Raw genomic sequence first — 53930 nt, 5'->3', positions numbered from 1 at the left:
CGCCCCCCCCCCCCCCCCCCCCCCGCCTTGACTGCCCCCTCCAGAACCTCCCTGCCCCTTCTCCTGCCCCCTGGCTCCCTTGTCGTTGGCCTTCGGTTCGCCTAAGGTCTCTCTGGGCGCTTGCTCAGGAACTGTCTGAGCCGTTCTCCGGTATGCTGGGCAGCAGCGGGGGAGGAGCTCCAGCCTGCCGGAGAGGAATGCAGGGAGGGAGCTCTGCTGCAGGGGGAGGAGGGACTGTCTCGCTGTCGGAGCCCCATGTAAATGGCACCATCCGGCTGCCCTGTTAGCCGCGCGTGCTCTGCGTGGGGGGGGGGAGTCCGGACATTTACAAATTCCCCCCGACGCTATTTTTAGTTCAAAAATCCGGACATGTCGGGGGGAATCGGGACCAATGGTAACCCTAGGCTATTCCAGGTGCAAGCCGGCGGGGGCTGCCTCCATGGTGTTTGTACAGCGCCTGGCACAGGGGTCCCCTCTCCCGGCCGCCCTGCTGCTTTAGGCGGCTGCTGCGGGCCGTTGCCCAGGCGGCAGGTTGCAGACGAGCCGAAGCCTCGCGCTCCCCGCACAGCACGCGGCCCCGCGCACCGAGCCCAGCCCTATTGGCTGCGGCGGGCCTCTAGCCTCGACTCCCGCTTCGGCCCACGCTGTCCGCCTGCCAATCATCTTCTTTTGCCCCGCCTCTCTATTTTCTCGGGTATTATTAAATTAAACAGGCCCGTGGGTCTGTCACTCTCTTAGCCCCACCCCCATTCAATTTTACGAGCATCTCATTGGCCGCTCGGTCACTGAAAGCCCCACCGGTAGCTGTCGTTTCACCCATTCGCCACCTGCTGAGCATTTTACAATATTTGATAGGCTAATAAGTCTGTCAATCTTTACTGCCCACGCCTTCTCGTTTATTTCCTGCTATTTGAGAGGCTAATGTAGCCGCCATTTTTGTTTTGCCCGCCTCCCTACAGCTTTCTCCCCCTGTAATAGGCTATGGCGCCTGGGGGTTTCCCGACTTCTCATTCAGAGCGGCGTGTGGGCGGACGCTGATTGGCTCTGAACACCTATCAATTCTTCCCTATCTTCCTTCTCATTGGTCCTCGAGGAAACTCAAACACAATCCCTCCTTGCTGTCCCCGAGTCGCTTTTCCCCTCGCATGGGCGCGGTTAATTCTCCCTGCCCATCAAACCTGTCCGCACTAGTGATTGGACGCTGAGGCCTCGCCCCCGATTGCGGTAGGGCTATCGCATTTATCCGTCACGCTTCCCCCACCTCCCGCGGTGATTGGACGGCACTGTCCAGCCCCTTCCAGGTGGGCGGGCCGCGGGCCTGCCCATCAGGCCGAGTGAGCGCGCTGATAGGTGGCGGCGCTCCGCTTGGCGGTGACGTCATTCCCGCGGGAGAAAGCAGCATGGCGGCCTGCAGGCGGCTGAGCGGGGCGAGCGCGCGGGAGGTGCTGGGCCCGGCGCAGGGGCTGCTGTTCGATTGCGACGGGGTGCTGTGGACCGGCGAGCGGGCGGTGCCCGGCGCGCCCGAGCTGCTGGAGCGGCTGAGCCGCAGCGGGAAGGCCACGTTCTTCGTCAGCAACAACAGCCGGCGCTCGGTCTCCGAGCTGGAGCAGCGCTTCAGCCGCCTGGGCTTCCGCGGCGTGCGGGCCGAGCAGGTCTTCAGCTCCGCGCTCTGCTCCGCGCTCTACCTGCGCCAGCGGCTGCTGGGGGCCGGCGACGACGCCTGCCCCGGGCCCGGCCGGGTCTTCGTGCTGGGCGGGGAGGGGCTGCGCGGGGAGCTGCGGGAGGCCGGGCTGCGCCTGGCCGGGGAGGGCGACCCGGCTGGCGGGAAGGACGAGCCGCCGGTGCGCGCCGTGCTGGTCGGCTACGATGATCAGTTCACCTTCGCTAAGCTGTCCGAAGCCTGCGGCTACCTGCGCAACCCACAGTGTTTACTGGTGGCCACCGACCCCGACCCCTGGCACCTGCTCAGCGACGGGCAGTGCACCCCGGGTGAGAGGCCCGGGAGCTGCGATCTCCAGTTGGGGGGTCTGTGGGTCCCACCGCTGCGGCCTCCAGGCACCTAGAGACTCCAGCCTGCCCCTTGCTGGGTGCTGCTGTTTCTCTTGTCACACTGAAGCTGCTGGGCTGAGCCCCAGGGTGTTCCCTGGGCACATGCAGCTCTGGCAGTTGCCCTGATTGCTGTGGGCCAGAAGGGAGTCAGATGGCTCAGTCCCTTCCTGAGAGTTACAGCCAAGGAGGCTTGGCATCTATGGTGATGGGGCCATGTTACAAAAAAACACCTATCCCACTAGAAACTGCACCAAGAGCTTTAATTCATTTCCCATAGCTGGACTGGGCCAGGGACCTATATGTGAGAGGTGCCATGCCCCATCCCTAGTAGCCCCTTCAGATGGTGATGACTGACCGTGGTTCTCTCTCTTTATCTAGAAAAGATGCATCTAATCCTTAAACTTCACTGAACCACCAGTGGTTGTTAGGTGTTATGGGGGCAGTGCCTAGAAGTGCCATTCATGAACCAAGACCCCATGGTGTGCGGTGGTGCACAAACCCACAATAAAAAGATGGTGCCTGACCCTGACAATAAGGGCCTATCTCAAATAAGAGGGACAGTGCTACCCCTCAAACTCTGGGTATAACGTGCACTGAACCTCAAAGAGGCAGGCAGGAGACCTTTGAATTCCACTGACTGGCAGGGATGCTAACTCCCTGTCTGTCCTGGGATAACAAGCATTTGTTCTGAGTTTCTCCCTCCTGGCTGAGCCCCATAGTAGCTAAAATCTCATATTGATTTGTGAATGCCTGTTTCTCTCCTTCCCAGGGACAGGGAGTCTCATGGCTGCAGTGGAAACAGCCTCAGGGCGCAAGGCGGTGGTGGTGGGGAAGCCGAACACGTATATGTTCGACTGCATTGTAGAGCGCTTTGGTGTGGACCCTTCCAGCACCCTCATGGTGGGCGATCGGCTGGAGACAGATATCCTGTTCGGCAAGAACTGTGGGCTTGCCACGGTCCTGACCCTGACTGGTGTGTCCCGCCTGGAGGAGGCACAGGCCTACATGGCCAGCGAGAGCCCTGCTGCAAAGGACCTGGTGCCCAACTACTATGTGGACAGCATTGCAGACTTGATAGCAGGCCTGGATGAGTAGGGGGTGGGGTGGAGTGTGGGGGGGGTTCCCAATCCCAGTCCAGATTTCCACCCATTCCCATTCTTCTCTCCCTTCTTTCTCAATTCCTGGCTCTACCCAGTCCATTATTTATGCATTTATTTTGCAGGGGGGCAGGGTGTGAGTAGTTGTCTTTCCTCCTTTATCCTGCCAAGAACAAAACTTGCCTGATAGAATCCTTCCCCTTCAGTTAAACCTGCTACCACTGACTCTAAAGGAGAACTGGAAGCCTTGTGTTAAAAGCAGGGCGGGGGCATGTGCAAGCCAAACCAGTGTCTGTTTGCTCCCCAGTGGGGTGAGGGCAGGCTGTCTTATTTTTCTTTTGTATATAACCAGTGGCGGCCTTTACTGCTATGCCCTCCACTCTCTGTGGAAGAAAGTGTAGGGAAAAGGCTCTTCTGGCCAGACCAGTGAAGTGTATCAGTAACGAACTGTGTAGCTTTTGCCTGTGTCTGATGGGTTGTGATCCCACTACTACAGTGGGAAAGGGATCTGTGTCCATACCTCACTGCTATTGTGTGGCTGTGCACGAGATAGCGTTGGTATTGTCAGTGCTGTGAACATGCCACAGCCCCGGAAATCATTCCTTGCTGCTTTGTCTTTTTACAATTTTATTTATGAATTAACTTATTTATGGAAGTGTTTGTATAAATTATTGCTGATTGGCTGTGCCGGGGGTGGGGACGGTGCCTTTGGGCCCCACTCACTGCTTCTGTCCCATATTGTTGTGGTTCTTTGACACTCGCCATTTTTCAGTATATAATAAAGTGCGAGCGTGAGCTGGAATTGGCCTCCTTCATTCCCCCATCTCTGGTGGGCGGAGGGGTGGGAGGGAAAGAAACACGACAAATGTAGGACTGAAATTAGGAGGTCTTAGTCAAGTTTCTAGGGGGCAGGAGTTGTTGGTTCTTCCCCTTTTAAGGACTGAGTGGATTATGCAGCAGGAACCCCTTTCTCACTCTAAGACATGGGCGGGGGGGGCATTTTGGAAGCTTACGCTACTGCTGCCTGGCATGATGAAGGCCTCTGGTTGGTGGGGCTATGTGGCACCTTTAATAGCACTGCACCCACGCATCCTAGGTGTCTGAATTAGGCTTGGTTGGCTTACATCTGAGGGTGGCTACAAGAATACAACCCAAGCTCAGTGGATTGGCCATGTGATTCTACTGCCTCTTTCCTTCCCATTCTGGAGAAAGAGCGATGTCTTGGCCGCAGATCTTCAGGGCTCTGGCTGAGGAAGCATGACTGTGCCTCACATGCATGGATGCTGTGCCAGCTGCTAGTCAAAGGGTTTTGTACCTTTCAGGCATCTGTAGCAACTCATCACGGTCTCCCAAATTGCTCCCGGCTCTTGTGCGCTGAGCGCTAAGATGAATGGAGCATGACTCTGAAGCAGTGCTTCTCAACCTATTTACCATTGTGGGCCGCATGTGCAGCTCTCTCTGTTACGTGGGCTGCATCCACACTATATATACTACCTGGATGGCCCTGAGAATGTCACATGGGCTGCAGTTGTGTGCTGATTGGGCTGCCTGCGGCTTGAGAACCACTGCTCTGAAGCACTGATCTCTCTCAAGGAAAGACTTAAAGCACCTTTTGAATAAAGCTTTTAACATTTTATGCTTCTCACCCACTCTAAATCTCAAACACTGGAGAGGACATGAAGTGTGAACCTCCAGCTCTCCCCTTGAGGGGAGGTGGCCTCTTCAGCATTGTCATAGGATGCCCTGTGTGCTGCACCTCTTCAGTGGATAAACAGGTGTCCGGCATTTAGCCTGCACTCTGCTCTTGTAAATGAGAGGGTCAAGGTTGCTGTTAGCAGCAAAGGGAAGGAGGAAACGCAAGGAGTGTAAAGGGAGTGGCTGAAACCCCCTGGAGCTACTGCTGTCTCCCTCCCCTGCAGTGACGGGGGTGCCTTGCTCCCAGGTGTGACTATGGCCATTGCCTGGGGTTGCTAGGCCACCAGCCTATCCCAGGGCTTTACAGCTACTTTTGATTCACTAAGCAGCCTCTTGCTGTGCAGCTTTTACTCTAAGGATTCTGGGTCAGCGCTTGGGCTGCTGAGGTGATGGGCTAGAGCCGGGCAGGCTGGTGATGCCTTGCACCACTCTCCCAGGGCTCATCACATCTGCTGCACAGTCAGCTACAGTAGGAGGACTTTCCAGTTACCCATCCCCAGGCATTGGCAGCAGCATTGTTGATGCCTTTAGGGACCTGCGTTCAGCTTCAGGGCAGGGACATGTATGGTGGGGAAGGAGGAGATGAGGAATGAAGTAAAGGTTCTCCCAGCTGCATTCAACCCTCAGTTTTGGTGCTTGTTTCTCTGACACCATCTTTCTGTACACAATAAGGGTGACTGTGTCAGACCTTGGTCTCCTATTCTGCCATCGCAAGGGTTTCCACAGGGACAGTTATGTGGGCAGATGGAGGATTTACATTTCAGAAGTGACATGAGCTGACAGCTTTGGTGTAGTTCAGAGGTAGGCAAACTACGGCCCGCAGGCCACATCCTGCCCGCGGGATCGTCCTGCCAAGCCCCTGGCCCTGGAGGCTAGCCCCAGCCCCTCCCCACAGCCTCAGCTTGCTCGCTCTGCCGCTGGCACAATGCTCTGGGCGGCGGGGCTGTGAACTCCTGGGGCAGTGCTTGACCCAGTCTCTGTGCTGCATGGTGGCATCGGCGTGGCTGGCTCCATCCGTGCGGGACGGCTGTAGTGCTGCCAGCCACCGGTGCTCCAGGCAGCGCGGTAAGGGGGCACGGAGCGGGGGGGTTAGACAGAGGGCAGGGGAGTTTGGGGTGGTGGTCAGGGGGCGGGGGTGTGGATAGGGGTTGTGGGGGGAACAGGGTTGAATGGGGGCAGGAGTCCTGGGGGGCAGTCAGGAAAGAGGGGGGGGTTGGATGGGGCGGCAGGGGTTTCGGGGGCAGTCGGGACAGGGAGAAGGCGTGGTTGGATGGGGGAGTGGGGGTCTGGGGGCGGTCAGGGGACAGGGACCAGGGGTGTGTGGATGGGGTAGGGGTCCTGGGGGGCTGTCAGGGAACAGGGTGGGTTGGATGGGGCAGGAGTCCCGGGGGCAGAGGTGGGGGCTGGGCCACGACCCCCTCCCCTAACCGGCCCTCCATACAATTTACGAAACCCGATGTGGCCCTCAAGCCAAAAGGTTTGCCCACCCTTGTGCTACAAGAATAAAAGTGAGGGAAAGAAATTTCCTCTCCCTCAGTTTCCTGTCTGCTGAGCCTGACCTCCAGGGGAACACTAGTGTGAGCGGGGTTTGTGTGTCTCCTTATGAACTGGCCTAAGATCCCCATCTCATTACCCTAGTCCAGTAACTGGTACCACACTGCTACCCATAGCAGCTGCACGTCTTGCAGCAATGCGCTTGATGATGATACTGCCAGCTGTCATGCAGGCTGATTTCCCTCCCCCTCTCTTCCTTTCCCCAGGGGGAAGTTGCGGGTGGATTTAAAATAACCCATTCTATTAGTCTGAGCTGTGCGTGAGGGTGATGAAAGGCAGAGTTAAAGCAGCAATGCACTTTCTGCTTGGAGGGGAAAGTGCAGAGGCTTGTGCTGAATGCATTAGCCTTGCTAACACCACTCCCCCCTCTTCTCTCCACAACTATCCCCGTGTGAACACAGGAGGTAGCAGGAGGATACTGCCTGACGTATCCTCTGCATGGAGAGCCAAAGTACAGGGTACATGTGACCAAAGGACCCAATCTCTTATCCATCTTCCCATGCCCCAGCCCTTGGAGACTTGATGCAACTCCCTCAGGGCCTCATCCACCCTGCTCCTTCAGGTGGCCAAAGGAGGGTGTGTCAGTGGAAAGCCACAGGAGGCTCCCCACTCTGCACGCACAGCTCCCACTGAGCCAGGGGAGCAAACTGGGTTCTTTCACACCGAGCCCCTGTGGGGCCACAGCAAGAGGATGCTTTGCAGATTGCAAACATCAGACACCTCATCTCAACAACAGTGGTCGCAACCACCAGATTTGTGTTTCAAGAATCCCCTCCCTCCTTCAACAGTGGAAAGGCTGCAATGGCCCTGGCCACACCATCCCAGGGGAAAAAGGGAGGAGGTGTTGCCTTATATATTAAAAATGTACACACTTGGACTGAGGTAGAGATGGACATAGGAGACGGAAGTGTTGAGAGTCTCTGGGTTAGGCTTAAAGGGGCAAAAAACAAGGGAGATGTCATGCTAGGCGTCTACTACAGGCCACCTAACCAGGTGGAAGAGGTGGATGAGGCTTTTTTCAAGCAACTAACAAAATCATCCAAAGCCCAAGATTTGGTGGTGATGGGGGACTTCAACTATCCAAATATATGTTGGGAAAATAACACAGCGGGGCACAGACTATCCAACAAATTCTTGGACTGCATTGGAGACAACTTTTTATTTCAGAAGGTTGAAAAAGCTACTAGGGGGGAAGCTGTTCTAGACTTGATTTTAACAAATAGGGAGGAACTCGTTGAGAATGTGAAAGTAGAAGGCAGCCTGGGTGAAAGTGATCATGAAATCATAGAGTTTGCAATTCTAAGGAAGGGTAGAAGGGAGAACAGCAAAATAGAGACAATGGATTTCAGGAAGGCAGATTTTGGGAAGCTCAGAGAGCTGATAGGTAAGGTCCCACGGGAATCAAGACTGAGGGGAAAAACAACTGAGGAGAGTTGGCAGTTTTTCAAAGGGACACTATTAAGGGCCCAAAAGCAAGCTATTCCGCTGGTTAGGAAGGATAGAAAATGTGGCAAAAGACCACCTTGGCTTAACCACGAGATCTTGCACGATCTAAAAAATAAAAAGGAGTCATATAAAAAATGGAAACTAGGACAGATTACAAAGGATGAATATAGGCAAACAACACAGGAATGCAGGGGCAAGATTAGAAAGGCAAAGGCACAAAATGAGCTCAAACTAGCTACGGGAATAAAAGGAAACAAGAAGACTTTTTATCAATACATTAGAAGCAAGAGGAAGACCAAAGACAGGGTAGGCCCACTGCTTAGTGAAGAGGGAGAAACAGTAACAGGAAACTTGGAAATGGCAGAGATGCTTAATGACTTCTTTGTTTCGGTCTTCACCGAGAAGTCTGAAGGAATGCCTAACATAGTGAATACTAATGGGAAGGGGGTAGGTTTAGCGGATAAAATAAAAAAAGAACAAGTTAAAAATCACTTAGAAAAGTTAGATGCCTGCAAGTCACCCGGGCCTGATGAAATGCATCCTAGAATACTCAAGGAGCTAATAGAGGAGGTATCTGAGCCTCTAGCTATTATCTTTGGAAAGTCATGGGAGACGGGAGAGATTCCAGAAGACTGGAAAAGGGCAAATATAGTGCCCATCTATAAAAAGGGAAATAAAAACAACCCAGGTAACTACAGACCAGTTAGTTTAACTTCTGTGCCAGGGAAGATAATGGAGCAAGTAATTAAGGAAATCATCTGCAAACACTTGGAAGGTGGTAAGGTGATAGGGAACAGCCAGCATGGATTTGTGAAGAACAAATCATGTCAAACCAATCTGATAGCTTTCTTTGATAGGATAACGAGCCTTGTGGATAAGGGTGAAGCGGTGGATGTGGTATACCTAGACTTTAGTAAGGCATTTGATACAGTCTCGCATGATATTCTTATCGATAAACTAGGCAAATACAAATTAGATGGGGCTACTATAAGGTGGGTGCATAACTGGCTGGATAACCGTACTCAGAGAGTTGTTATTAATGGTTCCCAATCCTGCTGGAAAGGCGTAACGAGTGGGGTACCGCAGGGGTCTGTTTTGGGACCGGCTCTGTTCAATATCTTCATCAACGACTTAGATATTGGCATAGAAAGTACGCTTATTAAGTTTGCGGATGATACCAAACTGGGAGGGATTGCAACTGCTTTGGAGGACAGGGTCATAATTCAAAATGATCTGGACAAATTGGAGAAATGGTCTGAGTTAAACAGGATGAAGTTTAACAAAGACAAATGCAAAGTGCTCCACTTAGGAAGGAAAAATCAATTTCACACATACAGAATGGGAAAAGACTGTCTAGGAAGGAGTACGGCAGAAAGGGATCTAGGGGTTATAGTGGACCACAAGCTAAATATGAGTCAACAGTGTGATGCTGTTGCAAAAAAAGCAAACATGATTCTGGGATGCATTAACAGGTGTGTTGTGAGCAAGACACGAGAAGTCATTCTTCCGCTCTACTCTGCTCTGGTTAGGCCTCAGCTGGAGTATTGTGTCCAGTTCTGGGCGCCGCATTTTAAAAAAGATGTGGAGAAATTGGAAAGGGTCCAAAGAAGAGCAACAAGAATGATTAAAGGTCTTGAGAACATGACCTATGAAGGAAGGCTGAAAGAACTGGGTTTGTTTAGTTTGGAAAAGAGAAGACTGAGAGGGGACATGATAGCAGTTTTCAGGTATCTAAAAGGGTGTCATAAGGAGGAGGGAGAGAACTTGTTCACTTTAGCCTCTAAGGATAGAACCAGAAACAATGGGTTTAAACTGCAGCAAGGGAGGTCTAGGTTGGACATTAGGAAAAAGTTCCTAACTGTCAGGGTGGTTAAACACTGGAACAAATTGCCTAGGGAGGTTGTGGAATCTCCGTCTCTGGAGATATTTAAGAGTAGGTTAGATAAATGTCTATCAGGGATGGTCTAGACAGTATTTGGTCCTGCCATGCGGGCAGGGGATTGGACTCGATGACCTCTCGAGGTCCCTTCCGGTCCTATAATCTATGAATCTATGAATCCCCATTACTGCAGACCAGCAGAGGGCAGCATGAGGCATCGTGTTCCCAGCCTGCTAGTCTTCCCCTGCACTGGAACAAGGCAAGCATCCTACACACACCACCCCCTCGGGTCTGGAACCACCCTTCAGGAAGAGCAAAGAGACCCTTCTCTCTAGGGCACTGGTGGTAGCTTCGGTACTAAGACTACCAAGAAGAGGACTGCTTAGCACCAAGGAGTACCAGTTCTACTAGCAACTACATCAGGGGCGGGCAAACTTTTTGGCCTGAGGGCCGCATTGGGTTTTGTAAATTGTATGGAGGGCCAGTTAGGGGAGGGGGTCGTGGCCCGGCCCCCACCTCCTATCTGCCCACCCCCCAGGACTCCTGCCCCATCCAACCCCCCCGTTCCCTGATGGACTCCCTGGGACCCCTGCACCATCCACACACCCCTGTCCCCTGACCTCCCCTGGACCCCTGCCCCCCCATCCAGCCACCTCTTCTCCCTGTCCTCTGACTGCCCCCGAAACCCCTGCCCCTGACTTCCCCCTGCCGCCCCATCCAACCCCCCTGCTTCCTGACTGCCCCCCCAGAACCCCTGCCCCCATTCAACCCCCTGTTCCCCCCCAACTGCCCTGACCCCTATCCACACCCCCGCCCCCTGACCACCACCCTGAACTCCCCTGCCCTCTATCCAACTTCCCTGCCCCCTTACCGCGCTGCCTGGAGCACCGGTGTCTGGCGGCGCTACAGCTGCACCGCCTGGCTGGAGCCGGGCCACGCCGCTGCCACCGCCACCGCACAGCACAGAGCACCAGGTCAGGCCGGGCTCTGCACCTGCGCTGCCTCAGGAGCTCACAGCCCTGCTGCCCAGAGCATTGTGCCGGTGGCAGAGCGAGCGAGCTGAGGCTGTGGGGGAGGGGGGACAGCAGGGGTGGGGCCGGGAGCTAGCCTCCCAGGCCAGGAACTCGGGGGCCGGGCAGGACGGTGCTGCAGGCTGGATGTGGCCGATGGTCCCACGGGCTGTCGTTTGCCCACCTCTGGGCTATGAGGTAGGGGTCTCAATTGTCTCTACGGTGCTGGTGGGGTCTATACGTGCAGAGGGTCATGCAGCATCGTTTGCAGTAATGCGTGCAGACGGCGCACACACATACCTGCACTCAACTGAAGCATCTGGGGAGCAAAATCCAGCCTGTGTTGCTTTAAGCCATGGGCATGTACAGGAGAATGAGCTGGGGGATTCTAATCCAATACTCGCCCCTAGAAGCCCATGAGGTGACACTCCTCTGTCTATACAGAGTAAAATGGGATCTTAGGCAGAAATTAGCATTCTTTACTGGGCCATCTGGTTAGTTCCCATGGGGCGGAGGGTATACATGAAGGATCTCAGTCACTGAGACTGTAATGAGCTGTGGCCATTTTAGTGAGACTTGTGCCCTTTAGTAGGTACTAAGGTCCAGATCCTCAAAGGTAGGAAATTCCATGTGAAATCAGTGTGTTAGGCACCTAAATACCTTTAAGGGTCTGGGCCTAACAGGCCCCCTCATTGGCAGCATCCGCCACAAAGCCAACAGCAGCATGGGCCATGAAGGGTGAACTCCCTGCTAGTCCAGATGGATGGTTCCTCCAGAACAGGAGTGAGGCACCTTGGCTGGCGGAGCACGGTGTGTGTGGGAAGCGTGCACTGCCACTACCTGTTCTGTGTGTTAACAGAGCCGTCCAGGCAGTCGTGCTGACAGTCTGGCAAGTTTCGTAAGCGCTGAGATCAATGTAGGAGGCTGAGAATCCAGGGTTGATGTGCATTTGCCAAGCTATGCGCAAGGGTGGCTAGGAGAGTGCAATCCAGCAAGAGGGTGGGGCCACCTCCTCCCTCTGGGGATTGTGCTGTCTCCTCTCATTCTGGAGTACCCGGGACACCCTGGCCCCAAGCATGGAGGACTTTCCACTGCTAAAGGCAAGCCAAATGTAGTGGTTATGACAACTGCTGCTGCCTAAAAGATGCTTCAGCTGTTTTCAAATTGCAAAGCATCCTCAAGACAGGCTCTGCTGGACCAGACCCATCTCTCTGTTCTTGCTCAGTGGGCAGGAGCTGAGGTGAGGGGTATGGCAGGGAGAAACCTTGCCTCACTTCCCAGCGACAAGCCCTCCTGAGGGAGCTGTGTCAAGCTTGTCTGTGTGGTTGCAGGAGCATGTGGCAATGGGGTAAAGAAGGGGTCCTGTGGCTGCCCTCACCCCTTGGGGCGGTGTCCTATATGGAGAATGAATTAGGAAGTGCAGCTTTCCCTCTCTTGCTGCCTCACATTTGCCTCTTTTGTTGTTTGCACTGGACTAGTTGTGGGACCTGATGCACAACCTCTGTTGTCAAGGCTGTCAGTGGTCTCAGTCCACCTCCAAAGGGTGGCTATGCCACGTAAACCCCATTCACCGGCTAAGGCCAAGATCTGCCAAAGTTGTTTGTGATTCTGGGTACCTAATTAGGGACCTGTGGCACCTTAGCAGGGCCTGATTTGCAGAGGCTGAGTGCTCAGCACTTTCTGAAAATCACGTCCCCTAAAGTTGTCTCATGTTGGGTTCCTCTTAACCAAGGCAAGCAAAATCGCTAGTCACTTCTGGAAATCTTGGCCCACTTGCCTCCCTTGGCGACAGTCTGAGCAGAAACGCTAAAGGTGGCCGGAGCTCAAGTGAATTCCCCATTCTAGCCTGTACATGTCCCCTACAGTGGGGTTGCCAAGGAGTGATATATGTGGGAAGCCAGCAGTTCTGCTGTTTGTCCTGTGCATAGAGAGGACTCTCAAGTCCCCCGGACCACTGAACTGGCGCTTCTTGCCAAGACCGAGCTCACTATGGAGCCCAGTGTAGGGGTGGGGCAGACCTGCCAAAAGCAAGTTGGGGATCTGAGAATACAGCTGGTGGGGACAGGGCAGTCACTGCATCCAGCTGGGCCTCTTGCCATCTCCTCCCGCTGCCTGGCAACAGGGTCACCCTGCCCACAGGTGCTGGGGACTTTCCATTGCTGAAGGAGGCTTCTTCACCCTGCAAATGTAGTTGCTTTGCCACCCAGTGGTCACGTGACTTATCAGCTATTGTTGATCTTAAAAGCATCCTGCAGCTGCTAGAGACTGCACGGAAATTAGATGACATGAGATAAGGCCCCAGTTTGCTGTTCTATGTTGGTGCATTTACCCATCTCTTTCCAATGATGCACTCGCACGCTCACCCTTGACTTAACTGAGGCAGATGCAGGGCTGCATTCAGCTTTTATCGGCTTAGAACAGCTCTGTCTATGGGGGATCGTACGGTTGTGTTCATCCCTTTACTCCCGTGAGGTGCCGCTGCCATTCTCCAGCGGTCTGTACATATTAAAGTGCAACCCTGAGCTGGCATTGGCCTTCTTTGGCTCCACTGGTTCAGCTGCTAGGAATGGAGAACTTCAGGACGGCAATGAGCTGCAATGTTCACGTCCAAGGGAGATTTGTGTCCAGTGGTCGGCCTCCTTGTCTACATTCCTACCTCCAAAGCCCAGGGCAGACTGGAGCACAGAGGGAAACTCCCGGCTCATCCCAAAGGCCATTCCTTCGCAACAGGGCTGAGGCACATGGGCAGGGTGGTGTGCAGGGGAAGCTTGCACTGGCCCTATTTGTTGTGTGTGTATACAGCAGCCTAGGCACTAGGGCAGCACCTTTTACAAGTGCTGAGCTCAATTTAGACCCCTGAGAATGCAGGGCTGGGGTGGGTTTGCCAAGCGATTAGAGAATACGGCCTCCCGAGGAGTAGGCGGCCTCACCCACTGGTCTCTCCCAGGTGTCGAGTGGTCTCCCACACTTTGGTAACCAGGGCAGCCTGGCCATTGGCACTGAGGACAAGCCCTCACTGAAGAAGAGGCGGGACACTTCACACCACAACAGTGGTGGTTGTGACAACATCTGGGCAGATGGTTTTTCAGCATCTTTCAATCTGCAAACTACATCCAAAGGGAGTGACGGGCCCCATGCTGTTCTTCTGGATTGGGGGTGCTGTGCAGGCAGATTGGGAGTGGCAAGACTTAGCAACATGTCCCAGGAACACCCTCCCTCTGGCTGATGAAAGGAAGGGTGACATGCAGCCCTCCTTGCCAGACAGAGAGTCCTCCATGGGGGTGGGTGAGAGGGGTAAATCCAAGGAACCCTTTCAAGAACAAGCAAATGGGCATGGCTGAAACATTGGGGAACTAGATGGGGTTTGACTAGATGATTGTAGGGAGGGGCAGGAGGCACATGCAATGTATCTAATGTCCAGGAACCTGAATGCAGCTATTTCTTGTACAGCCACAGCCTCCCCTCCATCAGCCTTGCCGAGCCCCTTCCAGGAAAGAACCGTGCAAATCAGCCCTGCCAGGCGCCTTCCAGGAAAGAGCAGGGCAAAATCCAGCTGTTGAGCAGCTGGGCCCTGACATTTACATCTGTAAACACAGGTTTTAGAGCTGTGGAGAAAATGAGACACAAATCAGTCCCCTGCCCACGGGAAGTGCCGTCTCCCAGAAGAGGTGCATTTTCAAGAGCATGTTGTCATCCGCTCTGCCTTGGGGGTGGGAAGGGAGCTCTGCCCAGTGCTGGCTGGGAAGGGCAATGGCACACCCTCTGCTCTCCCAAACACACTGGTCCCAGGCCAGTCCTGGGGGGACACCCTGGAGTCAAGGCGATCACTGAGGAGGCCTGTCTTTTTCTTACACTATGGCAACGCGTGTGTAGCTTGGCATGCTCGTACAGTCTCACTGAATTGGGCCCATTCTTTCCCCAGCCACAGTGGGGAACTCATGCCTCTCTCTTTCATTCTCTGGTAACTCTGTTTCTATTATTGAGTCTGGCTGATTGTGTCCATGGCATAGAGTCAACCAGGCTCTCCTGCAGCTGCTAATTCAATTTCTATGGGCAGTCATATTCGGATGAGTCACCCCAGGGAGATGCAGCCAGGGACTGATTTTGATCACAGGCATCTGCTGAAAGCTCTGCCATTTGACTCGGTGAGTTTGGGGGGGGGGGGGGGGCAGCAAAGAGGAGCCTGCGACTGAATATAAAAGGCAACAGCATTCCCACCCTTTTGGCCTAGGAGTAGCTGATTCTTTTGCGGCTGGGAGTGTCTATTGCCCTGCAGCATGTCCGAGGTCCCCCTGCCCTCCCAAGCACCTACACGTGTGCAGATCTCTGCCAATGCACCACAGCCCTGACCTGCAGCACGCCCCCACCTTTGCCAAGGTGCCTCTCTCCTGCACTACAATACCTCCTGCTGTACCAATCCTGCCCTGCACCACACCACAGCTCTGCCCATGCGCCCGATTCCTGACCTGCAGCCCCTCCTGCTATCCCAGTCCTGAGTTCTCCCTCCCAACTCTGCTGATGATCCTCTGTCCTGAATCGTACTATCAAGGAATTAAATGGACTCTAGAGTTAGTTTTACCCTTGTGGGGGGATGGGAGCCCCGCACAGTAAATGGGGGCATGAAGGGCCTCTCGGAGAACGAGCGCATGTGCATTTGGGAGCCTCTCAGCCTGCCTTGTGATTTAGAAACAAAAAAAAAGACAAGCAAAGCTGTAAGCCACAAGAGGCAGAGGCTTGGCCCACTGCCTGGATTCACTCTGTTCTTTAGATTTAATTATAGTTGAGCCGTTTTGCAATGAAGTAACTTTTTCCAGAGCAGCCCTTTCACTCCACAATGAATCACCCTCACATGGACTGAACCCGATGTGGTAAATAACATGCAGAACCTATGGGAAGGGTCCATTGTGACTGGGCACAATGCTGCCCCCACTGTCTACTCAGGGGTGGATTTGAAATTCAGGACAGATGTGTACAAGCACTGGGTGCCCCAGAAACCTTCACCCACCTCGCCCCAGAATGGTTGTGGGCATGCACCATGCAGGACAGCTGAGTTGGAGTCACTTGCCTCCCAGCTGTTACGCCTCTCTGCCCTGAGTGACTTGACAGGGGGCTCTATGGATCTGGGATGTATCAGGTGGTGGGCTGGCCAGCAGTTGGGTGTGCACTGGCAGCCACAATGTCAGGAGCTGAGAATGGAGCTCAGATCCCAAGAATCCTGTCCTAATCCTCTCTGGATAGGCAGAGAAGCTCCCATTTCATTTTGCATGGACCACTTCCAGTTCCCCATGCACCACTTTGGCTCTGGTGCTTCTAGCCACCTTAGGCTGTCTGGAATGAAGGGTCTAGCCCTGCCCCACCCCACCCTGCCAATTCTCATTCAGTTTAACGGTTTGGGATTTTGTTCTTTGAAAATCTTGGGTTTTTGTTTAAAACACTCTCATCCTAAAACTATTTTCCATTGGCTCTGTGGCCACTGGAGCAGGATCTGACTCCAATGACTGGCTGGCTGCTTGGGGAAGGTGGGGTTTAGCATCCACGGGCTGGGGAGAAAGCTCTGCCTTGATAGCTTTTGGGAGGGTGTGACCTATCTTCAAAATCTTTTTTCCCATTGCTATTTCTGATTGGCTGAAGGGAGGGGTGACTCATCAGCTGCCCAACTATTTAAGGGCATGGGCTCAGCACAGCCCTTGCCCACATCTGTCTGTCAGATCTCAGCAGCTGGAGGGAGAGCTAAAAAAAGCAGCACCATCATGCCCACCGTGAGTGAATGGGGAGGCTTGTGCTTGGGGAGTTGGCTGCAGGAATAGAGGGGTGAAATCAGTGTTGTGTTGGAAAGGGTGACTGCTGCTCCCAAGCTGGAGGGAGTTGGGGTGGGCTTTGCTGAGGGTTGTCTGTGCTGCCTAGAAGGGATGAAAGGGTGGTGTGAGCTGAAGTGGGCTGTGCTGTCCTAATGTCCTGTAATCCATGAGAAGAGTGGGGCAGTGAGGTTTTACAAGAACAGATCTCTGATGAGAGCAGTGGGGTCTGTCTCTGCTCCCTAGGAAGGCTCTTCTCTGCTCCTTTCATGGGGGAAGTTGGGTTTTTGGGGTGGGGTTTTTTGGGTGGGGAATAGTTTGCAGTTGCTTCAATGCCTAGATGACTCTTCCTCTAGTGACTTCCCCCTTTCCTACCCACAGATGGGATACTGTTGTAACAGCAGCTGGCTCTTTCTGAACATCCTACGCCCAGAATACCTTGCTTGTGGCATGAAGCTGTTAGAAAGTTCTTGAGTTTTTTTTTTTTTTTTTTAACTGCTTTCAAAGGCAGCTGTTGGGGAGTGAAGGGACCAGCAGGGTGGAGTTCCAACAGGGAGTGGCAGCAAGGGAATTGCTTGAAGGTGCTAATACCAGAGGGGTTGTTGTACCTCCTGGTCTTCCCCCTCCTACCTTAGGGGGAATGACTAGGAAATACCCACTCTCTCTCCTTTCTCTTCCCTAGAGTGGCGGGAGGAGGAATGACTTTAGCCAGTGCAGCCCAGATGCATAGATTGTGCCCAGGGACTCTGTTCTAGCTATTGTTTGCTCATTGGCTGCTGGGGGCAGAGAGGGGTGTGGGGCTGGGACCCTGGGTATGTTGGAAGCTGCAAAATGAATCCACAGCTAGGAGCCTGGGCCATGGTGAAAGTGCCTTGCAGTCCTAATCTGAACCCTGTGGCACCATGTGGTTCTAGAATGGGTGTGGGCATGACTCTCTCCTGCTGAGGCTCTGGTCATTGGCAGGTAGCCCTCTTTCTCCTGCTTCCCTATTGGTGCAGACGAGGAAGAGCAGTTTCTAAAAACTCTAGTCTGGTAAAAAGTTGCTGATCTGCGAGTGCTGGGAAACTGGGTGGGGCAGAGGGGCTCTGGCCACAGAGCAGAGCCAGCACAGTCAGTGGTTACCTCGTGTTCAGACCTGGCCTGGGGGAGCAGTTCTGCAGGAGTGAGTTCAGTTGCACATGCCCACCTCAATCCTAGCACTGAGGCTGTGACAAGGAGCTCAGTTAATACCATTTGGGTCACCCGGGGGATGCAGACAACACCATTCAGACCACCCCACCATACAGATACACGCTTCACAGTAGCTATCCTGGGACAAAAGCTTCGGCTGCTACCAACCCACAACAGGGCTGCAACCAGTGGTAGGAGTCTGTGCTCATACCTAACCAAAGGAGCTTCTGCTTCAATGCAGCTGGGCTGGTGTGCGAAGACTTGGGAGCTGCTAAGTGAGGGGGGGGTGGGAGTGTGTGGCCGGAGCTGTCTTGCGTATGGGGTGTGTAGTTGGCTTAGATTTCAGGAGCCATTTAGGACTCATGTTTGTGGAGGGAAGCCAGGTGGAGTAAGATTTCCCCCTTGTAGAATGTTAGTTTCCATAGGGGAGCAGCTACTATGTTGGGGAAGCAGTGAATGCCCCAACCGTTATAGGTCACTCCTCTAGTGGGTGTAGTCTTTGGCACTCCTCCTTGGGTGTGTGGGTGGCAGAGCCTGTCTCTCACTGCCTGAAGTGATGTGCCAACACCTTCTCCTGTCCCCAGCACTTGTCCCCAAAAAGCTCAGAGTCTCTCACTTCCATACCTATGCCCCATTTCCTACTGCAGGCTGGGTGGGATGCAGGAGGGGAGCAGCTAACAGAGCCAGAACCCACGGGACTAACATGTCCCTCTCTGGATTCCTCAGGGAATAGTTTGTTCCAACATGGGTCTCAAGGCTGGAAAGCGCATTGGTGTGAAGGGCGAAATCTCTGCAGGTGCCAAGAGGTAAGTCATGCTGGGGGAGAGGGGGACTGTACAGAGGGGTCTAGGGAACATGGCAGGACCTTTTTGACTATGGGGTGGAGGGAAGGATTCCCCCTTGCTGTGGGAGAGGAGTGGCTTTAAAAGGGTTAATGCCTAAAGCAGCACTTTCCAGTGAGTCACTACCTAACATACATGGAGGCAATCTCTCCCCCAACACCCCTTCTGCCAAGAGGATAAGTAGAACCAGATGTAAGTCCACCAGTCCCCTCCCCTAGTAGCAACCACATCCCCTGTAGTGCAGAGAGGGGAAATGGAGTAGCTCCGTGTGAAGAAAGGAGATGACCTCCCTCGGGGTGTGGTGAGCAGACAGGTGGGGCTTTTGGTTGGAGGAGGGCAACTGGATCTGAAGGAGCTCCTCCAGCTGCAGACCTGTGGTGCAGCTCTGCCAGGCAGAGGCAGCCTTGATAGAGTTGGTGCCTAGACATACCTGTGCGGGGTCTACTCAGCAAAATAAAAAACCCCACAAATGGCAATCTTTCAGCACCATAGCATGACCCCAAGTCTCTAGCAAGTGTGAAATATCAGAACGGGATGGGGGGGGGTAATAGAAACCTATATAAGAGACCCAAAAATCAGGCCTGTCCCTATAAAATTGGGACATCTGGTCACCCCACTCTAGACCCGGGCCTTGAGATTCACTGCTCTGATTTGTTCTGGTTTTTTTTGTTTTTTTTTTTTTTTTTTTTTTTTGCTGTGTAGACTTGCTCTCTGAGGGTCTCTACTCTCTCCAGCATGTCTGGCCACCAAAGCCCAGCGAGTCTGCGTCCCCTTTGTGTGTGGTTGGCAGGGCTTTCCTGCCTTGTGGGAGTGGAGTTTGGCTCCCACCCTGGGAACAGACCGGCATTCCAAGGAGCAACATGCCCCAACTCTTCCCACTCCCTTTGAAGTGTGATAGCATCTTGCACAGCCCTCTGTGCTGCCTCTCCCTAAACAGTACACTCTTGTCTGTATGACTGAGAGCCCCAAGGGAGGGAGGAGCCCCATAGGGAAGAATGGCTGTTCCCCTGCAAGATCCTGTGGGATGAGATGTGCTTATTAAGTCAGTAATTGCTTCAACTGCCTCTGTGGTGGAAGGTGGCAGCTGATTAACAGGGAAGAGCAACAATTACTCGTTTAGGACAGGAAGGGAAGAATGTAGCACCCAACTGAAACCCAGCAGGACTTCAGGGTGCAGAATGCAATTCTCCAAGCTGGTCAGGGCTAACACCCCACCCTTCTTCTTCTGAAAATTGCTGTGGACCCAAGTATCCAGGGCCTCTGTCTCTAGCCAAAAGACTGCACCCTGCTGGGGCAGTGCCTCAGGAAAGAGCACCCCCTACTCACTCCTCAATTCCTCCTGCAGAACCCTAGGGCTTTCTTGAAGGGCTCCTATACAAATTCTGACCTGGTGCTGGTCAGATTGAGGTGACTCCCAAGGCCACAGAGGTAAGAGCCTATGGTGCTGCTGCAGTCCAGGGTGCCATGCATGAGGCTGCCATTTTCTCACTAGTTTCTTCTGTCTTGCAGCTTTGTGCTGAATCTAGGGAAAGACCAAGCCAACATAGTGCTGCACTTCAATCCACGTTTTGATATTCATGGGGATGTCAGGACCATCGTGTGCAACTCCATGGACAAAGGGGAGTGGGGTGCTGAGCAGAGAGAATCAGCCTTCCCCTTCCAGGAGGGCACCAATGTGGAGGTGAGGCCTGGAATGACCTGGATCTGGGTGGTGTCCCTGTGCATGAGACACACTCAGCTGTGTCCCTGAAAGGGAGGGCTGAAGTATTACACAGAGGGGGCTCAGTCTAAAGTTGGGCAGGACCCTGTCTGGGCAGGAGGCCACACCCACCTCTCACATATCCATGCTGGTGAGGCAGAGTCCTGACAACCAGTAAGCAGCTGCTCCAGCCCCATGCTCTAGCTTAAAGATCCTGCTACTTGGGCAGGAGGAGAAGATGGGCATCTAGCAGACCCTGGCAGACGTGTTCTCTGTGTTCCTCCCTTACAGATCTTCATCACTCATGACCCAAGTAATCTAACAATTACTTTGCCAAACAACCATCAGTTCAAGTTCCCTAACCGGTTGGGTCTCCAGGTCATCGACTTCCTGAATGCAGAAGGTGACTTCATAATCAAATCCATCCAGTTGGAATAACTCCCCACTCCTCACACACCAAAGAGATATTTAAAAGGAAACACAATAAACACCACTGAATTTGGTCTACTAAACCAACTAGCTCTTTCTTGTGTCTTCTGCATTTCCCACAGCACTCCACATCCATTCCTGGGTCTGTCACTTCCTTCTGTCAGATCTGATGGCACCTTGTGTAGCTGAGTGGGATTGGGCCAGCTTTGGCTTGTTGTCCCCAGAGAGGCTATGGGACACTGGAGGGTGGACTTCCTGAAGGACCAGGATAATGTGACCAAAATATCAATAACAGAAAGTACTTCTATAGCAGGGTGGCTGTGCCTGGCACTAATGAATGCAAGAGCAGGTCTTTGCTCTACTTAGCTTATTGCACTAAAAAAAAATTTAATATCAGGATCTAGCTTCACACTCATTTGGACTGAAAGGAGTCTGGTGAATGTGTCTAGTCCTGACTCTACACATCACTAAACACTGCAGAACTGCTCAAGAGGTCTAAGACCTTGACTAGAATAACAGTGGTTGCTCCCATGTCAACACTGAATGTGTACAGAGTTGTGTGGAGGCACAGGAGTGGGGTGTACTAGGTTGTCTCACTTCTACCTATATTTGTTTGTGAAGGCCCATCTCACTCCCACAACACTGACTGTACTGTCTTCCAGGGTTGCTAGCCATCCTGAAGTAGCACTAGTGTAACACCAACAGACCCTGTTTGGCGGTGGGCAGGATTGAACTGGGGACTTCTAGAGCTTAGTGCATGAGCCTCTACTGCATGAGCTAAAAGCCAACTGGCTATTAGCTAAGGCTGTAGAGCAGACTCATTGTATCTCTCTCTAAGTGGTCTCACTGCCACTAGATGGGACAGAACACCACACCCAGAGGTGCGTGGGTTACACTAGGAGCAATACAGTACTTCTTTGCCCGTCATAGTCTCAAAGATAATTGACCTCTTATCACTGCTTCATGTGCACCGTGCCCATGTTACAGACTACACTAGGGTCTCCCTCTACTAGTTTACTTTGAATTCCAAGCATGAAATCTATGTGGCACTTAAGGCTTGTACACACTACCACTTATGCCAATATAGCTATGTTGTTCAGGGGTGTGAATAAGCCACCTGAGCGACATTAGTTACTGACCTCAGTGTCAATGTGGACAGCACTATATCATCAGGAGAGCTGCTCCCACTGACAGCTGCTGCCACTCATGGAGGTGGTTTTATTATGCTGATGGGAGAGCTCTTGCCTGGTGGCTGGAGAGTCTTCATGAGGTGCACTGCAGTAGTGCTGCTGTAGCGCTTCGAGTGTAGACTAGTGCTTGCAGAATAATCACTCTGGAGGTGGAAGCAGAGGCTAGCATGCTTGCTCCTGCACAGACCCATCAGAGATTGTAGGGGGAAAATAGGGGCCACAACAGTGGGCTCTGGCTCTTATGGGTGCCACAAAACAATCAATCTCTGTGCTGCTTTCCTGTGTGCAGATAAGGTAATGCAGTGTGCTGGCTGGGCTACAGCATGATACTTCTACCCCTGCCCACATCTTCTCATTCCCACAGCAAAATTATACTGCACTGTCAGCACTGAGTGTGAGCTGCACTCCTACTCCCAGCAGCTTAAAGCCAGGAGCTGCTGCCTATGGCAAGGCATGTAAGCTGTACTTTTGTTATCCCTGTTAACGAGCCAGTCACTGTGCGCCTCTTTCAGGCTAGTCCTGGGTAGTGTGACTCTCACCACTCCCCGCTCCTTCCATCTTGGACATGTGATGATGAGGCATGTTACAAACACATGATACATTCCTCCCCCTGCTGTGGGTAAGTCGGTCTGCTGGACTGAGCCTGGCCCTGCCCTCCACCGGGTGCTACCCCCCTCCTGCTGGAGCTGTGCTGCCTCAGAAGCAAGGGCTGGCCATGGGTGGGGAACATGGATAAGTTTCTCTATTAAAATATCTGAGGGGAAAGCCAGGGACTCTGTTCCCATATTCATGCTAATTTCTAAACAGGGCCAAACTAAGGCAATTCCCAGCCTGCCCCTGTGCCATAGCCATGCCCCTCTTGGGGGTTTTAGCAGCAGGGACTACCCACAAGAAAACTGTCTACTGGGCTGGCCAGGGGCCTGCTCTTTCGGCCAGGGAGGCTTCACCCTGCTCCCTAGACCATCCCTCTCTGTCTTCAGGCAGACAGGTATCTCCAGGAGGAGGTAGGACAGTCTCTCCACCTGTCTGAGCAGGACTCTCTCTGACCCTGCCTGTGAAGGGGTGTTGTTAGCAGGGCTGGCTCCAGGCACGAGCGCAGCAAGCTGGTGCTTGGGGCGGCCCATGGAAGGGGGCAGCACGTCCGGGTCTTCGGTGGCAATTCGGTGGTGGATCCCTCAGTCCCTCTCGGAGGGAAGGACCGGATGCCGAATTGCCGCCGAAGGATGAAGCTGCTGAAGTGCAACTGATTGCAGCTTTTCTTTTCTTTTTTCTTTCTCTTTGCCGCTTGGGGCGGCAAAAAAGGCTGGAGCTGGCCCTGGTTGTTAGTGAGGCTCTACCTTCAGATGTCTCTGCTGAGGATTGTTCACAGCTCTCTTCCCTCACCCCAAGCCATGGGGCAGGGGTCAGCAACCTTTGGCCTGTGGCCCGCCGGGGTAAAGCCCCCTGGCGGGCCAGGCTGGTTTGTTTACCCGCCATGTCCGGCCGATTGCAGCTCCCCCAGGCCGCGGTTCACCGTTCGAGGCCAATGGGGGCTGTGGGAAATGGTGCGGGCCAAGGGATGTGCTGGCCGCCGCTTCCTGTGGCCCCAGATGGTGAACTGTGGCCTGTGGGAGCTGTGATTGGCTGAACCTGTGGATGTGGCAGGTAAACAAACTGGCCCAGCCCACCAGGGGGCTTACCCTGGTGGACTGTATGCCAAAGGTTAATAATGATTAATGGAGATATCCCATCTCCTAGAACTGGAAGGTCATCAAGTCCAGTCCCCTGCCTTCACTAGCAGGACCAAGTACTAATTTTGCCCCAGATCCCTAAGTGACCCCCACAAGGATTGAACTCACAACCCTGGGTTTAGCAGGCCAATGCTCAAACCACTGAGCTATCCATCCACTTCACCTCCCCCCCCCTTTTTAATATCAGGATCTAGCTTCACACTCATTCAGACTAATTTATTTAAAGGTTGCCAATCCCTGCAGTGGGGAATTCAGTCCCTCCCCCATTAAAATGAATGGGAGCTGTTCATACTTCCCCTAGCCCTTGTTTCAGGCCATCTCACGCAAACATCAGCACGTTGGTCACACCTGGAGCGCCATTCATTTTCCTGAAAGCTGAGATTCCAGGAGCCAGGCCCCTTAGTCCAGCCTTGATGCTAAATTGGGTACTGCCTGAAATGACTCTGCAGTCTAATCTCCCCAGAGCCTGCTGTGAGTCATTGCTAGCCAGAGCTCGCTAGGGCTCAGCCTGTTGCCAGAGTGGAGAGAGCAGCCTTCCCTGCTAGAGACACTAATAGCACATGTGTCTGTGCCCCTGTTTGGAATCAGCTGCTGGGCCTCCTGCTCCCTCCACCTGCTCACTTTTTGGTGAGAGGCCTCCGATGGTGTGTCTAGAAGGGGGTTGAATTCCCTTTCTCCCACCAGCAGAGGGCCCAGTAAGGATCCAAGAGGATTAGCATTCAGAGGAGCGTCTCTTTCTTGGAGAGCCCTAAGGGCTGGTGGTAGGTTAAGTGGGTGGGAGAGTTGGGGGCTACAATGGACAGTGAATGAGCAGGGGCTCTGAGACATTTGGGAAGGAGAAGGTGCCAGGGCAGAGACCATCACTGCTGCTCGGTAAGAGAACAGGAGACACTGCAGGTAAGTACAGAAGGCAGAGCTGGAGATGTATTTAATAATACTCTGGTTTCTCTTCAGATCGTATAAATCTTATTCCTTGGGAGACTATTAAGCATCAGCAGAGAGCTGCATTAAGTCCTGGCTGCAGTTCTTGGAGTTTAATTGCCCGAGGTTCCCCCCTGCCTTCCTTTCCCAAGCCCCCCGCCTGGCAGTCCCTTGGAGACCATGGGCATGCCTTCTGCTTGGACCCTACCCTGCTTCCCTGTCAGGAAGAGGACCTGCTCCCCTGCCGGCCTCTCCCTGCTATGGGCCAGGTGCTCGCGGTAGTTCCGGGTGAGCAGGGTGTAGAGGAACGGGTTGATGCAGCTGTTGCCGTAGGTCAGGCAGGTCACTCCAAAGTTGAGGTATGCCTGGGTGGTAGGGCTGATCCCCAGGCCCTCACTCCAGTACAGCTTAGCAAGCTGCCAGGCCCAGAAGGGTACAAAGCAGGCCCAGTAGGCTGCGATGATGCTGAAGATCCTGGAGAACAGCTTCTGCTTCAAGGTCGGGCCTGTCACCCACGGCTGCATGGCCGCCACTGAGGTCCAGTAGGCTCTGGCAAGGCGGCAGTACAGGAAGCCTAGGATCAGGCCAGGAGCTAGAATGCTGGTGGTGAAGAGCACTGTGAGGTAAATGCGGAAGGCCTCGGGCGTCCAGGTGGGGAAGCAGATCCGCTTGTTGTGGCTGCCACTGTCCCGCAGTTGGATCATGACCATCATGGGCACAGTCAGCAGCAGCGAGAGGATCCAGAGGGCCAGGCTGGTGAGTTTGCGGCAGCTGTTCCCGGCTTGCCTGGCCCTCAGTGGCCTGGTCACTGCCCAGTACCTCTCCAGGCTCATGGCTGTCAGCAGGAAGATGCTGGCATGCATGGTGAGGAGGTCCAGGCTGAACAAGAGTCTGCAGCCCACATCCCCAAAGAACCAATCCTGGGCAAAGTATGTGCATACCACGAAGGGGATGGTGGAGAGGTAGAGTAGGTCAGCCAGAGCAAGGTTGACCACATAGACACACAGGGAACCAGCTGAGCGGCCAGACACGCCTCTGGATGTCACCACTAGTGTGTAGATATTCCCTGTCATCCCAAAAAGGCACATGATTGTCAGGATGGTGCCCAAGAGCCCAGTAAGTGGGCTATCCTCTTCTAGGTTAGTACCATCATCTGAGAAATTACCACACTGAGCTTCCTCTCCCCCCTCTGCCATCACTGGCCCAGGGTCACAACACACGTTCTGGTAATGAGAGAAACTACAGCATGCACTGCCAGAGATGCATTTCCCCTTGGTGTGTGGTACTCTTGTAGACTCAATGTGGGGACAGCTGGGGAAGGAAGGAGTGAGAAGAGACCTTGGCTGACCTGACACCAAAACATTAAGGGAGAGTCTATTTCTCACACCAAACAATACAGCTCATTAGGTTGTCCCAATCCTTTACAAGCCCGGCTCAGCAGGATTCCTTACCAGTTGTCAGCCCCATGGAGTTGAGAAGAGGCGTATGCCTTCAGATCCAGGGTAGCCAAATACCCTTCCATGTATGGGGAGGTGCCATTGGCTCTCTTCATCTTCTTCTCCCCTCCCTAGTGTTCACTGGCCCGTGGAGACCAACAGAAATTCCTCCTCAGTGGGCAAGTAATTTGTCTTTCTTCCGGATCTCTCCTTCCTCTCAGCTCAGAGAAAACCACAGGAAAATTGTGATTCCCCCCAAAACTATCCCATCATCCCCTCCGGGCGGAGGAACTTGTCTAACTCACAGCTTTTAACACCCAAGTGTCAATGCTCTCAGAGTTTGTACTGAGCTCTTAGCCACTAGGTGAGGAATTGCATTAGATTTCTCCCCCTCCTCCACCCACTTTCAGATCTTTCTGCTTTTCTTTCCTTTTTCTTTTTCTTTTCACTCTTTTGGTCCTGCCTCTAATTTTCCCCTCTGCAGCTGCTACTTCTTCTTTCACTCCTTTTAAGGAGGCTTTAGGCGTAGGATGACACTCCTACTCCCTTGGCTGGCTGAGAGCGTCAGGGAAAGTCATTGCATCCCAGAGTCAGACTAGAAATGCCAGGGTCAGTGTTGGAAATGTGTTAATAGGGAACAAGTTGTCAGGGTAGCCAACACACTGTTTTTCTGCCCCTGACCTGGAAGGGGATGGGAAAAGAGGCATATGTGCTGCTTCCTTCTCCAAGGGGGTCCTGGGTGGACTGGACACACTGTGGAGTGGCATTTGGGGTTGAATCAATGAAATAGGTCCTTTGCGTTGTAAAGCCCCACATATGCCCCATCGATAGTCATACACTGGTGCAAGATTTCCCACTGCTGCTGATGGGGCTGCAGTCCACCACTTGTCCCATTTTCAATAGCACTTCATGGGGTGTGAGCACCACTCCTAGACACCCAAAGGGCTGGTATCTTTAGACCCCCAAAGTGTGATACTCTGTCCCCTCCCCCTCAACCCAGTATACCTACAATGGGGTGTCTATGTTTGCATCACTGCCCCCTAGTGGAATATGAGGGACCTGCCTTTCTAGAGGGTAGCTTCCTTTTGCTAGATGAGCTACTGGTAGGGTGACCAGATGTCCCGATTTTATAGGGACAGTCCCGATTTTGGTGGCTTTTTCTTATATAGGGACCTATTACCCCCCCACCCTCTGTCCCGATTTTTCACACTTGCTATCTGGTCACCCTAGCTACTGGAGCTGCTCCTTCCTTTAGATATGGGATGAACTGGATTGAGCTTGTCCACACACTCTACTACGTCTTACTGACCTTCCCACATCCATCCCCTTTGCCCAGACATATGCCATGTTTGCTATCCAGTTGGGGACAGCCATGCTTTGAGACTGGGGTTACATAAGCAAAGCCTATGTTTGCATAGTATAGACCTACATGTAACCCAGAGTTATCAAATGTACCATTGTGTGTATATTGGGGAGGCTTCTTGGGAGCCTCCTGATCCACTGGATTCCATCCTCAGTATTGTTGCTTGTCTGCGCTGGAGCCAAATCCCTGCTTGTATCTAGTTATTGGCAGTATCGCAGGGATTAGAGTGTACAACAGCAGGCGGGGAAGCAGTCTGTACAGGGTCTATAACGCCCTCAACACTGTAGTATCTGAGTGCCGTCCCAGGATTCACTAAGCGCTATGACCAATATGTGTCCCATTTGATGCATTCTCTCGCGCTCATCCTCTCCCCAGGGGGAGAATTAAGTGTGCAGTGGAGTGTTTTGTTTTGGTAAGGTTTTGTTTCGGGGGAGGGGGGTGTTCTTTTTAATGTATACACTGCTCTGTTTTTAGTGGAGAAGGCAGGGCAAAGAAACGCACCTTGCACTTACAGAGGAAGGGGTGGGGTTTGTGTTGATCCTTAGTTCCTGGGGGAGTTCATGCCACAATCTCAGACCAGCCCCTGAGAGCTCTGGCTCCTGCACAGATGAGCTTTACCCTCATGGAAGAAAGTGCCATCGTGCCAGGGGAGCAAGGCGGTTGACCACCGTCTTCATCCCTGAATGTGAGGTGATCTCCCGTCAGAAGATGGAAAGTCCCTCCGATCATGGTGGTTCCAGGCCAAAAGGCAGAAAGGGATCCCCCCAACAGGGGCAGAGAAGGAAAGTGAAGCTGACTACATTCATTCTTTGTAGGGTGTAACTTGATTCTGATGGAAATAGTCATGGCCCTCTCTGCTCACCGTAGAAAAATACAGACTCTGCCCCCTTTATTCTGCTATCATGTTATTCATGTTTCCTCCAAGAACAAGTCCTTTGGGTTAACTTTTAACAGAACAGGAGTTCACCTAACCAACAATAAACTACAATGAGATTTTTTATTCGTTTCTTTCTGAGCTTATTACATTACAGAGTGGGCACCATTAACTCCAGTTAGCCCCTGTTAATAGACACTATGTACATACACATGCTGCTTGTATAATAAACCATGGAGACATCAGAAGGGGTTGAACCTGCAACTTCCAGGATCCAAAACACAGGTCTCTACTGCTTGAGCTAATGAAGAACTCCTTTAATTATGTATAAGTAGCAGGCTGTTATACTTGTTGGGGCCAGGCACTAATAGGAGAACATGAACCCACATGCCAATCCAGTGTATTACACTTCTATGGAGGCAGTGTTGCCTAGTGGATAGACCACTGAACTAGAAATCAGGAGACCTGGGTTCTGTTTTCAGCTCTGTCATGGTCTTCTGGGTGACCTTGAGCAAGTTACTTCACCTCCCTGTGCCTCAGTTTCTCCATCTGTAAAACTGGAGAGAATTATACTTGTTCCTTTGTAAAGTGCTTTGAGGTCTATTGCTAAAAAGTGCTAGATAAGAGCTAGGTATTATTATCATGGAACGCACACAACTGTTAAAATGTACAGCTCAGAATGAAAACAGTCTCTGCCATACTGTCGATAGTCATATAGTGTCTTCCCCATACTCGTATCAGTGATTCCCTAATTTATATATGCACATACACACCAGTTCTTTAATCTTTGCAGCAAAATTTTGGAAGAAGGTCGCCTGTGAATATGTGACTTGATAGTTGTTGAACTGGGTTATTGTGTGCAGCTGGCATGGTCAATGAAAAAGAAGGTGCCAGCCCTGGCTGTAGAACTAATTTTCTAAACGTCCTTCCTGGATTTATGATGGTAAAATGTCAAACGTCATTGTATTTCCAGAAAAATTCAATTCTTCCTAAGCAACTGAGAAGCCTTTTCCTTGTAATGTTATAATTGCTTCTAGACTACGCGCCCTGCCAGAGCTGCACTCCACCCTACAAACCACCCATGTTGAATGAGTGCTTATTGTTTCCACTTTTATGGTAGCTTCCCCTTTTCCAGTAAGGTGCGATAACGGAAGTTTAAAAGACAACACCCCCTCCCCCACCCTTCACCACTCCTGGTACTCAAACCTTTAAAGCCCGATTGGATGACAGACCCTTCCAGTCTCCAGTTCGATCACAACATTGCTTAGGAGTGGTCTCAGTGACTGGTTGCTTTGAATGTTCAGTCTTGAAATGTGTCTTCCATTTAAAGGAGTACAGCCTAATTTGCTCCCCTGCAACAAAGGGAGGTTGGTTGATCTGTTTAAGAAAAAGTGCTCCAAACCATGAGGTACTGGGAGAGTCTTGATTCTCTGGTGCACAGCTCCTCTTCTCTCTCATAGCACCCTCCCAAAGGGCTAAGGCAGAGTAGAGCTGCAGTCCAGTTCTCCAGGGGGTTCCTAGGAGCTGAGCTTGAAGTAGGCTTCAACTGTAGGGAAGGCAAATAGAGGGTATATCAGAGCAGGGAGACAGGCCAGCCTCAGTTCTCTCTGTTATGAGGCTGGTGGGCGGGTGCAGGAGGAGAGAAGTGAACACCATCCTCGCACTTACTTGCATACTCCTGGGGGGTCATGGGCTGTTCAATGACCCGACTGAAGGCCGTGATCCAGTCCTGCTGGTCACTCTCTGTCTCGCAGGTGAAGAGATACTCCCGGTCGGGGGTAACGATGGTGAGGCCGTACTGCCAGGAGAAGCTGCCCTGAGCCCCCGCTGGCAGCCCTTGCTTGACGCTGTATCCATGCTCCCTACTGCCCACGAACACCTCGCCTTTAGCAAACGCATCCTGCACAGCAGTAGGGAAAGGCAGATGTGTCATGGGGAGGGATTCGCTGGCATCCAAACAGACATGGCCCAGAAGCGCCTGAGCTAGGGGAGTTTGGGAGACGGGGCAGAGCAGATGAGTGCAAAAGGTCTAAGGAGGGGTGACAACAAACGGGATAAAGGGAACTGGTGGTTCAGAACACCAGGGGAGTTATACTCAGAGGAAGCAACTAAGAGGGGATGGAATTTGGGAAGGGGGGTGGGAGGGATGAGCAATGATCTTTGGAACAAGAGACCAAAGAATATGGTGGGAGGAACTGGAGGCTCTAGAAGGGCATTAAGGGGGATTACGCAGAGGGTGGCTGGATAAGAAGGGTCTCCTGTCCCCTTCCTGCTATCTTGAGATAGCGTCACTTCCACCATATCGTTATTATAACCCAGTTCCCATTGCTTACAGGACTGATGCAAGCACAGGGCTTGGAATGACTAGGTGGTGGGGGAGAGATGTGTGTGGAATGGGGAGGCCAAGCATCTGTTGATGGAAATTTGGGGAGTTGTGTCTCGCCTCCACCCCACTAGGGAAAGGGACCCTTCAGCTGTTCCTCGCCCCAGAGCACAGCACAATAGAGCTGGATGCAATCTCAAGTTCTGACTTACCAATAGGGTGACCAGATGTCCCGATTTTATAGGGACAGTCCCGATTTTTGGGTCTTTTTCTTATATTGGCTCCTATTACCGCCCACCCCCGTCCCGATTTTTCAACACTTGCTGTCTGGTCACCCTACTTACCAATGGATCCTTGAAGTACATGAGTCTGCGGTGATCCAGTGTGAACCAGCGCTTCTTGAAGGCCTCTCTCTGCTGTGGAGGTGAAGAGGGGACATTTATAGGAGGAGAGTGCCCTCTGCGGGGGAGAGAGGGGAATTGCTACCGCATTTCATTTAAATCCGGGGCTTCATCTAGACCAGGGGTTGGCAACCTTTCAGAAGTGGTGTGCCAAGTCTTCATTTATTCACTATAATTTAAGGTTTCACGTGCCAGTCATACATGTTAACGTTTTTAGAAGGTCTCTTTCTATAAATCTATAATATATAACTAAACTACTGTTGTATGTAAAGTAAATAAGGTTTTTAAAATGTTTAAGAAGCTTCATTTAAAATTAAATAAAATGCAGAGCCCCCCGGACCGGTGGCCAGGACCCAGGCAGTGTGAGTGCCACTGAAAATCAGCTCACGTGCTGCCTTCGGCACGCGTGCCATAGGTTGCCTACCCCTGATCTAGACCAGGGGTGGGCAAACTTTTTGGCCTGAGGGCCGCATCGGGTTTTGTAAATTGTATGGAGGGCCGGTTAGGGGAGGGGGTTGTGGCCTGGCCTCCACCTCCTATCTGCTCCCCCCCCCGGGACTCGTGCCCCATCCAACCCCCCCATTCCCTGACCGCCCCCCTGGGACCCCTGCCCCATTCACACACCCCCGCTCCCTGACCACCCCTGGACCCCTGCTGCCCCATCCAACCCCTCCTCTCATTCCTGACGCCCCTCCCGCCCCGGGACCCTTGCCCCATCCAACCATCCCTTCTCCCTGTCCCGACTGCGCCCGGAACCCCTGCCCCTGACTGCCCCCTGCTGCCCCACCCAACCCCCCCTCCTTCCTGACTGCCGCCCCATCACCCCTGCCCCCATTCAACCCCGTTCCCCGCCCCAACCCCTATCCATACCCTCGCCCCCTGACCACCACCCCAAACTCCCCTACCCTCTATCCAACCCCCCCTGCTCCGTGCCCCCTTACTGCGCTGCCTGGAGCACCGGTGGCTGGCGGCGCTACAGCCGCACTGCCTGGCTGGAGCCGGGCCAGGCCACCGCCACCGCGCAGCACAGAGACTGGGTCAGGACGGGCTCTGCAGCTGCGCTGCCCCAAGAGCTCACAGCCCCGCTGCCCAGAGCACTGTGCTGGCAGCGGAGCGAGCGAGCTGAGGCTGTGGGGGAGGGGGGACAGCAGGGGAGGGGCCGGGGCTAGCCTCCCGGGCCAGGAGCTCGGGGGCTGGACAAGACAGTCCCGAGGGCCGGATGTGGCCCGTGGGCCGCAGTTTGCCCACCTCTGATCTAGACACACAAACTGGTCTCAAAATCCCTGCCCTGGAGGGAACCCACTTCTGCTGAGGTGAGAAGGGCATTCAGCACCCATGTTCTTTCAATCCTGAGTGTCTCCACCAACATACAGACTTCTCACCCAAAGGGCCCCTGAGCTCAGGTGACAGGGAAGGTCAGTCTCCAAGGTCCATATGCACGCACGTACATACACTTAATAAACCCACTCTTGTGGGATGAGTGAGGAATTCAGCCTCCATCTTCATCTAATTTTGCATCTCCTCATTGCCACCCTCACTGCTCCCCAATGAGACCCCAGCTGTGCCCTAGCTGAGGCACAGAGCAGCATTGCCACGGATCTTTGAGAAGTCTGGGGATATGATGACAAACATGAGGATCCTGAAATGAACCCTGGCAGGTCAGGAACCCTAGTGTCTCAGTTAGATTCCTTGTGCCATTCCATCTTACCCTGGGACCAGTCTTCTCCATGTACCCCTCCTTCAGGAATTTCTGCATTAGTCGGCTTTTGATCTGCATAAAAGGAGAATGGTATATCCCAGTACATCTTTCACTTTAGTTGGTTCTTCTTGTTCACTCCCTCCCTCTCAGCCTGCCCTCAGCGCTCCAACTCCTCTCTTCTCCCTCCTCATGATCTTAATCCCCTTCTAAGTTCCATCTACTAATGTCACCTTCCCTGCTTTGTCAGGGGAGAGGGCTGTCTCCGGGGGATACGTCCGAGAGCAGCTCTTCTCTGCCCATCTCAGGCTCCTGTAACCGCACCACTGTTAGCTTGGCATCCTAAGTTCCCTCTAAGCCGTGCAGCCGCGCAGCAGGCTATCAAGGGCCACGCAGGCACACAGCAGGGAGAGGTGTCTCTCCGCTGGCCCCAGAGCTGCCATGGTAGGGAGAGGCACCTCTCCCCCAGCCCCGGCCCCAGAGCTGCCATGGCCGGAAAGAGGCACTCTCCCCCAGCCCTGGGTTGCTGTAGTGAGAGAGGGCTGGGGGGAGTCCTCTTTCCCCACCACAGCCCTGGGGCAACCTGCACCCCAAACCCCTCATCCCTGTCCCTACCCCAGAGCCCGCAACCCCAGCCAGATCCCTCACCCCCCCTGCACCCCAACCCTCTGCCCTAGCCCTGAGCCCCCTCCCACACCCCAAACCCCTCATCCCCACCCAAGAGCCTGCATCCCCAGCCAGAGCCATCACCACCCCTCCGCACTCCAACCCTCTGCCCTAACACTGAGTCCCCTCCCGCACCCCAAACCCATCATCCCCAGCCCCACACTAGAGCCCGCACCCCCAGCCAGAGCCCTCATCCTCACACACACCTGAACCCCCTGCCCCAGCTCTGAGCCCCCTCCCACACTCTGAACCCCTCGGCTCCACCCCCGCCAGACATCACTTCCATATTGGTGCTCATAGCAAAATTCATTCCACACATGGATGTAAAAAATTAGAGGGAACATTAGCCAAGTCACAATAGTGAGTTCTTCCCCAGAGGACTCTGAGAGAACAGATAAATTCCTCTATCTGGGTGGTATTAGATACCGATACCAGCAGGGGGGCTGGTTATTACTCTCAGGTGATCTCTTACCTCATTGTCACTGGCCATGGGAAATGCCACCTTCAGGTAATGAACCTGCACTGCGCGTATCGCATTGAACCAGTCCACTATCTCCTGGGGAGGGAAGCAGCACAGGAGAGAGAGCTTCAGAGTGACCGGTGCTGACCCACTCCTCCAAACAGCTCCTTGGGAATACGTATGAGCTCCTCCTGTGGCCCACACTCTCACAGCATTCCTCAGTTTCAACCCAAAAGCCTATATACCAGTCTCTACAGTGGCTCCTAAATTATACAGCAACTCATCCCCCAGCCAATCCTTCTGCCCCTTTCCCTCCAGTGACACCCCCCCACACACACATGCAGCACTCCCACAACATGTAGTACAGTGATTCTGCCAGCATTTTCCTACACCATTCCCTCCAGCACCTGCTACTGCTAAAGGCTGGGATTTCTGTCTCGGGCTAGGACAGGCCCCTGTACCTTTCCATCCTCGTGGTAGAGGAAGATATTGCGGGTCTTGTTATCCTTGAGGTAGCTGATCTGCAGGCCATTGGGGTTCCTGATCTTTACTGGCTGGAATGTGGCATTGATGGTGTCAATTTTAATATTTATTTTGGGCTCTTTTGCCTGAGAAAGGAAATGGAATCGGTGAGATCTGGCCCTAAAGATACAGATGGGATAGAAACCATTGGCTAGAGACTGAGAGGCACTGACAAGGCAAGCGGAGAGGAGTCCTTTGGGCAGAGAGATTGGAAAGGCTTTCCTAGCACCAGCAGAGGGAGTGTCAGAGGTTTGGATGCATTGACTGTAAAGGGGAGAAGAGTAATGTCTCCGTGGCACGAGGTAGGGGCTCTCTCCCCAGGTTGGACTGTGCTGGCAGCACTAAGGGAAAATCCCTCTGGGAATGTAGCGAATGGAAAGGATCTCCCTTTTACCAGTAAGGGACGCTGTATCCCAGCATGGGGGACTCTGAGGGTGCAAGGGGAGTCCTCAGGACTGTGTGGGGAGAATAGAAATGTCTCCCTGCCACCAGCAGGGGGCACTCTCCCCAGGTTGGGGTCACTGCGAGGCAGGAGCTGCCCTCCAAGTAGACCATACTCACGTCCGGTTTGGCAAAATACTTGAGGCACCCATCTCGCTCAGACAAGAGAAACTTGCGGGGTAAGAACTGCCCGTTATCCCGGCCCCGTTTCCATAGGATCCCTTCCTTCAGCCCTAGGAACAGAGAAGCCAGTCTGTGTGAGAGAGCTCGCTCTCTGCATGTACACCTCAGCCTCCCAGCCCGCCACACGTAGGCACTTGGCAGTGACCCAGAGCTCTGCCTGCTTCGTTCTGCATGCCCTCGGGTGCAGGAGTTTGCTTTGCTGCACTGACAGGAGAACTTCAAATATGACCACTGTCGTCGTTGGGAGTGGGATGGAGGAAGACCGTGATTCCTTAGCCTGGGGCACTGGCCAAACCAGCACTGTGAACTCCATCACATCAGTGCCAGCTGGGACACTAGTGCTGTGAGCTTCCTTGTGGCAGTGCCCAGCCAAGATGCCAGCACCATGAGCTTCCTCAAAATAATGCCCTGTAAGTACAAGCCATCATGTGAGCTCCTTCACAATAGTGCTGACAGGGCCAGTGGAGATGTCAGTGCTGCGAGCTTTCTCATGCAAGTGCCCTATCAACACCCAGCCAGGGCTGGGGCAGTATACATGTGAGGGATAAATCCATGCCGTGCTCTTACTGTTGGAATATGGCAGCTGTCTCCCTGGCTCAGTGAATTCCTTGCGCTCATACTTGGCCCGTATCCACTGCTCCCTCAGGACTCTGTGGAGTGACACAATGTGGGGCTTAGTGACAGACTGAAGGATCCCAGAAGTGACCACCCTCTCTTAAGTAATCATTCTTACTGGCAGTCGGCGTGGGTTGGCTGGTAATAGTAAATGGGGATGTGAGCCTCGTACGTGGCTTTAGCCACTGCGTTCCCATGCTGCTGCAGGAACTGCAAAATAAGACAGGAGAGTCAGTGCTTTCCCTTTGATGCAAATTGCACTATGGGCCTTTCCCATCCCCCTACACGCAGGGTGTAGCCATCTAAGCAGATCCCCTTTCCCATCCACTGAAATGTCCCTGGATGAGAGATTACACAAGGGTTGGTATCTATCAAGTCTCAAAGGCCTGGTCTGACTTAGAGACTTACATCGATTGTACTGAACCCAATGTAATTATCGCAAAAGTGGTTAACGTGGGGGCAGTGCACACGCACTTGGCGTATGTACATTTGTTTAGTGCTCTTGCTGTTCCATCCCGTGTATTGTGGCAGCAGCAAAGCCTTTTGGGAACATATCCCAGAGTTCTCAGCTCCTCTCCAAAGAGTGGTGCTATACGGATGCTTCTGCATGGCCGTCTGGGAGACCTGGTGAGTGCGCAGGGGGACAGTGGGCGGAGAAGTCAAGTTCCCATAGATCCTATTGGATCCAGCACTATTTGGAGGCTTTTTCCAGAGCGCCGTGGAGTCTTCCAAGGTGGAGGTAGAAGGGGTGCCATGCTTGGACTATTGAGTCCTGCATAAGACCTAGGGCCTGGTCTCCATGGTGTTGGCTGGTGGGGAATCAGTTGTGTGCAGCCAAGGGGACCCCGGGTCTTGGCGGGGTATGTTTCAAGCAGACTTCCACCCTAGTCATAAAATAACATGACGTAGGAATAATGCAGAGCCATTGTCTTCACTCTGCCCACCAAAGGGTAAGTGCATCATCGTCCATCAAGTTGGGGGAGGGATGGGTTGGGGGGAATCCTCTCCACTGGGGTATTAAAACCCTTCTACTAGCAAAGAGGCTAGTTATGAAATGATTGGCTCAAAAGGCCTGATCATACGGTTTCACTTTCCCAGGACCCAAGAAATTGAGTGTTCTGGACAAAGAACCCCGACTTGAGTTGCACTGCAGCAGGGATGCAGGTAAGAAGACTCTCACCTGCACCTGGGCCTCATCCCAGTGGTCCATCCTCAAGGATTTAACTTTGCTAATGTTAGGGATATTGCGGTGGATACCTGAGCAGCTCAGGCAGATAAAGACACCCAAAGTATGAGATGCCCAGTCAGGATCTGAGGGTAAATAAAAAGGGGATCAGTGGCAGGTATTCAAGGGAGATATGCCATGACTGAGAAATGTGCTGTCAAGGCCCCCAGGGAAATAGTTGAGGAGGGCTGAATAACCTCAATTTCATGTGAGCTGAGTTAGTCACCTGCTGGGGAATAGACACCAGCTAATAAAATACATCACTATCGTTCTATCCTTCCTGCTGTTCCAAGCAGTAGGATAATGATCTTATATCTAGATTGTGCCTTTTATTTTGAAGGATCCCCAAAAAATTTACAGACTCTCTCTTTCTCAGAATCATTCACCCAATACAGAAATGCAGCCACCTCTAGGGTGGAATATGGCAGCTATTTAACAATGCACAGCAACACACATCACTGTTCAACTGTTCAAGGAAGTGAAGAACAACACTGAATTCAATTGAAACGAGTAGGAATTTAGGAAGGTTAAATGTGATTAATTACCAAAAATTGAATTTGGGGCTAACGCCCTCATTTTGCTGAAAGTGCCATGGGGTCTTTTAACTTTCCTCCAAGATTATGATCTTGGATTTCTATTCCTTTCAAAAGATGGCACTTCTAGTAGAACAATATCTCCATGGCAGGACATTGTTTCAGTGCTGGCTCTAAGGAGAGGATGGCTTTCTGAATCACTCACACCACTTTTTGCAGCATCTGCAATTTCTTTAGAAGCTTTTCTGTCAAGTCCTGACCAGGCCTGACCCCAAGGAATTACTCAGCTCTGACATGACAGCAGCCCAAGGTGGTGTGGTTGCAAAATCTCCCCATCTTTCTGCACTTTAAGGGGTGGGATGTCCCTGTTCTTCCTCCACTGCGCACAGTAGGGTCTCTTCTACCCAGGTACCATCTCCACACACAGAAAACAAATCCCTGAACCTAGTGTCCAGCTAGGCCAATGACTCTCCCACCATACCTTCCCCGTCCATGGAGGAAAAATTCCTCCAGACAGCCCATATCAAACCACAACCTGACACACTGCTCCCCCAAGGCTAGACAGTTTCTGACACCTACTCCTCCACTTCATCCCCAAAACTGGCTACTCCAGCTGCCCCTCCCATGGAACTGTCTCCCCAACACCAAGCCCCAATTTGGATCCATCGCTGCTAAGTGTCCCCTTCTCTCCGCCTCAGCCTCTTCCCCAGCCCGGGTTACTGAGACCCCAGAGACTCACCTGGCTTCCCACAGTCTGCGCACAAGGCATTCTCAGCTCTCCTCCACACCTCTTTTAGGGCTTTCAAATTCTTGTCATCCTTTTCAGCCATTGTCTCCAATAGCTGCCCTTGGGCAGGGCAGGGCCAGGAAGGCAGCTACCTGTGATCAAGCCCACTGGCTCGCCCAAGGGAGAAGGGGCTTGGGGCAGGGGATCAGTAGGGTTAATAAAATCGGAGAGCAAACCCTATTGGATTGACAGAGTGCAGTAGAGGGAAAGAGACAGAGGTGTGTGCAGGCTGAGGAGGAGGAGAAGGCCGACTGTGTGGGCGTGAAGGGAAGTGCAGCAATTAACCACAGAACCGGTTTTTCCGCATTTCTGCTGGTAAAAGGACAAGTTCCAGGAAAAGAACACAAGCCGCAGGCAAGTTGCTAAAAGCAACACAGGTTCAGAGGCGACACCCAGTGTCAGGAGTAATGGCCACCAGGCCGCCTCATAATTAATAATGTGCCAGGGTTCATTAGAGGATCTCAAAACACTTTATAAGCATTACTGAAGCCTCACAAGCTCCCTGAAAAGTAGATATTATCCCCATTTTACAGATGGGGACAGTGAGGCAGAGAGAGCTTAAGTGGCTTGCCTTAGGTCATACAACAAGTCAGTGGCAAAGTTGGGAGTCCTAATGCCCACTCCCCTGCTGTTACTACCAGACCACACTGTCTACAGTGATTGGATATTTCAGGGAGTCCTGCAGCTTGTGTCTTGAGGCACACTGACAAGACTGAAAACAACCACAGCACCCACCCTGTAACTAACAGAACAGCCTGTGTCCTGCTCCCAACAACATGGACTAAACTGCAGCTCCTTTAAAGGAAGTCTGGAGATTTGTTGTATGGACTGATGGAAGAGAAGTGGTCAGAACGTGTGACTTGATCTGTAGCTGTGAGTGAGGGGGACACAGCTAGTTCATGCGACCCGATCTCTGTAGGGACAGAAGAGGGGGATGTGGGACCTGACTGCCAGAGGGGGTCATAAGATATCATGTTATACACATCTAGGGCCTTGCACACCAGCAGCCGCTTTTAAACACCACAGTAGAAAGTGAACTTCAGCCTGAGCTGAGGAAGTCCCACCCCTGCCTGAACCTGATTGGGAGGGAGAGGCTCCAATCAGGAACCTTTAATCTTGGAGTCGAAAGGTTCCACAAGATTCTGTGGCAGTTGAGGTTTGGCAGTGGGCTTTTAGCCCCACCCCCAGCCTGAGGAAGCTGACTGGAGTAGAGGCGAGAGTGACAAAAGATTTCAGCCAATGAGGCTTTGAGGCAGGAAAGCAAGTGCTGAGAGGAATGGAGCTCCTGGGATGATTGCCCTGTGGGTCCTCACTGTAGAGGTGCCTTGGGTTTAGGTCCTGGAACTAGAGGTGTGGGGGGTGCGGCCGCACCCCCTGGTTTGAAGTGGTTCCCATCATATCCAGGGTTTACAGTTTGGTTCAGGGGCTCTCAGCACCCCCACTATGCAAATTGTTCCAGCGCCCCTGCTGGGGCACATGAGCGCAGCACGTTTTGGAGGGCCATGTCCGTTGGGGCTGCGTGTGCACCCCGCCCGTTCCTCATGCCCCTGAGAGCATAAAAGGAGGTGCTGATCCAACAACCAAATCCGTTCCTTCAAACCACTGTAGGCAGCGAGTCGGCACTGACAGGACATGCCACTTCCCTTTTGATCCTTGCTTTTCCCCCTCAGGAGATTTTGCTCTTTTTCTGTATGCAGCTGCTTGTTTTAAATAGAGTTAGAGACAGAGTCTGTGTTAGATTCCTGATCCACTGGGCACTTAACAGCCTCCTTAGCCTCCATCAAGTGTTCCCAGTGCGACCTGCACACCCTTTCAATGGTCAAAGCCGAGACAACTGACTTCAACCTTGTCTTTTGTTTGGTAGTTTAACGTCCATCACAGATGACCACATGAGATCCCTCTTCCATTAAGGAAAAGGGCATGTTCCAGACCAGGGCCCAATTTGTAAATCCTTTAGTTCTCAGACTGTCAAACCCTAGATACCTGCCTCAATTACATCTTTTACAGAGAATCATAAAGGTGTTGTACTTAAAGTACTGCACAGGATCTTTTCAGGGGGAATAAGGCAAAACGCCACATTTATTAGTAATACATGTATTCACTAACACTATATCATATGCATATAATATATTACACTTACACTCACACACACACACACACGAACACACTCCGTCTTGTTGTTACCAATTAGTTGCTCCCCTTAACTGCACTGGCCAGGTGAGTTAGATGGGGGAGGGGGTGGAGCCGGGCTTCTGCCGATCCGGATCGATGCTCCCATGTTGACAAGACGAGATCCGGGGTCCTCTGCAAGACACCTCACTTTTATAGCAGCTTTCCTCTTATGCAAATCTATACCAGATTCAAACTCTGTGTCTGTGTCCATTGGTCCTTTGTGCTGCTTTCTTTTGAGTGTTGTCCCAATGCTGCAAAGAGGGTGTTTCCAAAAGAAGGTGCTTGCTTCTAACCCCCGAGGCCGTCCGGTATGTCTGCTTGTCTTTAATGAGCCCACTTGACACGTTTTATTGTCCTTGGGTCTGGCTTCCAGCCCCTCTCCAACAGTTGAGGCTGTCCGGAGGTGCTGCCTTCCATGCCTTGCTCATCCACACCTCATTCATTCAACAGGGCAATTGATTAAGAGTGGGTGGGGAGAGCTCTTGTTCTACTGCTAGCAAAAAGAAATTTTTCTTCCATCTTATTCTATCCTTAGGGGCTATAATATTATACCAAGGGCAATGCAAAGTTTCTAAATGAGGCTTTGATACAAAGTCCCATGAAAACAGAGGTCACACGTGGGTAGACCCACCACAAGGTTATATGAAGAGGCACAATGTAAAGTCATATGAAAATTATCAGAGATTTATCTACAAAGGCAACATCCTCAAGGGCAGAAATACCAGAGAAAGCCACACTGAGATCTCCGTCTCACATGGTTGAATCAGGATGCAGGGCCACTGGTTCCCCAATGGACAGAGACACAGACCCCCAATCCCCAAACCCCTGGAATCCATGCCAAGGATATTGTGAAATCATCCTTTCAGAACCAATCAACCTGACTGTCCTCTTCTCCAAAGCCAAGTGTCATGGGCAATAAGGAATCAGCTCCTTCTACAAGCGCTACCTCTACCTCTGTGTCCAGCTCTTGAAGCAGACCCAAAGACTGCTTCCCATTACAGTATCAGGGTTCTCCCTCACTGGTGGGAGCATATTCATTTTGGTGAGGCTACTTTTACCTCTTGGATGCCTCCTGCTTCCTGGGTTCCTCCTGGCGTATCACCTCCATAGCCTTATGGCTCAGTGATATTGTAGCCTCACGGGCCCATGTGGGTTCCATTGCCTGTACCTGAAAGGGGTTGAACATCCAAGAAGGCAGAAAAGAGGCCAGGATGGTTACACTTTCTTCTCCTGTGAGAGCTCCAAAGCATCTCCCTCAGAAATTCTGATCCGAAGAATGGGAGGATGAAGAGACTGATGTGTATCCTGCCACAGGACCTCCTCATCCCTTCTATTCATCCCCAGATGACACTGTGGCTCCTCCAGCAACTTCTCCTAATGACTACAAAAATACCTATTGGGAGAACTGCTGAGACTCTAGACCTGGAACTGGCAGCTGAGCAGAGAAAGTTTCAGTTTGTGCCACATATTACAGGCCCTAGTAGGGTAGCTATTCCCACAAATGAAGGCATCCTGGAGCCCTGAAAGGATCTGTGTCTCACATCAACGTCCCTTCCTGCAAAAGACCTGACTGAAGATACCAAGTTCCCTGAGGTTTGAATGCTTTTGCAACCACCCAACCTGCAAGAAAGAAACCAATCATCTGATTCTCCTTGTTCTCACCTAGGGAGAGAAATTCAAAGAGGTTAGATCTTCTATGGAAAAAGGCATACTCCTCAGCCTCCCTCCAGATGAGGATAGTCAGCTACCAGGAAGTGTTAGCTATATACTACTTCCTCACCTGCATAGGCACGGGAACTAGGAGTGCGGGGGGTGCTGCAGCACCCCCGGGTTTTGCACAGAGCTCTGCTCCTGGCCCCACACATAGGCTCCCAGCCTCACGCCCAGGATCCCAGCTGCCAGCCCCGGGTCTGGGCTCCATTGCCGGCCCTGCACGTGGGGTCCCGGCCCTACGCCCAGAGTCCCGGCTGCTAGCCGCGCACCTGCCCCCAGCTGTGGCCCCAGCCTCAGCCCCCTTATCCCTTTCCGGTTCCCCCCCTCCCGGAGACACGGCCCTGCTCCCGGCCCCAGCTCAGGGGGCGGGGGCACAGACAGGGGTAAGGGAACTGGCTTTCAGCAGCCCCACTATTAAAAGTGTTCTAATGCCACTGCTGGGATAAACTGTCTCACCAGGATCAGCTTCCCGAGGCTGTTAAGAAGGAAACTAAGTCAGGGATAGCAGAGGGTCATCAAGTGACAAAACATGCCTTCTAAGCAGCTTTCGATGCAGATGATAGCAGCTAGAGCAGTGGCCATACCTGAGAGGTCCAAAGAACCATTGAGTACCTCTCTTTTGAGGGGCTCTGTAGGATAAGTATAAAATTAAAGAACTAAAGTTAGCTTAGGTTAAGAAAATACATATGTGTTGTAAAAAAAAGGCTGTGATTAGCAAGTAGAAGGAAGGCTTTGAAAATAATGAGTTATAAGGCCAAAAATAATAAAGTAGGGAGGATGTCTGGCAATTAAGTTATCTTAAAGAATAACTAATAAGATAAGGGACATTTTCTAAAAAGAAGGCCTCTGATCAATAGGGGTGACTGCAGATGGCTTTAAATCACATAGAGACTCTGTCTTACAATGAGCCGACACAGCCCTTCTCCAACCCACACACCAGTGTTAAAGCCCATGTGAACCCAGGTGCAATGGGAAAACTGTTCCACACCAAGAAGGAGGGGAGGAAAGGAGACTGTAACTCTTATGTGGTTTAAGAGTAGAAAGAAGGGTGAACTGTCTCCAATTGGTTTTTAGCTGAAGTCAGTAATTGGCAGTGACATCACTTGTTTGTTAAAAGGTATAAAAAGTAAACTCTTAAAGGGTTCATTGCTAATACCTGCCTGACCACGTTGGAGCTGGCTGATATGAGTCTGAGTACCCCCGGGTTTAGCTCAGTTGTAAGTATCTTGATCAAATGCTTCTAAATGTTTTGTTACTGTTTGGATGTAGTAAATTGCGTATTAGTTAGGCTTTTTAGGCATGTTTAGAGCAATTGTATAAGTACCATTTGGCCTTTTGATTTAATAAAAGAATTAATGGTTAAATTAGTGTTTGGTGATTTCCCATATCAATATTAATAATTTAAAATATTATTAATAATTCCAACAGGCCTAATCTGTTTAGCAACAAAACTAATGATTCCCTGCATTCTCTATTAAAGATTCAAGAGCAATGCTGAGGTCTCTAGAACTGTTATCCTCCATCTGCAAAGAAGTTAACTCCTTAGTTTAGATTTCAGTCTCCAGGGTTATATAGGTAACACACTAACCAAAGGCCTTTACACAAGTCCAGAGAGTTACTTATAAGATAGACATATTTTCACAGAGATCAGCATCTGCAACTGTTAACTGGATGACCGTGTCATCTGCTGCAAGGTCTCATATCTGACAGTCCAGTCAAGAATCTTGGACCAGCCTTCTCTGTAGACCTGTTCCCCTCCTCCTGGTCCTTTGGCAACTGCCTTTCTTATTTCCTTGTTGCATGGAGTAGAATTGCCTCAGACCAATTGTTCTTAAAAATCATTTCAAAGGGAAACTTTATCCAATTTCACTCCATGCTGCCTATACCCCTCTTCCACATCCCTTTCAGGGATCCCTAGCATGAGATAGTGCCAAAGGAAGAAATGTTATCCCTTCTCCACTTGGGTACTGTAGAGAGGTTCACTCAGCACTATAGCTGGGTGGAGAAAGGTCATTCTATTTCACGGAGGATGTTAATATTTCAAAATGGGGTTTAATTCCAAATTTCAAAATTCTCCATGAAAGGGAATGGAGCCCCATCTCTGGAGCAGTGCCCTTTAAGTGCTGCCCAGAGCCAAGGACCCTAGAAGCCTGGGGTTCCCAGCAGCCCACCAAGTAGGCTACTTAGGTGCCAGACAGGCCAGGTAGGAGGAAAACAGCTGACAGACAGTGTTCCATGGGAACTTCAGTGAAATTGCACCATCTCTGCAAAATATTTTGAATTGGCAAATTTGGAACTTTTCACACCAGCTCTACTCAGCAGTACAGTGGAAATAAAATAACAAAAATAAGCAATGTAAATGTTTAAAGCACTGTGCAGGTATTAACTTAGTAACACCTACCATTTCCTAATGCCTTCTACCAGTTGCCTACAAGAGGATCCACATAGGCAATGCTAGAAGCAAAACTTATTTCACAGTATATTTTACAGTAACTGTAGTGATCCACATTCTTCTCTGCTATTTCAGTTTTGTGATAGATTCTTGAAATAGTAGAAGGGAATGACAGTTTGGGCCCTCCAGAAAGTCATGAGCTTGTGCATGCAAGGCATGCATATCACCTACAAGTGGGATCCATGCAGGCAAATCATCTCAAACAATAACCGTTATGGTAAGTAACCATATTGTAAGTTGTTGTACCCTTCTGTAAAGAGTGGGCACACCATTTCCGAGTTATGAGAGGGAAGAGTGGATGTGCTACCTCCAGGAGCTCCAATAGTATGGTGATGAGCACTGTATAAGAAACTAGATAAGGCCATGTCTACACTACAAAATTATGTCAACCTAACTTATGTTGGTATACAGCCCCCACCATTATTAAATCGCTTGTGTGTGTGCACACTTGGCTCCTTGTGTCAGTGGTGTGTGTCCTCACCAGGAGCGCTTGTATCGATTGTATTGTCAGTGTGGGGCATTGTGGGATGCCTCCTGAAAGCCAGTAATGGTCGATGTAAGCAATGCAGTGTCTACACTGACACTGAGTCAACCTAATTACATGGACTGTGACTCTACGCTGCTCGGGAAGGTGGTGTTACTAAATTACGGTAGAGAGGTACTAAATGTAAGTGGGAGCCAAATAAGTGGAGCCATTCCACAGGCAGGTCAAGGCAAGACAGCTTAGTAACCGTGTCTTGTAGACCAGGCCTAAATAAATACGATAGAGAGGGGAAGATAATGGAGCTAGTCCAGATTGCTCCCTTAAGTGCAGTTGCTGGAGAAATGTATTCACACTCTTGGTGCCCTGCAGTGCATTCGTCCAGCCACTACATTGAGGGGAACATCTCCAGGCTAGTAAAGAGTCCCCAGTGGCAACATCTACGATGAGTTAAAGGAACAAAGATAAAGGGCCACTTTATTCTGTGGGGTTATATGGTTGTAACCGAGGGCAGAATCTGACCTACTAAGAGGAGAACAGGTAATTGACAAGAGGTGCCTACAGAAAAGCTGCAAACTGAAGAAGAATGAAGTTCAGATCAGGAAACTAGAGGAAAGGCAGCAAGGCTGTGAATTGATCCAGATTTTATTCCCTTGGTTGTTAGTAGGTAAGGTGTCAGTACCTCAGAGAAGGACCCGCACAGACTAGCCAACCTAAGCATTAAAAAATCACAAGTCAGTCTCTCTCTCTCCGTCGCCGCTCCCTGCCAACCTAGGATCCCAGGATTGGGAACTTCCAGCTATTGTTATTAACATCCAGAGACTGTTCTGGGAATGGCCTCGCGCATTGGGGGGTGGGAGAGGAGAGCCCCAGGAGAGCAGAGACACAGCTTAGGCGGGTATGAAACTCACTGAGGAGCTCATCCTTGCCCAGAGCTGAGCCAGGGGGTAAAGGGTGGGTCGGCGAGCTAGGGCTTGCATTGTGCATACTGTCGGTCACACTTGTTGAGGCTGAGGGCCACCTGGCCCTGGTCTCTCCCGCGCCCCAGGCCGAATCCTTCCCGGATGGGGTGTGGGGAAGGGACATCCCTTCACCCCAGCCTGCCAGCTCAGTCTGTATCGCTCCCCTCCCCGGCCAGCCCGGAGAGCGGAGCCGATCTGCTGGGGGCGGTGCTGGGAGGCCGCGTGTGAGCCGCCGAGCGGAAGGAGGCGGAAGAGCCGGGCGGGGCCTGGCGGGCGGCTGTTCCCCGGAAGGAGCAGCGCTGCTGGGCCGGGGCCGGGATGGGCCGCAAGAAGAAGGGGGGTAGCGGCGCGGGGCTCCGGCGGGCGGTGATTTTCGATGAGGACAGTCGGCGGTGAGTGAGCGGGGGCCCGAGCCGGGCTCCATGTGTCACGAGGGTCCGACGGCAGAGACGCCGCCGATCGTCCCCACGTGTGTGTGAGGGGCAGCTCCCCCCTTCAGAGTCACCTCCCCATGTGTGCGTGTCAGGGGGAAAGGCAGCCGGACCCCCACTTCCTCCAGGGGTGCCTCGCCACGTGTGTGTGTGTGTGTGGAGAGAGTAGCTGGACTGCACCCGTGGCAGAGGTGCCTTCCCACGTGGGAAGCAGACACCCACACATACCCAATAGGGACATTTCTTCTCTCCCTGCCCCTTTCTTGGTATGCTGAGTGAGGCGGGCCTCTTGAACTGGTAGGAAACAAGATTAGCTGTGAGCCTCAGTTTTGGGAATGCTTTATGCTGGCCCTCCTCCTCCTCTGTATTCTGTGGAGAGCTGCAGGCCATGCCAGACTTGGTTTTCTTCCTCCCATTCCCCACTCCTCCTTCTCGGGGTGGGAGGAGCTTCTGCAAGGGTCAGGGCTTCTCTTCTGTTCAGGTCAGGATGGCTGTAACCTGCCCCGTGTGCACTGCAGGGAGTACCTGACTGGGTTCCACAAGCGGAAAGTGGAGAGGCGGAAAGTGGCGGTGGAGGAGATCAAGCGAAAATTGAAAGAGGAGCAAAGGAAGATGAAAGAGGAGGTACTTTCCCCTAGGTGATCTATGTGGTTAGTTGGTTAGAGGTGTTTAGTTCGTGGCAGTATGTTGTGGCAAGGGGCTATACAGTAGTTGGGGAATAGCTGGGGTGTTTCAGGCCAACGGTAAGATGTATCGGCAAGACAGGGTGCTGAGAGGGGAACAAGACAGGACTCGAATAGCTGGAGGTTCTGCAGCATTTGGATGTATCAGCAGAGCTGCGTGGTAACTCCAGGACTATAATAATGGGATGCATTAGTAGGGTAGAATTGAGGTGCGCTGGCACAGCTGTGTATGGAGGAATATTACACCGCCCGTCCTCACACTGGCTCTAGCCAATGCTGTATATGCAGGACAGCTTGACGCGTGACATTTATTTTGCAGCCCAGTCGAGGAAGGGTGGGGGCATGCTTTGGGCAAGGGTTTAGAGATTGTGCCATGGGTGATAGCTGGTAAGACTGGAAGTACTGCAGTGACTTGACTTGTTTCCCTTTCTAGCGGCACAAGGAGTACCTGAAACTGCTGACAGAAAGAGAAGAGGCCCTAGGTGAGTGTTGTCTCCTGTGATGGATCTGTACCCCATGATGACCAACAACTCAGTTGATGGGGGGACAAATGGCTGGGTGCTGAAGCTACAAGGAGGAGTTTTTAACTGAGGGCCAACCTGATGCCTTAAGGTTTTATGTCCTGCTGTTAGGAGACGTGTGTTCAACCTCTCCTTCATTGCTGTGATGTGAGTTGGGAATGAAGCAGAGGCAGCCCAATTAGCCCAGCAATTATTTTATTGCCCCCTGTGCCTGACTGAGAAGCAGTGTTGTTGGGCTATGGAGAGGAATCCCTCTGCCACTATCTTTCCAGGCAGAGGCTGTATCTGGTTGGGGTGGGAGGTATAGAAAGCAGCAACTGGGAGGTGATCTGTAAGGCTTTGTCAAGGTGTGAGACCCCCTATATGCGGGGAGAGGATGTTTGTTCTTATTGACTTCACTCTCTGCCTCTGTGGCTTCAGAGCCTTCTCAGCCCTGTAATGCTGGGTGCAGCAATTGGGCCACCTACCCATATAGAGCAGGAACTGATCAGGGTGAATTTGGGCTGGGGAGCCCATTTGCTTTGTGTTTGTGGTGTTCACACCTTTCCTGCATGGTCAGTGGTGTGTTTTGTTGACTCTGCAGATGAGGCTGATGAGTTGGAACATTTGGTGACATCCCGAACAGAGTCTGTGAGCATTGATCACCCAAACCACACTGTAACTGTGACTACCGTCAGTGACCTGGACCTCTCAGGAGCACGCCAGCTAGGACTCAGCTCCTCTGGGGTACGACTCTCTGCTGTGTCTCTGTCCAGTCCTCATCGTGTTAGTCTCAAAAATCTCCAAAGCTGGTTGGATGGGCCCAACATTCCCTAAATATGACAGTAGTTTGTGTCTACTGGGGCCCTCAGTAGGAGCAAGAATGGGAAAGGAGACTAGCAACTTTTACACTCTTCCTCAATTGCCATTGTTGGTTCATGAGTGGGGGGGGGGACTTTCCCGAAAGGCTGCTTCACGCCCAAAATTAAGTTCTCTGATATTCCATAGAAACTTAGTGTTGGTGAAAGGTGGTGAGTTGATAGCTCTGGTGGCTGCCGTATCCCCAGAGCAGGTATGACACGACTAGCTAGTGTACAGACTTCCCTACATGGCCTGTCCACTTAGCCTGAGTCCTGTCTTGAAGAGATCATCTCTATGGTGAGAGGGAATTTGTCTCCGTGACCCACTTAGTCCTTGGTCTCTCTGCTGAGACTGCAAATGAGAAATCCAGTTAGTTCCAGCTGTGGTGGCTTTTTGGCATATGGAAACCCCAGAACTGAACTGAGACCTCAAGCTCATTTCCCAAGGGTCTCCAGGCAGTAATTGGTTGGAAACGCCTTGTGATCACTATGAGCCTATGGAGTTGAACCAGTAACGTGGAAACAAAAGGCTCCCTGTGTGGTAGAGGGAATCCTGCAGATCCCTGAGGACATCTGCCCATCCAGAAACCCATCCTGGTGTCTTTTCAAAAATGAAACCCTCTGATTCATAATGAAACTCAATTCTGTGTCCCTTTAGACCTTAATTACAGATTGGGTCTTGGAATGGAACAGCATAGTGGTCCCCTATTGGTCTGTGGAGTCCTTCCTTATGGTTTACTGAGACATTGGGAACCAAGTAGTGGAGGATTTGAAGAGTTTGAGAAGGAGGTCATTTATGAGAAGATCTTTCTTTCACAAAGTTGTTGTCCGAATGAGAGAGCTGTGGAACCACCTAACGCTGCTCAGACTGACCTGTTGTGTTTTGTTAGGGAGGAGGTAGTGGATCAGAAGAAAAGGAAACGTCAAGTGGATTCACAAGTACATTGCCCAAGAAGTCTGGAGATCCCTTCCTGTCCCAGAGGTGGGTATAAAACTAGGCACCTCTCTCCTCCTGCCCAAACAATCCTGTAGCATTCTACCACCTCTAACTTGGATATCTGGAGTATGCATGTGGGGAGACAACATAGGGTTTTGATGTCCATCCTGGGCTTGCTGTGGTGTTTTGTTAAGCTGATGCTGTGCTCATCAGCTACCAGCAGAGGGCACCGGCAGAACACAAGCATAGATGGGCCATGGTGCTCCAAAGCTGGGTTTGAGGGGTGTTTTGCGCTGATGGGTAATGAGTGCTCATTAATGTTAATCCCTGCTAGTGGCAGCAGAAGGATATTGGTGCAGTTTGGGTGAAGTCCCGCCCCCTCCTCAACAGATTTGCAAAAGGAGACAGTTTGCCAATCAGGTGACTTTAAAGCTTAGACCTGTGGCGTTCTCAACATTTTCTAGTGTCCGGGATTCAAAGCTGCTTTGCGGGCATTACAGGGCGGTATTTAATGCTAAAGTGACTGGGCTATGCTCCATTTTCAAAGGGATTAAAACTTTATGCAGCATGCTTTGACTGCAAGTTCTTTGACACAGAGGTCATCTTTTTGTTCTGTTTGTACAGGCCGAGTATAATGGGGTCCTGATCCACGATTGGGGCTCCTAGGTGCTAGTGCAACACAAATATAAATAGCATGGTGCCCTGCATCACCACAAGCAGGCAAACTGCCTTTGTAGTGGAAGCTGTAATCCCCTTGTGTTTAGGCACCCCTCCATCCCAGCTAGGTCTCAGGGCTTGTCTACACTGTAGTGCTTAGTGAAGACACCACCTATGCCAATGGGAGAGCTTAATCCACCTCTTTGAGAGGCGGTAGCTATATCAGCGGGAGAAGCTCTCCCATCAACATAGCACTGTCTACACAGGGAGTTATGTCAGTGTAACTGCATTGCTCAGGGATGTGGATTTTCCGCACCCCTGAGCGACATAGTTATATCAGCATAAGTCTGTAGTGTAGATCAAGCCTCAGACTTTCTCTCTCTTTCCTCTACAGGATCTCTTCGCTCACTGCCTCACTGCACGCACGCAGCCGGAAGAAGCCCAAGGGAAAGCAGCTCCGGCGTGGCCAAGACCCACACAAGAAAACCCAGAAACCTAGTGCTGGACGAACCAGCAAGTCCCAGCGCCGGAAACTGACTGGCAAAAGAGGGCGCAACCAAGACTAATAGACAAACTGAAGTGGAGATTATCTGCAAGGCAAGACTCTCCATTTGGCAACAGTCTCTGCCTGATGTGAATGCCCAGTTTGTTGTGGATGGGACCTTGTTTGGATTCTTGTTCGACAAGCTGTACAGCCGAGCCCATCTATCTCTTCTCCTGGTTGGGGCCAGTAAACGCTGGGCCCATCATTTTTCACTGTAATTGCATGCAGTGGAAGGTCTGTTACAGTCTCTGTTGGGGGGGCTGTGAATCGAGCCTGGACCTGCCTTTTCTGCATAGGTCCCTCTGTTCCCTGGAATTTCCTCTTCCCATGGGAGCAGAGGAAAGCTAGTGTCTTACCTTACAGAAATGGAAGAGTTGGGTGTGGAGTGAATGACATCTAGATGGTTTACAAGAGGAGGGGAGGGCTCAACTTCCACCTATGCTCTATTGCATTGACTTTGCATTCCTCCTTGCTCAAGAAAGCTGGTCCCACTTTGAATGTCTCGTGCTCTTTGCACAAAGCCACATGCCTGTATACAGATAACCAGGCTGAGATTGGTAACTTCCTGGTGTAAATCTTTATAAATATCACTTTGTAAGAGTGCAAATGTGTGTGCCTTATTGCAGGTGGGATAGATAGTAGACTAAGCCCAGCTCCAGCTGGGAGGAAAGGGATGGGTCCTGTTGTTGAGCGGTGAGGAGGGCCTTGAATTCTCCAGCACATAGCTCCTCAGGGAGAAGAACGCATGTGGAGATGTTTTAGCGGCAGTACTGAGATAGGCATGGCAGGAGTGAATTGCTCCATTGGTCACTGAAGGCTGCTATCTTACATCTGACGGTGTGACAGTTTAGAAGAGTAAGAAATCCCCTGGTGCACTGGCCCAGCTGTGTTGTGCCCATGGTGATGGCGGAGATCTCCAGAGGCCTTTGCAGTGGTCATCTTCAGACCTCTTGAATGTTTGTGCCAGAAGGGAGCTGTTTGTTCTCCTGTGGCTTGACTGGAAGATTTTGGGCTAGTCTATGCTACAAGGGCTTTGCTGTATAGCTGTGTCAACAAAGCCCCCAGTGGAGACTCTGCGTATAGCTGCAATTGTATAACTGTTCACCCTGTAGTTAAATCACCTCTCTAGATGACCTAAAATACGACTAAAGGACTCTCTTGCAGGTATAAGATGTGTCTACATGGGGGGTGTTGCTGGCATAGCTCTGTTAGTCAGGGATGTGATATTTTTTCACACCCCGAGCCAACATAGTTAAGCTGGCAAACTTTTTGTAGCATAGACCTGGCCTGTGTCTATAGGAGTTGGTGACCCCTGATTATGGAATTTGGAGAAAACCCTCTAAAAGAAGATTAAAAGGGGAGGGAGCTGCCCAGCAAGATTATTTTGACCTGGAAAAATATTCTCTCTGCTCCTGGTCAGCTCTTCACCCAACGTTCTTATCCATCCCTCCAGGAGAGCAGCGCCATGGCTCAAACTCTGCAAGGCCTCTGGGCAATGAAATGACTATCACCCTTATGGTGACTTTAATATACCAAATCACTTCTTCCCCATTCCACCCCTCAAAAATTCTGCCAGAGTGAAGGAGAAAAGGGCCAAATGTGGGGGTAGTGTCACCATTTGTTTTCTAGCTGCCATGCTAGAAAATTAACCTGTCTATGGCAGGATCTATGAAACCTCATTAGGTGATCCTGTGCTGGAAGAGTTCTGATCTGCATAAAAAGCCTGGGTGGGGAAGAAGCACTTGAGTTGTTTGTTTTCTCCTCTTCGCAACAGAATTGTAGTCTTATTGAGACAAGGTAAGTTAAATAAAGGAGCAGCTGTGTTCCATTTGTGTGCTGTATGGAACACACAGGAGTGGGAGAGCGGAAGTGTGGCTTTATGGTTAAAGGACTGGTCTAGGGATCATATGGAGTGAGCTTAATTCTAGCTCAGTCACAGACTCCCTGGGTGACTGGCAAGACACTTAACCTCTGTCTCACTTCCCCATGAGTAAAAAGGGGGTGATAATCCTTCCTTTCTCTCACCAGTTGTCTAGCTTGTCTGTTTATATTGTAAACACTTTGGAGTGAGGATTGTTTGCGTTGGGTTTGTACGGTGTCTGCCACATTGCAGCCCTGATCTCAATAAGGGCTTCTAGATGCCACTCTAGTACAAATAAATAATGAGGAGCTGCCAGTCCCAGAGGCGGTCTAGAGATAGCAGTGTGGATGTAAAACACTAGGTGATAAACCTATCGCAGTGTGGGTGATTGGGGGGATGTGGGGGACCTTTGGAAGATAATGGCACTTCTGTAAAAACTAGAACAAGATAAACAGGGCACACATTAAATGGATTAAAAGCTGGCTAACTGATAGGTCTCAAAATGGAATTGTAAATGAGGAATCCTCATCGAGCAGATGTGTTTCTAGTGGGGTCCTGTAAGGATCAGTTCTTGGCCCTACGCTATTTAACATTTTTATCAGTGACCTGGAAGGAAACATAAAATTGCCACTGATAAAGCTTGCAGATGATGCAAAAATTGGAGGAGTGATAAATAATGAAGAGGACAGTCACCGAGACACAGCAATCGGGATCACATAGTAAACTGGGCCCAAGCAAACAATATGTGTTTTTATGTGGCTAAATGTATACATCTAGGAACAAAGTGTAGGCCATTCCTGCGGATGAAGGGACTCTAGCTTGGGAAGCAGTGACTGGAAAAGATTTGGGGTTTGTGGTGGATAATTAGCTGAACAGGAGCTCCCTCTGTGGCACTGTTGCCAAAAGGGCTAATGCGATCATTGGATGCATGAACAGGGGAATCTTGGGTAGGAGTAGCGAGGTTATTTTCTCTCTGTGTTTGGCACTGGCACGACTGCCGCTTGGAATATTGTTAATGAGTTCTGGTGTCTGCTAGTCCAGAAGGACACTTATAAATTGGAGAGAGCTCAAAGAAGAGCCATGAGAATGATTAAAGGATTAGAAAACATACCTTATAATTATACTCAAGCAGCTCAATCTACTTTGCTTAACAAAGAGAAAGTTAAGGGGTGACTTGATTACAGTCTGTAAGTACCTACAGGGGGAACAAATATTTAATAACGGGCTGTGTAATCTAGTGGAAGAAGGTATAGCACAAGCCAGTGGTTGGAAGTTGAAACTACAAACATTCAGACTGGAATTAAGGTGTAAATTATTACCAAGGGGGTATGTGGATTCTCCATCAATGACCATTTTAAAATCAAGATTGGATGTTGTTCTACAAGATCTGCTCTAGGAATTATTTTGGGGAAGTTCTCTGGCCTTCATTATACAAGAGGTCAGATTAGATGATCACAATGGTCCCTTTTGGCCTTGGAATCTGTGTAGGTGGGCGTGTTAGCCACTAAGGCTTCATAAAGCGAGCTTTCATTTTAACACAACTGAATTTGTAGGCCCTAAAGTTGTGAAGAAAAACTTAAAACAGGGATCAGCTACCTTTGGCACACAGCCCGTCAGGGAAATCTGCTGGTGGGCTGGGACGGTTT

General features: G+C 51.5%; 5 protein-coding genes across 6 annotated transcripts in view; 3 read left to right on the top strand and 2 right to left on the bottom strand.

Annotated features, from left to right (window-relative positions):
• SH3BP1 (SH3 domain binding protein 1) overlaps positions 1-3948 on the top strand; it is a 30885-nt gene extending 26937 nt beyond the window's left edge. The window contains exons 19-20 of the mRNA XM_034752293.1: positions 1302-1989; positions 2819-3948. Coding sequence (XP_034608184.1) covers positions 1302-1989; positions 2819-3144 — 1014 coding nt within the window. The 3' untranslated portion in view covers positions 3145-3948. The remainder of the gene's footprint in view (positions 1-1301; positions 1990-2818) is intronic.
• A 10834-nt stretch (positions 3949-14782) lies between these two features.
• LGALS1 (galectin 1) lies at positions 14783-20748 on the top strand. Of its 2 annotated transcripts, none has more exons than XM_034777026.1 (4): positions 14783-14875; positions 18422-18501; positions 20047-20218; positions 20528-20748. In XM_034777026.1, exons 1-4 carry the CDS (start codon positions 14798-14800, stop codon positions 20672-20674), a joined length of 477 nt encoding a protein of 158 aa, XP_034632917.1. In that variant the 5' UTR covers positions 14783-14797; the 3' UTR covers positions 20675-20748. The 2 variants fall into 2 exon arrangements, with proteins under 2 accessions (XP_034632917.1, XP_034632926.1); XM_034777035.1 differs by lacking the exon at positions 14783-14875 and adding an exon at positions 16385-16489.
• Positions 20749-24614: 3866 nt separating this feature from the next.
• Positions 24615-26366, bottom strand: LOC117870680 (urotensin-2 receptor-like). Its single transcript, XM_034757921.1, has one exon. The coding sequence runs from the start codon at positions 25700-25702 to the stop codon at positions 24620-24622; it is 1083 nt and encodes a 360-aa protein (XP_034613812.1). The 5' UTR covers positions 25703-26366; the 3' UTR covers positions 24615-24619.
• Positions 26367-28299: 1933 nt separating this feature from the next.
• LOC117880654 (arf-GAP with dual PH domain-containing protein 1-like) lies at positions 28300-38269 on the bottom strand. The gene is made up of 11 exons (XM_034777017.1): positions 37984-38269; positions 36667-36797; positions 35605-35696; positions 35439-35521; positions 34809-34921; positions 34187-34333; positions 33738-33821; positions 32612-32674; positions 30847-30918; positions 29848-30079; positions 28300-29725 (listed from the first exon to the last, which is right to left on the bottom strand). The coding sequence occupies exons 1-11, from the start codon at positions 38072-38074 to the stop codon at positions 29697-29699; spliced, it is 1137 nt and encodes a 378-aa protein (XP_034632908.1). The 5' UTR covers positions 38075-38269; the 3' UTR covers positions 28300-29696.
• Positions 38270-46050: 7781 nt separating this feature from the next.
• NOL12 (nucleolar protein 12) lies at positions 46051-51030 on the top strand. The gene is made up of 6 exons (XM_034777004.1): positions 46051-46203; positions 46761-46866; positions 47359-47407; positions 48030-48172; positions 49176-49267; positions 50274-51030. The coding sequence occupies exons 1-6, from the start codon at positions 46130-46132 to the stop codon at positions 50443-50445; spliced, it is 636 nt and encodes a 211-aa protein (XP_034632895.1). The 5' UTR covers positions 46051-46129; the 3' UTR covers positions 50446-51030.
• Positions 51031-53930: the final 2900 nt, after the last annotated feature.

This window comes from Trachemys scripta, chromosome 1 (assembly GCF_013100865.1).
Source record: "Trachemys scripta elegans isolate TJP31775 chromosome 1, CAS_Tse_1.0, whole genome shotgun sequence".
NCBI classification, from domain to species: domain Eukaryota; kingdom Metazoa; phylum Chordata; order Testudines; family Emydidae; genus Trachemys; species Trachemys scripta.
Note: the sequence above shows the minus strand (reverse complement) of the source record. Positions and strands in the feature narration are given on the sequence as shown.

What these genes read in the sequence shown, in the direction of transcription:
- LGALS1 (XM_034777035.1), top strand. Translation starts at nt 16,400, where the DNA reads ATGGGCTCAGCACAGCCCTTGCCCACATCTGTCTGTCAGATCTCAGCA. An exon ending in GCAGCACCATCATGCCCACC is followed by an intron (nt 16,490 to 18,421) that starts GTGAGTGAATGG and finishes TGGATTCCTCAG; the next exon opens with GGAATAGTTTGTTCCAACAT. An exon ending in ATCTCTGCAGGTGCCAAGAG is followed by an intron (nt 18,502 to 20,046) that starts GTAAGTCATGCT and finishes TCTGTCTTGCAG; the next exon opens with CTTTGTGCTGAATCTAGGGA.
- LOC117870680 (XM_034757921.1), bottom strand. Translation starts at nt 25,702, where the DNA reads ATGGCAGAGGGGGGAGAGGAAGCTCAGTGTGGTAATTTCTCAGATGAT.
- LOC117880654 (XM_034777017.1), bottom strand. Translation starts at nt 38,074, where the DNA reads ATGGCTGAAAAGGATGACAAGAATTTGAAAGCCCTAAAAGAGGTGTGG. An exon ending in CGCAGACTGTGGGAAGCCAG is followed by an intron (nt 36,798 to 37,983) that starts GTGAGTCTCTGG and finishes ATTTACCCTCAG; the next exon opens with ATCCTGACTGGGCATCTCAT. An exon ending in GACCCCCCAGGAGTATGCAA is followed by an intron (nt 29,726 to 29,847) that starts GTAAGTGCGAGG and finishes CCTTCCCTACAG; the next exon opens with TTGAAGCCTACTTCAAGCTC.
- NOL12 (XM_034777004.1), top strand. Translation starts at nt 46,130, where the DNA reads ATGGGCCGCAAGAAGAAGGGGGGTAGCGGCGCGGGGCTCCGGCGGGCG. An exon ending in TAGGACTCAGCTCCTCTGGG is followed by an intron (nt 48,173 to 49,175) that starts GTACGACTCTCT and finishes GTGTTTTGTTAG; the next exon opens with GGAGGAGGTAGTGGATCAGA. An exon ending in GATCCCTTCCTGTCCCAGAG is followed by an intron (nt 49,268 to 50,273) that starts GTGGGTATAAAA and finishes TTTCCTCTACAG; the next exon opens with GATCTCTTCGCTCACTGCCT.